The 72,089-nt window shown below is 38.9% G+C and overlaps 1 protein-coding gene across 2 annotated transcripts; it reads right to left on the reverse strand.

Annotated features, from left to right (window-relative positions):
- Positions 1–10,172: 10,172 nt before the first annotated feature.
- On the reverse strand, positions 10,173–45,905 carry LOC104244888 (beta-galactosidase 16-like). Of its 2 annotated transcripts, XM_009800406.2 has the most exons (19): positions 45,425–45,905; positions 41,417–41,512; positions 41,089–41,201; positions 40,916–40,982; positions 38,642–38,734; positions 38,398–38,541; positions 14,568–14,662; positions 14,366–14,474; positions 14,089–14,173; positions 13,775–13,893; positions 13,524–13,688; positions 12,951–13,132; positions 12,685–12,776; positions 12,283–12,392; positions 11,995–12,099; positions 11,715–11,816; positions 10,778–10,923; positions 10,548–10,659; positions 10,173–10,466 (listed from the first exon to the last, which is right to left on the reverse strand). In XM_009800406.2, exons 1-19 carry the CDS (start codon positions 45,596–45,598, stop codon positions 10,356–10,358), a joined length of 2,220 nt encoding a protein of 739 aa, XP_009798708.1. In that variant the 5' UTR covers positions 45,599–45,905; the 3' UTR covers positions 10,173–10,355. The 2 variants fall into 2 exon arrangements, with proteins under 2 accessions (XP_009798708.1, XP_009798710.1); XM_009800408.2 differs by lacking the exons at positions 10,173–10,466; positions 10,548–10,659 and having other exon boundaries at positions 10,812–10,912.
- Between the last annotated feature and the right edge of the window lie 26,184 nt (positions 45,906–72,089).

Here is a 72,089-nt window from a genome sequence, read left to right on the forward strand (position 1 = left end):
AAAAGGGGTCAATTGGGAAGTAAAATATGGGAATATCAGGTAAAAACATATCAAAAGCTTCTAGTATTGGACAACTGTCCATTTTTAGCAACAAAAAAGATGCATAAATTGGTAAAAAGGACAGGTGTGCCAGGACTGTCAAAAGATGTACTATTTGACATTTCTGAATTTTAGGGTAGAATATTCCCTATTATGCTTATCCTTATACAACCTATATAAGTAGGCACCTCACTCACTCATATACATTCATCAGCATATTCACTCTAAGGAATCCTCTGAATACACACAGAAAACTCTTGCATTTTCTTTTTCTTGCATTCATAGTAGAAAACACACACATAGAATCCCTAATATATCTCAAGTTTGAAGCTTAATTATGGAGCTGTTCTTTGATGTTAGTTTGTTTTGTTGTTGTTGTTTTCTGGGTTGCTGAGCTATATTCTTCTGATTTTCTGACCTTTATTTGGTCTTAGTGCTCTAATTTTTGCTCTAGTTACAGGTTGAATCTGAGTTTCTGATTACTTTTCTCCAAAGTTAGAGATCTATTTTCTTGGTATCTACTGTATTTGTTGCTGTTAAGGTATTGATTTTACTCTCATTAAATGTAATAGCTTTGGAATGCCAAAAATATCATCACATTTGCAACTTTGGATTGATTACATACTTGTTAAATGTTCTACATATTAATCTGGTCATCTATGTGTTGTTTGAATCTCCTCTGTCATGCTTACTGTTGAACAGAACTGGATCTGAAATTTCAGCACATAATAGTAGTATAACTATGAACTTGTTTGTTAATGTTGTGATAATCATGGAACATTTTCTCGGTTGTGTTAGCTTGAACATTTAGGGTGAAGTAACACTGAGATTTTCGGTTTGGTTTGAAGCTGAAGAAACACCCATATCCGGCAGTATAGCAGCAACTAGTGCCATATAAACTTGAAATTTTGAAAGAAGAAGTCTAGTAGAATTCATTTATGTAATGATGTATGTATGATTATGTTTGGAATTTGAGATTTGTTTTTATGCATAGCCAATGTAAAGGGAGTTCGAAAATATCCTGTAGTAACTTTTCCTTTTTTATAGATAATTGCAAATTAGTATCGGGTCGTTTGTCCTATTGTTTGTGTAAATTAAAGCAAAAGTGCGAGCTTATGAGGGAACAATTTTCTTCCTTTGTCATTTGGACTTCAGTTGTGCCCAATTCTAGCATGGCACCAAGTCATCCAAGTTTATGAGTTTTACAATATTTCATATTAATTATAGTTTGCATGGTATATCTGAGGATTCATTTTCTTTCTAAAATAATAATCTATTGTTCAAAGTGACATTAGCAGTGTTAAACTCATTATAATTTGTTGTGTTTTCATGTGTTCATTGCTCATTAACTAAGCTGATTTATAAGGTTAACCCAATGGCTATTCCCTGTAAATGTTGCTTCTAATTTTGTGTTGGGCTTGATATAAGAGGCCTGACCCTCTTTGAGTGAAACAAACTGGACTCAACTTGTAAAAAGTCCAGTTGAGGCTTGCCTGATTGATTTTATCTGGCTCATTGGTTAGTATTCTCACCTGACCATATTATTTGGTTCGATTTTTGATCTTACGTTGTGCCATGAAATCCACGCTTAGTTCTAATTGATTATGCGAATTTCGATGTCATAGAATCAAAACATTTCATAAAATAGTCTAGTTACCACCAATATGTGTAGCTTGACTCAAATAAAGTTCTGCAGTATCAAACCTTCATTAGTTTAAAAAAAATTAGGAAACAAATCAATCTCATGAACACCGTAGTTTGCTTTATGTGCGCTGAATAAATAAAATATCGTGATTATGGGTACAGTTTCTGTGGCATAGTCATGATACATAAATCCAAATTCGGGTGTGCATTTCATGTGACCCGACCATAACTCCAAACAATAATAATAAAATAAACATGTCGTAAATCGCGTGTGCATTTCATGTGGTGCGGTTTGCAACGTGTATCAAAACGACAAGTGTACGACATCGTGACATGTTCCACAAATAATTCCATAAATACTAAAAGCGGTTAAAAGTTAAAAAAAAAAGCACAATAGGTTCTAAACATGTAATAAATCTGATAATTAAGCCAATTATTAATAGTTGAGCGACCGTGCTAAAACTACGGAACTCGGGAGTGCCTAACACCTTCTCCCGGGTTAACAGAATTTCTTACCTGGTCTTCTGTATTTGCGGACCAAAAAATAGAGTCAATTTTCCTCGATTTGGGATTTTAAAATAAACCGATGACTTGGGACATCATAAATATTCCAAGTGGCGACTCTGAAATTAAATAAAATAATCTCATTTCGATTAGTGTCACTTAAATTGGAAAAACTCCCTATCTCTCTGGGGGAAAAAAGGAGGTGTGACACCGAGGCGTTTGACCCACTCCACAAGAAAAGAGGATACTCTATGAACATCCGATTTAAAAATTATAACAATTATAATACACAAGGAAGCACAATTTTTATTAACGGTCAAGTAACCCGTTTGAACTCAAGTAAGTGAAATTCGGTCTCATACAATTCCTTTATCAAGTTTCAATATAATTAAGGCAATTTAATTAACACATAGGGGCAAATTTTTTAAGTATTTCATGATTTGGGTCATAAACTACATGTACATAAGCATAATTAGTAGCTACGCACGGACTCTCGTCATCTCGTGCGTATGTAGCCCCCACAATTAGAAGCAAATATTAATTTACATTAACTATGGGGTAAATTCCCTCTTACAAGGTTAGGCAAGAGACTTACTTTGTCTCAAGCTCGCTTTTCGGCCTCAAATTCACTTTAAATCCTCAACTCGGTGCTGAACAATCCGAAACTAGTCAAACGTTATATAAATTGATCAATACATATTCAAAAGTTCATATTCTAACTTGTAGAGTGATTACCCAACCCCAATTGAAGGATTCCTAAAATTCATCCCCATGTCCACGTGCCCGGATTCCGAAACTTTTCGAAGAAATTAGTTATCTAGAACCTCATGAACTCAAATATATAATTTTCACTCAATTCTATAACCATTTTCATGGTTAAATCCCATTTTTTATCAAAACTTAGGTTTTTCATCTAAACCAATGATTTTCACAATTTTATATGTTAAAATCTATCCATAATATATGTATTTAACTCACATTGAATAGAAATTACTTACCTCAAAGTGCTAGATGAAACCCCCCTCCAAGAGCTCCAAAATCGCCCAAGAGATGAAAGAAAATGAGCCAAAATTGCCTAAGTCTCGCATTAAATAAACCATTCTGCCTCTAGCGATTTTCGCACCTGCGGAGGGACGACCGCTTATGTGGCTCCGCATCTGTGGAAAATCATCGTAGATGCGGCCCTTTCCCAGTTGGCTTACTTTCGCATCTGCGGACCACTGGCGCGTTTCTGCAGGTTCGCTGCTGCGACGCGCGTGCCACACCTACGGCTTTGACCGCTTCTGCAGTTTCCTCTATCGCAGGTGCGCATCCTCACCCGTTTCTATGGTTCTTGGGCTGCTTCTGCTAGCTCGCTTCTGCGAGCTCGCACCTGCGTATGGCCCTCCACAGGTGCAATTGCACCAGAAGCTTGGTGCTTCAGTTGTTCACCCAAGGCTAGACGACCTCCACGCATCATCTGAATGGCATCCGGGGCCCCCGAGGCCCCGTCCAAACATACCAAAAAGTTTGAAATCATAAAATAGACTCGATCGCACCCTCGGAACGCGAAAAGAAATATTAAAACTAAGAATCACAACCCACAACCAATAGAATCAACTTATGAACTTCAAATTCTTCCAACTTACTCTGAAAGAGCCGAAACATACTTAAACCACTCGGAATGACTCCAAATTTTGCGTGTAAGTCTTAAATTATCGTACGGAACAATTCCTAGACTCGAAATCCAAAGCAGACTTTGATAACATCAAAATCTACTCCAAACCAAATGTAAAGAACTTTAAAACCTTCAAAGTGCCAACTATTAATATTAAGTGCCAAAACTCTCCCGGTTCATCCAAAACCTGATCCGAAAATATGCCCAAGTCCGAAATTATTATACGAATTTGGAACCATCAAATCCCGGTTCCGAAGTCGTTTACTCAAAACATTGACCAAAGTCAAACTTAGCCCTTTTAGCCAACCTTAAGGAACTAAGTGTTCCGATTTCAACCCGAACCCTTCCAAATTCCGAACTAACCATACCCACAAGTCATCAAATAGTAAATGCATACGAGGAGTCTTATTTAGGAGAATGGGGATCTAGAAAGTAAGATGACCGATTGGGTTGTTACACCTTCCTTTCCCACTTTTACTATTCATTCCTTCGAAACAGTTGTATTTATTTTAGACCTTATTTGTGGACTTCTAGTTGCTCGTGTACTTGTGACTCCAAATATTTAGGAGTAAACATTATCACGTGATCTATATCAATATTGTGTTAGAATGGGTTTCTATTTCTCATTGTATATCATCATTGTGTTTTTAACTGTTAAAACTAGTTATTTAATTATGTCAAGTCGGCTTGCTTAGCAAGTGAATGTTAGGCGCCATCATGACAAGTTGGTATCATAGCACTAGGTTGTCTAGGTCTTTCGAGTCATGATCAAGCTTAATAGAGTCTAGAGGATCGGTGCGGAGATGTCTGTGCTTATCTTCCAGAGGCTATAGAGTTTTAGGAAAAAAATTCACTTTCTTCTTTCTCTATCGTGCGGTTTTATTCTATCATTAAGGATTGAACCATTCTATCCTCTTACAGATGGCGAGAACATGTACAACATTTGCATCTGGACATGAGCCAGAGCCCTTTGTGGTAGCTACTACCAGGGGCAGAGGCCGAGGTCGAGCCAGAGGCCGAAGCAGAGGCAGAGCTTAGCCCAGAGCTTGAGCAGCAACACCCATAGTGGAGCCTCAAATTGATCATGAGGAGGAGGTCTCAGCTCAGATCGCACCTGTTGGACCAGCTCAGGACCCGAAAGGATTCATAGCGACTCCAATGCTTCAGGACGCTCTAGTCCGCTTGGTGGGCCTTATGGAGAGTGTGTCCCAGGCTGGTAAATTTCTGGTGGCACCAGCCATTTCTCAGGCTGGGGAGGAGCACATACTCCCATTACTCATGCCCGGGAATAGGTAGCTCCCCTATATCAGACTCCAGCAACCCAGCCAATTGGGATAGTTCAACCGGTTATTGTGGCACAGGCCGGGGATAGGCCTGCTATGTCTTCTAAAGCCTTGTTGAGGCTGGATAAGTTTACCAAGCTCTTTCTTATTCATTTCAGTGGTGCACCTTCTGAAGACCCATAAGATTACTTATATCACTGCCACGAGGTGTTGCGCAATATGGGTATTGTTGAGACCAATGAGGTTGACTTTGCAGTGTTGGAGATGATCGGTTCTGCCAAGAGATGGTGGAGATATTATGTGTTGACTAGACTAACTGGTTCACCTTCACTTACCTAGGATTAGTTTTCATAGCTATTTCTAGAGAAGTTCATTCCTTTTACTCTGAGAGAAGAGTACCATAGGCAGTTTGAGTGCCTTCAGCAGGGTGGCATGGCTGTCACCCAGTATGAGACTCGATTTGTGGACCTACCTCGCCATGTGATTATTTTACTTCCTACTGAGAGTGAGGAGATTCATTGATGGTCTCACTTTCAGTATTAGGCTGCAGATGGACAAGGAGATCAGAGATGATATTTCTTTCCATAGGGCCATAGAGATTACTAGATGGATCGAGATGGTTCGTAGTCAGAAGAGGAGGTTGGTATATGATAAGAGGCCTCGTCATTTTGGTGGCTTCATTGGTGTCTCGTTGGGAGGTAGGGGTGATTTTGGTAGAGGCCATCCTCCTAGGCCGTTTTAGTTAGCGCTTTAGTCATCCCAAGATGCTTCGAGTAGTCATGTTCCTTATGTATATCATCCTGAACAGCTAGCCTACAGTGCACCTCTGATCCATAGTTATCAGAGTGGTTATTCAGGTCGACAGGGCCAGTGCCAGGGTCATCAGTCATAATAGCAGAGGGCTTGTTATACTTGTGGACATCCGAGGCACCTTTCTAGGTTTTGCGCCAGATCATAGGGCGACATGCACCAGCAGGGTTCTCGTGCCATAGTTCCGACATCGGTTGCTTCACCGCAAGCTCAGCCAGGTAGAGGCGGGGGTCAGGCTGCCAGATGTGGAGGTTAGGCTATTAGAGGTGGAGGTAAGGCCGTTAGAGGTGGAGGCCAGCAAGCTAGAGACCGTCTGAGGGGCGGAGGTCAGAGTGGTGGGGCCCATCCCCGTTTTTATGGATTCCTGGCTAAACAAGTGTTAACATAATTAATCTATTAGGCTAACACCTAGGTGAAGGTTATATTTCTAGCCTTTTTGCCTATTTGAAAATAACAAAAAATAATTAGTCAATTTCTAATTTCAACTCTCTAGTTAATCATTATTAGTATATTTCATAGAAGTAATTTGCAACACAAACTTGTTTGAAAGTGTATTTAAATCAACCAGATAGTGTAACAGAGGGTAGGTTTAAACAATATTTGAAAGTAGAGGGATATATTTGACTCTTTTTCGTTTAATAAATGTCGAAAATGTCTCATCTTTTATTTTCAAAAAAAAAAATACACCCGCACCAGCCTTGAGTAATCATCAATCAAAGTCATAAAATACCTGGCACCACTTTTGGAGGGACTATTTGGACCCTACACGTCCGAATGTATATAATCTAACTTGTCTCTGGTCTTGTGCTCTTCCTTCTTGCTGAATTTTACCCTTGTTTGTTTACCAAACACACAATACTCACAAAAATTCAAAGCTTGATTTGTGTACCCATCCAGCAAATTCTGCTTGCTCAACAAAGACAATCCCTTATTACTCATACGACCAAGCGTAGGTGCCACAACTGAGATTGATTTAGATTACTTTTTTTAGAAGCTACAATAGCTTCCCCTTCAACTACACTGGCTTGAAGATGATACAATTTAAAATGCAGTTTACTTCATGAGTACCATGGAGCCTTTACATACTTTAAGTATTTCAACTTGGGACAATCTCTCTTGTCAAGACCTTGCTCCCCTCATTCATAGTAGTTCTGCTTCTTGCTCTAGACTTCGATCTGGCGGTTGATTTTTTCCTGCTAAAGTTCCCTTGTTGTGTTCTTCCTTTACTTACAAAGATCCTCATTCTCAATTCTACTATCTGGAAAGCTCTTTTTCAACTCTTTAGATTTTAATGCATTACTAACGTCTTCCAGTGAAATATTGTCTTTCCATATAGCAGCGTATCAGCAAAAGTATCATAAGACGGTGGTAAAGAGCATAACACAATCAAGGTCTGCTCCTCACTCTCAATTTTGATATACACGTTCTTCAGGCCCATTATAATTGAATTAAACTCATCAAGGTGAGTTTTGATAGGTGTACCTTCATTCATATATAGATTATATAACCTCATTTTCAGGTAGAAGCGATTTGTAAGCGATTTCTTAGAATACATATCTTCCAGCTTCTTCCATGTCGTTGTTGCAGAAGTTTCTTCAGTAATTTCCCAAAGTACGCTATCTGTAACGCTTATGAAGATCACACATAAAGCCCTCTCCTTCAAGCCTTCCTTCCCAGTCTCTTTCTTCTGTTAAGGAAAATCCTCATCAATTGCCTTCCATAACCCTTGTAACACCATGGATGATTTTCATCCTAATCTTCTAGAAACTAGAACACCCTTCAAATTTTCTACTTCGTACTTTGTGTTGAAGATGATGAAGACATCCTAACTCTATATTATATGTAGAAACTCGAACCTTGCTCTGATACCAATTGTTGTGGAAGATCGTGGGTTAACTAGCACACAATCACAAACAAAGCAATTAGAGAAGAAAAAAATAACACAAGGATTTAACGAGGTTCGGCTAAGCCTAATCCTCAGGGCAAAAGCAGAGAGAGTTTTCCACTATAATGAGAAGAAAAACACAATACAATCTATAGAATCCCCAACTACAACCTCTATATATAGATCCCAAATAATTTTAAACCTATAAGAGAAAGGTTTCTCAATTTGACAAAGACAATAGGTTTTCCTTTCCCAAATCTATTAGAACAATGAGTTTTCCCAAACCTATAGGAATTATGAGTTACCCATAAATATAAGGAAATAATTTAAGGCATAAAAAACACAAAGAACAAAAAGTTAATTTCAAACCTTATGGTGGGGTTGGACTCCTACCGTTCTCATTTTTCTCCCCCCTCCCTCATGTATAATAAATTTTTAAAGAAAAGTTCTGCAATAGATGACGGGAATGATGATTTTGGAACTACTTTTTGCAAAGGTCCATCATACAAAATGAATGAAATTGGAAGTATAATTGCAGGCTGCGTGCAAATAAATGAACAAAAGTTCATCTGATAAGAACAACATTAATCTTGGAAGTACATAGCTTTTTATTTCATTGATTGTCGTAGAATTGAACTTCCAAGAGCTCCCCTCTAGATAGCTAACATTTTCAAATTTCTAACATGTTGGTAACGTTACGTCTATAAAAATCTATATATTTATATAAAACAGGGACACAAAACAGTTACGTGACACCTTCCATTGTTTAGAATTAGTATTTATCTTTTTTTCCTATTTTTTTTGGCTATTTTACTTCTTCCTGTGATCTGCCTAAACAAACCTGAAGAGTCAGGTCTCTTAACCAAAGAGCCTTAAGTTCATTTTATTAGTAAAATTAATAATGAAACGTTTCGCGGTATTAATAATGAAACGTTACATTCCTTGATAGTAATAGTGGAAGGCCCAGGAAAAGCCATTGTTGACAACCTTAGTTCCCTTATCTCCCATTCTCAATCTTTTTACTGTATTTGTTTCTACTATTATTTCCTGCCTCCACCAAATACTTATAGGTAGTATTGACCACATTGAATCGTTGATTACTTCAAACTTTTTCCGTATTTAATTCGTCTTCGTTGATATTCTTGGTGTTAGTTTGTCTGATGAATTTGTGGGTCTGTTTCACTGTTTGAGAGGATCAGTGAGAAGAAAATGTCAATCAAAGTTTCAGCATCAACAGAAATATTTTGTGCTCCAATATTTTTTTTTTCTTTTCTAGCGACATGATTTTTATTAGTGATCATGTTGTCATTAGTACTATTTTTTCTTTTAAAGACACTTTGTCATGGTTATCCTACAGAGTTTGCATTTTATTATAGGTTCATCCGGGACCATTCTAAGGAGCACCAGATTAATGCATCCAAATAGAAGTTTGATTGATTATATATTGGACCCATTGTAAGTAATTCATGTGTTGTGCGTGTGATAGAGCAGTCTATTGATGTTGTTGAAGAATTCTGCATATTCCCATCCCCTTTCTATTCTGTCTCTCACTCACCTCCTTCTTCCTTTAGTTACTTACCTGTACTTTTTTATTGTTATCCTTCCGCAATTGTAATTTGATTTTAGTATATTAAACAAAGTTCAGTTAAGTCCCAATTTTCCTTGTGTCCATAAATTCAAAGGGTTCCCTCTTTTAATTTATTTTTAAGAATTCAATTTGTTTTTTAATGACTGAGATTTGAGGATAAACTAGATTATGTTTATCTCAAAAGACCTTCATTCTTGAAAGTATAATCGTTCTTCTTTTTATCGCTTTCATTAATCTATCCCTTTTTCGGGAAGTATCACTCTATTTTGGCTAGGGATTGCCAATAGATAAATGAAAAGTTCATAATATTTTCAGTGGATCTTCTATTCAGGAGATGCGGCAGTTGATGCTAGAAAGAAAAAGAAAAAAGATGCTGGTTTATAAATTGCTCCGCTGCTATTGTTTTACCAATGCAGCAAATTACGTAATTAATCCTTTTCGGATTTCGTTTATTTAGAAAGATGAAAACTTGTGAAAAAATTTATTATAAAGGTAGTTTCACAATGGGAAACTGTACTTTTCCATTATAGTGTATGGACTGTACTTTTTCTGTAGGAAACATCTTGAATATGATTTGTTTACTCTTGATTTTTGTCATGACTTATTTGCATTCTTTTGCTTAGAGTAAGTTGTCTATGTAGTAACTTTTAAGTTATGGAGTAACTTCTTGGCCTGCCAAAAGTTGGAGCTTAATATCTGTTAAAGGATGAATTCTGTGCCTCAGTGCTAGAATTATCTTTTATATGTAGAAATTTGTATGTCTTCTATTCTGATTGAATTTATTAAAGCTATTTCTAAATTCGCTAACATATTGGGAAAATTCTCTAGTTCAACTTATAATTATATGGACGTACATGTATCAAATGAATGCACCTATACATCCCTGTAATTCTATACATCTTCCATTTATAAAGAGCTAAAAGAAGGAGATGATAAGTTGTGTATTCATTCGCACTGAACATCAACCAGCAGAGACTTATGAACTCCAGGACACGGATCACTGCCGAATTTCTTATATGACTGGGCAACAGTGCATTTTGCCTTCCCTAAACAGGCCTGGAATTCATATAAACTTGTGGTATTATTAAGTGGAGCAAGGGTAGATTTTGGATTCGAATCTGTGACGTGCGCGCATACCTTTGTGACTGAAATTGCGTCTAAAGTGATGTTAAGAGGGTTGCCCATTTCTTCCTCAAATATAACTAGTAGGTTATTTCTAGGTTTGAGAAATGACCTTGGAACATTGTACCTACAAATACACAGTTGAACATTATTATACGGCACTCATGTCCTTCTCTTGCTCACACGCATAAAATTGAATTTATACACACTGACGGTGTAACGAATTTTGTATATAACTAACGTACCAAGTTTGTGAAGGAAGACCTGCAGATGTGTGAAATGAGACCCAATATCTGCCGATACTTTGGCCATTAACCCAAGCTTCACCTTTCCCCATGGACCCAAGATTTAGAGCAATTGGACCATCACCCTTGGGTGCACTGAAAATGGACTGTGAAAATGCAGAACTAAAATATAAAGTTTACTACAGATATCAGAATTTTAAACTAGGTGATGCAGGACACGACCAATATTTTTGAAAGAATAAAGAAATAGATTTAGAGCTCCATTTGGACATAAGAAATTTTTTTCCTTTTTTCCAAAATATTTTCACTTTTTTCCGAAATCAGCGTTTGTTCATAAAATTTTCAATTTTCGCTTGAAGTTGCATTTTGGAAATTTTCGAAAATTTGAAAAACTCTAAAAATCTGTTTTCCAAAATTTTCACTCAAATCACTCACAAAATTTCAAAAACAACCCAAAATTATATTCATGTCCCAACACAACTCAAAATTCACCATTTTTTGAATTTTTACAATTCTTATGTCCAAACGCCCACTTAGAGAGAAAAGAACAAACGCTAACTAAGGGGTTTCTGATAAACCCTCGGCATCCCTCCCTCCAAGAACTCCTCACCTTGCTCTTGGGGTGACTCGAACTCACAATCTCTTGGTTGGAAGTGGAGGGTGCTCACCACTAAAGCAACCCACTCTTATCTTAATCAACCATTACATGAGTACTTATTTATAAAGATTAATAATCCTAACAATAACGATAAATAATAAATTTCTAAAAATTGAGGTAGTAAAAGAGCCTTGTGTAGCGGTAAAAGTTGACAAAGTATGATCAGGACGTGGCAGGTTTAAGGCACAGAAACAACCTCGTAAAATGTAATGTAAAATTGCGTACAATAGGTCCGAAGAGGTCTATTATACAATTTATACGAAGGATCAATATACTTACCTTGTACCATGTGAGCTGTTGAGAAGAGCCTAAGCTGCTCCAATTAGCATTCTTTGATCCTTCATATGTGTAAATTTGTAACTTTTCACCCAACAGTCCAACCTTAAACACACCATTTCGAAAAGAAAGCTTAACATAAAAATTATGCTCTCTAAATATATAATTATGCTTAACCTGAAAGCTAAAACCAGAGGTTTTCTGTTTTAAAAAATTAATGGATGGAAAAATTAGGTGAAGCTAATAGATACTAAAGGCAATATTATTTGTGGCCAGCAATTACCTGATAACCCCAGGGGAAAACAGTGAAAATTTTGACCCCTAGACTGTTTTGAATAATCACTGAACGTACGCCCAGAGACCTGCGCTCAAGAAATGCTCCTGAATCCTGCAATTAGAAAAAGAAAGTTTTTAAGTAGTTAACACTAATTAACAACACACAATTGTAAGAAAATTAAACTATAATACTGTAATTGACAATGTATTCAGGTATAGAGAGTGATCTTTATATTTAATCTTAATCCAGGAAAACTTAAAAGAAAATATGAAAAATGCAGTATTAAGTACAAACCGGTAAGCCAACCGTTGCACTTAGTAATGAGATTTGGTTTGTCCCTTTATTTAGAGCAACCATGCTTTCTAGTGTAAATGATGTATTTCTAAATTGTCCTTGAGCAGAACCTACAAAAAGAGAAGACAACAACAAAAAAAAATTAAAATTATGAATAATTTCATCCAATTTTACTTTGCTAGATAATTACTCTATCCTTAAATAGAATACACTTTGTATCATTACGTATACATGTCATAGAATATAAGCGAAACAATCAACCTATTGATATTAGATGATCCAACGGATTGATGATTCTCTTTATACCCATGAAGTGAACCCTATTCGTCGTTATATCTTAGACAAGTAAACACCAATCTCATTATATATTATATATGCTGCAAATTTACAGATCGTGCTCACCCACAAGAGCTCCATTCACAAAAGCATGTAAAACATGTCCTAAGGACTTCACACTTAGTCTAGCCTGCTGCTCCTGAGAATCCTGCTCAAAACTATCACATAAATTAAGACATAAGTTAGAAGATAAATACAGCTAGTAGTAACAAATTAAAAGAGTTTGGTTGCATTTCTCGCGATGCATTACAAGATTTCGTTAATCTGGTATTAAAGCAGTCCTGTTTCTGTAAGTTATGCGACATACTACGGAGTGTTTGGAATTCAATTACCTGGCAGTATACCAAAGATAATCGGAGGCATCTTTCGTAGTATTCGTTTGCTCCAGTAATGTTTGTGATCTCAGTGTGGTTGCATCAAATTGCGGAATAACATCTTGGAATTGTTCCCATTTCTCAGCTGAATCAAACTTGAATACTGGCCTCGAACTTCTTGTGTTGAATTGAGTACTCACCTATCGCACATGATTATTGGTATGTACAGATCAGAACATTTCTTACATGGTCTGTTGGTAAGTAGGTAAGCCTATTAGGCTCTTGAATACAGAAAAGAGCAAATTAAGTTAATTAATCCTTGATACTCCATCTGTTTCATTTTATATGATACTCTCTCTCTCTCTTTACTTCGTTGTGAGTAAAAATGACAACCTTCTTTCCTTTTTACCTCGATTACACGCTCTTGTAGCCATAGAAATGTCATAAATACTAATGATACTTCTAGTATGTGCAAAACGTCTTTATTTTTTTTTTTTAAAATTTCATGCCCGTTGAAACACCACTATATATAAAACAAAACAAGTAAAAACAAAATGTGATCTGATGTTCAAAATGAAGATAGGTAGGTACCTTGGCTGTATTGAAGGCTACAATGTTGCAGTCAGGTAAGATGCTTATAGATTTTGGAGGTAATTGGTATGTCAAATTTTGGAATCGCACCGTTGCACTTCTTCTATTATCTGCGTTCACCAGGAATGCTGCACAAGCTCCTGAATCTCCACTGAATACATAAGCCTGCAGATTTGAAGTACAGTTTGCCATTGAGTCATTCGATTCATGGATCAGTAAATTCTTGAAAAAATTAAATGGCCTTGTGCTACCTCCTGTAGTTGACCTAAAGATTGCATGGTGGGAAAACTAGAAAGTATAGCTTCCGAGCATAACTTTACTGCTGCATGTAATTCCTTCAGATGACCCCATTTTGGTTCTCTGATTAAACCTGCATCACAATGCTTACTATTGAGTTTAAGTTCTATGCACTGACCATGTAAATTAAAGTAAATCTCTATGACGTACATTAATATGTAACCTGATAAAGATGATTTACTTGTTATCATATGTTAAAATTCATTGTAAAAGTTGTTACTAGTATTTATAACTTGAATCCAAAAAGATCTATGTTAGGATAACTTACCATACTCATCAAGTGGAGCTTGATCATAATAACTTGTTATCATAAATTCAGCAGCAGTCCTGCCAAAATTTGTGCCTCCATGATACTGATAATAAAGCCAAGAAAGATTTGAGAGTCCAATGTAATATTAGCTCTATTTTTAGTTGCTAATATTATATATAGGCCACTTGGCATTTCAGGACTATAAAAGGTGTAGTAAAACCTTTCCCTCTAAAATAGACGAAAATATAAAATAAGATTTGATTAGCATTATATTACAGGGTATTGTTGAATTTACCATGTAATAGTTTATGTACGTTCCATTCTTCCTTGCGATGAACAGAGCAACTTGAAAGGCAATATCTTCTGCTGATCTAAGTGTTACATTCTGACCATACACTTGATAGCTACAAAATAGAAATAGAAATAGAAATAAGCAAGTGTTAGTTTTGAATAAGAACTCTTAATTTTGTAGAGTTGGATAATGAATGAAGTCTTACAAGCTTGTCCAGTTCTCTGTCCAGAGTGACGGCTTATTGGGTGAATTTGGCCCTTTAAATGTTTCTCCACATTTCATTCCATTGCATGTGTTAATCTGTAGAGAACATAGTGGTGCAAACACGTGAACCATGCATGCAAATTCTAGGAATCAAATTAATGTAGCAAGAATATGCCATTGCTACCATAATGATTCTAAAACATCTTTTCCTCATTTAATAACATATAGTAGTCCAGCTTGATAAGAAAGAGTGAAGAAAGATCAGAGGGTAACGGCTAAGAATATAACTAAATTATGAGTTTAACTTCCTTGTACTTTTTTTTAAAGAGTATAATATACACCATTAGTGTAAAGAGTTCTTCACACTATCAAGTTACCCCAAAGGATGTATACAGATAAATGTTTTTTACACTAACACTGCATATAACTTAAATAATTTTTTTTCATTATATATCAGGTCACATAATAATTACATGCAAGAATACACGAAAATGGAATTAGTACTATGAAAAATAAAGTACTCCCTCCGTTCCAATTGATGTGAACCTGTTTGACTGGACACGAAGTTTAAAAAAAAATGAAGACTTTTGGAATTTATGGTCCTAAACAAGTCAAATAGAGGTCCAGAGTATTTGTGTGGTTATAAAAGCTTCTCATTAAGGGTAGCATTGAAAGTTTAAGCTAAATTATTTTCATATTTAAAAAGGAATCATTCTTTTTGGAACAGACTAAAAATAAAATAGGTTCACATAAACTGGAACGGAGGGAGTAAGAGCCCGTTTGGATTAGCTTATTTGAAGTAGCTGATAAGCATTAGGTGCTGAAAAATATTTTTAAGTGCTGAAACTGATTTAATAAATAAGCAGTTACGTGTTTGGATACAAGTGTTGAAATTGATAATAAGTTGCTGCAATATTAGATTAAAAAGTGCTGATAAGCTCTTTTTCTGTTAAAATGACTTAAATAACCTTAGAACTGTTTACACTTATAAAGACGTAATTTCTTCAAAATTTTAGATTCCAGATCGATTCAAATACAAAATATTGTATTTGTCATTTTATTTTAAATAAAATTGTGCTTAGATAAGATAATTTGTCACGTGTGAGATGCACGTGAAGGAGATAAACCTCACTTACCAGAAGTGATATCTCCTGATCCTGATCGAAAATGTTGCATATTAGATAAGGAGAAAGACTCCTTACTCAAAGAGAACACGGTTTAAGAGATGGATAGAGTTAGAGGTTGAGATTAACTAGAACTCTTCTACCAAGGAAGAGTAACATCAGTATTCTAGTCAATCTCTGTTTACTAACTCTTTAAATATCAGTGTTGTTCTCTTTTACAGATAACGCACATAAGCAGAAGTTAAACGTGAATTGAGAGCAATTTTGCAAGCAATTTATGTGTGATTCAAGCGTGCAATCCTAAAGCTACTTGAACCAGATAGAAAAACCAGTTCCAAGTGTCTATCTTTTATTCTAGCTCAATTGTAGTAGGAATTTTCGTATTGTACCTTTCAGCTTTATCTAGAAGCAATTGTATTAGGTACTTAGAGTTTTCAAATTAGAGTTAACTTGAAGTTGTCGCAACAGTTGGGGTTGTGTGCTACAACAGGATTAGAGTTAATCCTAGGTTTACAAAAGAGTTTTTGTAACTGCAGTTTTTAGCTCAGTGGTTTTAATGGAGAGGTTGGAAAAATCCTACTTGAAGGTAGTCGTGGTTTTTTTACCTTTTGAGCCAGGTATTTTTCATGTAAAATCTCTGTGTTCTTTAATTTTTGTACTTATTATTCCGCAACAGAAGTAGTTGGAACACATAGAAGAACCATGTCCTTCTATAATCAGGTTAAGCAAAAAATTGGACACCACACAAATCACCACCCTCTTGTGTGGTATTGAAGTATAAAATATCAATTAGTATCAGAGCAGGTTATCCTTGAAGAGGTTAACACCTTAGGAACAGATCAAGATGAGTGCACCACCTGAAAACTTGGAAGGACAATCCCACTACTAGGCCTCCACTCTTTAATGGTCAGTACTACTCCTGGTAGAAAAACATGATGAGAGATCATATTATTGGAGAGGACTATGAACTCTAGGACATTGTTACTGATTGTCCCCTAGCTACCATGAAGAAGAATGCTAAAGGAGTGGATGTGCCAAAGACTAGAGCTGACTGCACTGGTGAGGACTTGAAGAAGTGGGAAAAGAATGCTAAGGCCAAGAAATAGCTTATGTGTGGACTTGGTCCAGACGAGTACAACAGAATTCAAAGCTGCACTACTGCTAAGGAAATTTGGGACACTTTACAAGTGGCTCATGAAGGAACTCCTCAAGTGAAGAGATCAAGAGGAACACTACTATATTCTCAATATGAGAATTTCACTATGAAAGAAGGAGAAACCATCCCTGATATATATACAAAGTTCACAAAACTAACAAATGAACTTAAGTCTCTTGGAAGGATTATCCTTGAAGAAGACAAAGTTGAGAAAATTCTGACAAGGGTTTTGCTAGTTACTTGGGAAAGCAAAATCACTGCTATTCAGGAATCGAAGAACATTGCCACTCTCAAGTTGGACGAATTGATTAAATCTCACAGCCTATGAACTGAGAAGGCAGACCATGAAGATGGATACTCCCAAGAAAGAAAGAAGCCTGGCTCTCAGAATTGTTGAAGGTGCAGATCTAGAGGAAGATGAAATGGCTATGATCACGAGGGACTTCAAGAAGTATCTAATAATAGGAAAAGGTTCTTCAAGAGGTGCAACTTACAACAAACCAATGGTCCCTGAAAAACAGACCAACGAGGGCTGTTACAAAACTGTCCTTAATGGGAAATTGAATGGAAGAAGGAAAGGGATTAACGAAGAAACAGGAAGAAGGAATAGGTTCATCCCAAGAAGAACAAAGGATCAACGGAGGCTATGGTTGCTGCCTGGGGAGGAATGCTCAGATGAGGATTCAAAAGATGAAGATGGAGATGAACAAGCACTTATGGCCATTGGAGAATCGGATGATGAACAAGAGGTAAGTGTGATTCATTTCAAAGACAAGATTAAATTTTTGTCTAAAGAAAAGCTATCTAAGTTACTGCTAGATTCATTGATGAGTTTAAGGTCATAAACAATGAAAAGGAACAGTTGTCTAAGGAATGTGTAATTTTGAAAGCTAAGTGCAAGAATCTGGACTCAGGGCTAGTGAAAGTGATAGTAAAAATACTGAGTTGAAAAACCAGGTTCTTGAACTTGACACCACTGTGTTAAAGCTTAGATCTAAAAATTTAAAACTGATGTTAGGAACAGGTAAAAAGAAAGTTGATCACATACACCTCACCTTAGAAGAAAATTTAGGAAAAATGAAGGATGTACAAAAAGGATGAGTAGATAAGAGTCCTAAAAGAAGATTTAGGCAAGGTTAAGCATGAACTAGACAGAACTTGCAAATGGAATAAGTCCTCTGATGCACTATCTTGGCTACAAGAACATCACAGTAGCAATAAGAGAGGACTCGGCTATAGGACCCCTGCACCTAAGTGGGATCCCAAAAGCAAGTACATCACACTTCCTAAGAACAAAATCTGCACACATTGTGGTAAGACTGGTCACTTTAAAAGTGAATGTAATGCAAAAGAAAAGGCCAGTCAAAAGAACAAAACCTTTGTTCAAGGGAAAAATAGGCTGCTAGGATGGGCTAAATAGAATTTAATTCACCCTTTTGCCTATAAAAAGGGACCCAAACTAGTTTGGGTTCCTAAGACTAACCCCGGATTTTCTCTTGTAGGTCAAAGTGAAGGGGAGCAGCCAAATATGGTACATGGACAGTGCCTGCTCAAAGCATATGACTGGAAGCAAGAACCGGTTCCTTTCACTTGAGGACCTCAAAGGAGGTAATGTCTCCTTTGGAAATGGTAAGAAAGGAGAGATCATTGGGGTTGGAAAGGTAGGTAAGATAGACTCACATTCCATTGAGAATGTCTACTTGATAGATGGCTTGAAATATAGCCTAATCAGTGTATCACAACTGTGTGACAGAGGTAACTTTGTAGCATTCATCTTTACCAAATGTTTTGTGATAAATCTTACCACTGAAAAGATTGTTTTGCAGGGAAAAATAGTAAACAATATATACATTGTAGATCTGTCCACTCTTTCAGAAAATGAACTCACCTTTCTTAAGTGTTTTGGACAATGATCCCCTCCTTTGGCACAAAAGACTTGGACATGCAAGTTTAAGTCAACTCAACAAATTAGTCTCAAAGGGCCTGGTGATAGGGCTGTCTAACATCAATTATAAGGAAGACAAATTTTGTGAGGCTTGTGCAAGGGGGAAGCAGGTAAGATCCTCTTTTAAAAGCAAGAAAGTGGTAAGCACGACCAGGTCGATGGAATTGGTTCATACAGATCTCTGTGGCCCAATGAGAACATTAAGCAGAGGTGGTAAAAAATATGTGATGGTGCTTGTTGATGATTACTCTAGGTTTCCTTGGACATTGTTTCTAACATCTAAGGATGAAGCATTTGACATGTTTACTACCTTTGTTAGAAAAACTCAGAAACAACTAGGTAATCAACTTATATTAATTAGGTCTGATCATGGAAATGAATTTGAAAATGCTAAGTTTGCTGAATTTTGTGATGAGCATGGTATAGATCATAATTTTTATGCCCCTAGGACTCCTCAACAAAATGGAGTAGTTGAAAGAAAGAATAGGACTCTTGAAGATATGGCTAGGACTATGCTTCTTTCTAGTAAACTGCCCCATAGCTTCTGGGCAGAAGTTGTAAACACTGCATATTACATTATTAATAGGTGCATGACTAGACCTCTTGTAGAGAAGACGCCCTATGAGTTACTTAAAGGAGAAAATCAAATATATCCCATCTTAGGGAATTTGGATGCAAGTGCTTTGTGCACAACAATAGAAAGGACTCCCTAGGTAAGTTTGATCCCAAAAGTGATGAGTGAGTATTCTTAGGATATTCTTCACATAGCAAAGCTTATATAGTGTACAATAAGAACTATGTGTGTAGAAGAAAGTGTACATATAGTTTTTGATGAAACTAACATTCTTTCTGAGAGACAGGACATGAAGATGAAGCTATTGGGCTGGTAAGAGAGTTAAATGAAGTCACAGGTCAAGCTGAAGCTGCACTAGAAGAAGGAACTGGTTCTTCCATCTAGGGCAACCTGACAGGGGGAACTGAACAAAGAAGAACTGAATCTAATCCCCAAATGGAACCTGTCCATGAGCATGTTCCTCAGCAACAGAACAGAGAAGAAACATCAAACAGAAACCAATTGGTTGTGAAACCTTACAACTGCCAAAGTTCTCATCCCATTAAGAACATAATTACTGATCCAACATCTGGAATTAAAAGTAGATCTCAATTAAAGAATCTGCGTGCTTTTGATGTTTTCTTATCTCTTATTGAACCTAAAAATATTGTTGAGGCTTTGCAGGATGCAGACTAGGTGGATGTAATGCAAGATGAACTCAATCAGTTTGAAAGAGGTCAAGTTTGGCATCTGGTTCCAAGACCCAAGGATAGATCAGTAATTGGCACTAAATGGGTCTTCAGAAACAAACTTGATGAAAATGGAACTGTTATAAGGAACAAGGCAAGGTTGGTGGTTCAAGGTTATAACAAGGAGGAAGGCATAGACCATGATGAGACGTTTGCTCCAGTTGCAAGATTGGAAGCAATAAGACTCACCATAGCCTTTTGCAGCACACATGGAATTTACTCTTCACCAGATGGATGTCAAAAGTGCTTTCCTAAATGGATACTTAAAGGAAGAAGTATTTGTCAAACAACCTCCAGGGTTTAAGAGCAAGGAGTATCCGGATCATGTATACAAATTAAACAAGGCTCTCTATGGACTCAAGCAGGCTCCTAGAGCATGGTATGAACGACTATCCAAATTGCTGCTTGAACATGGCTACAAGAGAGGTAAATTTAACAGTACTATTTTCTTGAGAAAAAAAGGTAAGGATCTTATTGTAGTACAAATATATGTTGATGACATAATTTTTGGGGCAACCACTGAAAAACTAAGTAAGGAATTTGCAAAACTTATGGGGAGTGAATTTGAAATGAGTATGATGGGTGAGCTTAATTTCTTCTTAGACTTGCAAATTAGACAAAACTCAAATGGAACCATGATCCATCAGCAAAAATATGCAAAAGAGTTGATTAAGAAGTTTAAAATGGAAGAATCAAAGGAAATAGACACTCCTATTACAACAACCAAAAAATTGGACATAGATGAACCTGGTTCATCTGTTGATCAGAAGTTGTATGGGGGTATGATTGGTTCACTTTTGTATCTTACTACTAGCAGACTTGATATTATTTTCAGTGTAGGGCTTTGTGCTCGATTTCAAGCAAATCCAAAGGAATCCCACTTGATTGCTGTCAAGAGAATATTGAGATACTTGAAATGCACTACTGACCTTTGTCTTTGGTATCCAAAAGGTAGTAATTTTAACCTAGTGGGATATGCTGATGCTAACTATGCAGGTTTCCTTGTGGATAGGAAAATCACCTCAGGTATGGCACACTTCCTTGGTTCATGTCTTGTGCCATGGGCTACTAAAAAGCAAAATTCAGTGGCCTTATCCACTGTTGAAGCTGAGTATGTTGTTGCTGCTTCATGTTGTGCTCAATTGTTGTGGATCAAACAATAGTTGATGGATTTTGGTATTGAAGTTGGTTGGATCCCTATTTTCTGTGATAACACTAGTACTATTAGTATGACTAAGAACCCGATTCATCATAAAAAAACTAAGCACATAGATGTTAGATACCATTTTTTGAGGGACAACTATGAGAAATTTACTATAGAATTTTGTGCTACTGATAAATAGATTGCTGACATCTTTACTAAAGCACTGAGTAGAGAGAACTTTGAGAGGAACAGGTTAGAATTAGGGATGGTTAAGATCACCTAATGGGACCAGTTCAGAATGCACAATGAGAAAAAAATATGAAAAATAAAAAAAAATGGTTAGAAAATCTGGAACTTGTGTAAATATCTAGATTAATCTTTGCTAGTCTCATACTGTAAATAGTATACTCATGTGACATGTGTTGATATGATTCACTGACCTCTAACAAAATTCTCTCTATTTTGGTAAATTGAGGCATGATCAAGAGGATTCTTAGTAAAGAACCTGGTTCATCAGTACTGATTCATCTGAATAACGAGGTATGTTTTATAGACTCTGCACAATTAGAAATAATAATATTTAATTCATGAGCAGAGTACTACCTAAGTTCAAAAACATCAAAAAAACCTATCCCTCTAAAGTTTGAACCTGTTCCGTCTCTAATATAATTCTCACCGCATAAAACGCCTAGAATCTAGGGAAGCTTAACTGCTCATTCAACCTGAAATTTCAAGTTGATTGGACTTCTAATTGACTACAAAAAGCTACCGTTAGTCATTAATTCCCCTCCCTCTTTAAAAACCACATCATCACCATCACTGCCACTCTCATAATTCTCTAAACCGTCAATTCTCTTTCATTCTCTATTCTTCTCTCTTCTAAAACCCAATTCAGAAATCCTCTTCCAAAATTAGCAAAGATGTCTAACCCCCAAGATAACCCAGACACTCCTCCACAACTTACCCCCTCTGATTCCTCCACCCCTCCTCAACCCAGCACAACCCCCCAACTTAGGAGAAGGCAAGTGAAGATGCTTGCTCGCAAAACTGTGGCTACAGGTGCACTTTCAAAGAAATTGAACGCAAATTAAAGGCTAGCCAAGCCCAAGATTCTGAAAACTCAGATGACTCCTTCAAATCTGCGAGTGAGGGGGAAGGAACTGGGTCTTCTGATTCTAAGAAGGCTCAAAATCCCCCATTCTGAGGTACGTTCTGTTCTAGTTGAAAATTTAGACAATAGGTTTGTTCTGGTTGGGTCTGTTATGAATGCGGAAATGCCTGAGTCAAGAAGGAGAGGAGGTAAAAATAAAAGTGAAAAAGAAAAGGAGAGTGAGGGTGTGAGTAGTGATGTGAGGGAAAAAAGGAAAGAAGTGGTTGATTCCTTACCCACTTCTGAAATGGTTGGACCAGCTATCTGTGGGGCTGAACATGAAAATGTGGAAGAGATTAGCAAGAAAACAGGGGGAAGTGGTTTAGGGGAGGCTGCTGAAGGGTTGGTTAATCTCAGTTCACAGGCAGATGAACCTAGTTCATCTATTGAGGAGAACCTAGCAGATGATAACTAGGGATTTTGATGCATTTTATACTCCTTCTTGCTTATGTTTTGATTAGAAATTCGTACAAAATAGTCCCAAAAGGCTCACAAGTTGTGCTTGATTGCAGGTTTGATCAACAAAGTGACAAGATGTCAAAGATCAGCTCAAAAGGAGTGAAACTTGCACAAGTACCAAGACAAGACAAAGCTTAGGCAAAACAGGCCCAATGCGGCCGTGCACCATTCTGTGCGGTCCGCACAAGGAGGTTCAGAGAGGTGGCATTCAGGCAAAAAGGGCAATGCAACCGCACTAGGTTTTGTGCGTCCGCACTGGGATCAATATTGCCGCACTCGATTTAGTGCGGTCCGCAGTAAGAAGGATCAAAGAGTTTCCAACTTCTGAGTTTCAAGCCAATGTGTTCCGCGCTCTATTTCATGAGGACCGAACTAGAAGCCTCCGTCGCCATTGTCCATTCTTTGCGGTCCGCAGTGCCTGAGTTCAGAGAGATAGGTTTTCAAGTGTAGAGCCTTAGTGTGGCCGCACACCATTTTGTGCGGTCCGCACTAGCCCTGCAGGGGTATTTTTTTCCAATTTTTTCAACTTAGTATAACTAGCTTCTTTTCCTATTTTTAGGGTATCAGATAGTTTTTAGTTGTAGCTACACTCATGGGTTCGAAGTATTTAGGTATTTTGGGCAATTTTATCTACATTTCACCATTGAATCTTATTGTTTATCTTGGTAATTTATTAATATGAGTTGTTGTTCATCTATTTCTTGCTTTTCTTCTTCAATTATGAGTAGCTAAACTCATAAGCTAGGGTTGTGGCTCAACCCTAGTGTGGGTAATTGATGGGTCTTGTGTTTTAGGGCTAGATTGACTATGAGTGTTTTATATTTGGGCTAATTTCATGTTTAATTGTTGAATTAGTGGTTGCAAACACTAGTTTGTGTTTAGTTGACTTGAGCTCTTCTTGAGAAAGAGAGCTTGAGTCTCTGAAATTGGTCCAACAAGGAATTGGGGCGTACTCAAGAGATTGATAGCTCCAATTAAAGGGTTAAACCTCGAGAGAGTAATACCCGACTTGAACCTTGATTGCTTGCGCAAATTTGCATATCCAATTGGTCTTGAGAAAGTCAATTCGGGCAAACTCACTCGAACCACTGAGAGGTGTAGAGTGGGTAAAATTGTGCAACGGTTATATCATACTCTCCAAATATGTTAATCATGCCTTAGACTCAAGTATCCGTTAATTGACCACCTAGGCAGAAGTCACTACCCTAGTCCCTTTTAAACTATTTGAGCAACCCGCAATATTTTACTCTTAGCTTATTCTAGTTTAATTCACCATTGTAGTTTGATAAAAGTAGAAGTAAAACCAAAACCCAAAAATGTTTAGAAGTGTAATTTGGAACACGTACACAACCCTAAATTAGATAGATACCCGACTCCAACTTCTAGCTCTCTGTGAAAATTGATCCCGACCCTAAAATCGGGTAAAAGTTTCTTCGATCCTCTCTCGCTACTCAATAGTAGTGTAGGGTAGGCTTCGATCAATTTTTTGGCATCGTTGACAGGGAGCTAACGGTTTTGGCTATCTATTTAGTTAGTTTTGTGTTTTGTTCTTCTTTCCTTCTTTGTTACTAACTTGTTTGTGTCATAAGTGTATTGTTCTTCTTTCCTTCTTTGTTACTAACTTGTTTGTGTCATAACTCAGGTACCAAATGGCAGCGAACAACACTAATGACCCTCTTGGAAATGTGATTGTGAGGGAGGAGGTAGATGATGTCGGATATGATGAGGTGCCTCTTGTACCTCAAGGACAACATAGAGGCCGCCAGGCCAATGCGAATGATAATAACAATATTCCATACCCTCCTCTGCCACCTCCAAGAGTGGCTCCTAGAGTGATTCCGAAACAAGGCTATGCAAGTGCTATCGTCCCACCCTGAATCCGGGCGGGCAATTTTCAAATAACCAATGTGATATTGACTTTACTAGAGCAACGTGGTTACTTCACGGGCTCATCAAATCAAAATGCTTACAAATATCTCAAGGGGTTCGTGGATACATGTTGGGGGAGCAAGCAAACAAATGTGTCCGAGGATGCTATCCGGTTAAGACTCTTCCCATTCTCACTTAGGGGGAAGGCATTGGATTGGCTCGAGCGACTTCCCAACCATTCCATCACTATTTGGGATGAGTTGGCAGATAAGTTCATTGCTAAATTTTTCTCACCGGGGCATATGGCGGCATTGCGAGATGAGATATTGGCCTTCAAGCAAGAGCCCACGGAACCTTTGCATGAGATTTGGGAGCGTTATAGAACAATGGTGAAAGAATGCCCCAACAATGATATGACCGAGGTTATAATCCAACAAACTTTCTACCGGGGAATTAACACCACAAACTAATGCATAGTGAACCAACTTGCCGGGAGCAACTTTATGAAGTTGTCATATGATGAGGCATGTGATATACTTGACGATATGGCTAACATTTCTTCTGCATGGTAAAGTAGAGCCAATGTGCATCAAGGTGACCCCACGATTACTAATTTGCACAAGGAATTACATGATTACGGGCAAGCTATAGCTGAGCTGACAACTACTATGAACCAATTAGCAAAGGCACAGTTGCAACAAGTCCAAAATCCTCGCCAAGTGAATTTCATGGAGAGTGTCAATATGCTTGTCAACAAAAGAAGGCAATAAAACCAAGAAAATTCTGAGCAATTTGATGATGACTGTGATGGATTTCAAAATGATGGTTATGATGAACAAAGTGAAGAGGTTCAATACGTAAATAATTATCAAGGCCAATGGGGCAACGCTTCCAACCAACAACAATGGAGAGCTCAAGGCAATTGGGGCAATCAACAACAAACAATGGTAATTGGGGGAACAACAACCAAAACAACAACTAGGGCAATCAGAATGACAATCAGAGAAACCAAGGAAATTGGAATGGTAATAACAACAATTGGGGTGGCAATAACAATCAAGGTGGATGGAACAATGGAAACCAAGGAAACTGGGGGCAAGGCTTTCAAAGGCCCCCAATGTACCAACAACCGAGCAATCCACCCCTATTTTCATCCCAAGGTCCTAGTTCTTCTAGCAATGATATGTGTAGAATTGAAATGATGTTCGAACAGATGATGAAGAAGAATGCGGAATCAGATGCTCAGTTGGCTTCCCATAATACCTCTATCAGAAACTTGGAGGTGCAGTTAGGCCAAATCTCATAGTCTTTAAATACTCGCCCTAAGGGTGCTCTACCAAGTGATACGGTAGTGAACCCGAAAGGTGGGAACAACCATGTTATGGCGGTTACAACAAGAAGTGGGAGAAACGGTGATGTGAATGCCTCCAAACAAAAGTAAATCTTGGATGATGATGTTGAGTTGCAAGAAGATGAAGTTCTTTTGGTAGTTAAAGATGCGGTTGATGAAAAGGTTAACAAAGAAGTGAGGATTATTATTCAAGATGTCGAGGTGGAAACTCAAAATGATGTGAACCCGTTTAGGGAACACATAATAGACATGCCGGAGCTGCTTGTGCCAAAAGCCAAGGCTCCTTTACTAAGGCCACCTCCACCTTATCCTCAAAGGCTCGCAAAGCAGAAAAGTGAGAATCAGTTTAAAATGTTCATTGACATGATGAAGAACTTGTCCATTAATGTGCCTTTTGTGGAGGCTCTTGAACAAATACCGGGCTATGCAAAATTCATGAAAGACTTGATACAAAGAAGCGTTCTATGGATTGTGAAACTATAAAGATGACTCACCAAGTTAGTGCTATAGTGCATTCAATGGCCTCGAAGCTTGAAGATCCTGGTGCTTTCACCATTCCTTGCACCATTGGGAGTGCGGATTTTGCTAAAGCTCTATATGATTTGGGGGATAGTATCAATTTGATTTCCTATACCATTTTTAAGACTTTGGGTATCGGGCAGCCGAGGCCGACTTCTATGAGATTACAAATGGCAGATAGAACAATGAAGAAACCATTGGGTATTATTGATGATGTGTTTGTCCGGGTGGACAAATTTATCTTGCCAGCTGACTTTGTGATCTTGGACTACGAGGTGGACTATGAAGTTCCTATTATATTGGGAAGACCTTTCCTATCTACGAGGAAGGCATTGGTTGATGTGGAAGTAAGGGAACTCACCTTCCGGGTGGGTGATGAAAAGGTGGTCTTTCATGTGTGCAAATCAATGAAGCAGCCCAACAGTACCGAGGTATGCTCTTTTGTTGACCTCGTCACAGCAGTGATAATTGATGACACCGGTGCAATGATCAATGTGGAAGACCCATTGGAGGCCGTACTATTGAACCTTGACGTCAATGAGGATGCAAGCCGGGTTAAGTGCGTGAATGCTTTACATGGAATGGGCTTTTACTCTTATGAGCCTAGGAAATTATCTTTGGACCTCAAGAATAGAAAGACTCCACCAACAAAACCTTCAATTGAGGAGCCTCTGGTATTGGAGTTGAAACCACTGCCTCAACACCTCAGGTATGAGTTCTTAGGCTCAAATTCTACTTTGCCAGTTATTCTTTCTTCTTGTCTTACTAACCTGCAAGTTGATGCCACATTGGCAGTGCTTCAAAAGCGAAAATAGGCAATTGGATGGACTTTAGCTGATATTTGGAAGATAAGCCCCGTATTCTGTATGCACAAGATTATTCTGGAAGATGATGCAAAGCCTTCCTTGGAGCATCAAATTAGGTTGAACGAGGAAATGCAAGAAGTTGTGAAAAAGGAGGTGATCAAGTGGTTGGATGCGGGGGTTGTGTACCCCATCTCTGATAGCTCTTGGACTTCACTGGTACAATGTGTACCGAAAAAGGGTGGCATAACCGTGGTTGCAAATTCACAAAATGAGTTGATTCCTCCCAGAACCGTCATCGGTTGGAGGGTATGTATGGATTACCGCAAGTTGAACAAAGTGACCCGCAAGGATCACTTTCCTTTGCCTTTTCTTGATCAGATGTTAGATCGACTTGCTAGGCATGCCTTCTACTGTTTCTTAGATAGGTATTCTGGGTACAACCAAATCTTGATTGCTCCGGAAGATCAGGAGAAGACCGCATTCACTTGTCCATATGGCACTTTTGCCTTCTTTAGAATGCCTTTTGGGTTGTGAAATGCACTGGTTACATTTCAGCGGTGAATGATGGCCATTTTCACCGATATGGTGGAACACATTTTATAGGTGTTCATGGACGACTTTAGTGTTGTGGGGGATTCATTTGATGAGTGCTTGAAGAATCTTGATAGAGTTTTGGTCCGTTGTGAAGAAACTAATCTTGTCCTCAATTGGGAGAAATACCACTTTATGGTGGAAGAAGGAATTGTTCTTGGGCATAAAATTTCGAAACATGGCATTGAGGTGGATAAAGCAAAGATCAAAGTGATTTCAAGGCTCCCTCCCCTACATCTGTCAAGGGAGTTCGAAGTTTTCTTGGGCATGCGGGGTTCTACCGGAGATTTATCAAAGACTTTTCCTAGGTAGTGAATCCCTTATGCAAGTTGTTGGAAAAAGATGCTAAGTTCGTGTTTGATGAAAAATGTATGCAAGCCTTTCAACTTCTCAAGCATAAGTTGATCACCACTCCTATCACTACCGCGCCTAATTGGAGCTTACCCTTTGAGCTCATGTGTGATGCGAGCGATGTTGTGGTTGGGGCGATTTTGGGTCAAAGAGTGAACAAAATGTTTAATCCGGTATACTATACGAGCAAGACAATGAATGATGCTCAAATGAACTACACGGTGACCGAAAAAGAACTTTTGGCTATTGTGTTCGCAATGAAAAAATTCCGACCGTATCTTATGGGTGCTAAGGTTATTATTCTTACAGACGATGCCGCACTTCGATACTTGATGACGAAGAAGGATTCCAAAGCTAGACTGATGCGATGGGTCTTGTTACTTCAAGAGTTTGATTTGGAGATTGTGGACCGGAAGGGTAGTGAGAACCAAGTGGCGGACCACTTGTCCCGCTTAGAGGAGGAAGGGAGGCCTCGTGACGGCCTAGAGATCTATGATTCATTTCCCGACAAACAACTCCTTTCAGTGTCGATGAATGATATGCCATAGTTTGCCGATGTTGCTAATTTCCTTGTGACTGGTATAATCCTGTGTGATCTCTCTTCTAACAAAAGGAAGAAGCTCAAGTGGGATAGTTTGGATTTCTATTGGGATGAGCCGTACTTGTTCAAGATTTTCACTGATGGGGTGATCTGAAGGTGTGTCTCGGAGGAAGAGCAATTGAGTATCTTGGAGGCTTGTCATTCCTCTCCCTATTGTGTCCATCATGGTGAGTTGAGGACGGCTTCTACAGTTATTAGTTGTGGGTTTTATTGGCCAACTTTGTTCAAAGATGCGGGTAATTTTGTGAAGAGATGCGACGAATGCCAAAGAGCTGGTGGAATTTCAAAGAAAGATGAGATGCCTCTCAATACCATCCTTGAGGTTGATATTTTTTATGTGTGGGGCATTGATTTCATGGGCCCATTTGTTAGCTCTTGTGAGAACACTTACATTCTTGTGGCGGTGGACTATGTTTCAAAGTGGGTTGAAGCCCTGGATTTGCCCAATAATGAGGCCCAGCGTGTTGTTGCATTTCTCAAGAAAAGCATTTTTACAAGGTTTGGTACTCCACGTGCAATCATAAGTGATGAGGGGTCTCATTTTTGCAATAGAGCTTTCGACACTTTGCTTTCAAAGTATGGTGTCCATCACAAAGTTTCTACTCCCTATCATCCTCAAGCAAGTGGTCAAGTTGAAGTCTCCAATAGGGAAATCAAAAGCATATTGTCAAAAATGGTCAATGCAAATAGGACCGATTGGTCAAAGAAGTTGGATGATGCTCTATGGGCTTATAAGACTGCTTATAAGACTCCGATTGGTATGTCTCCGTATCGGTTGGTGTTTGGGAAAGCTTTCCATCTACCGATCGAGTTAGAGCACAAAGCCATGTGAGCTTTGAGGAAGCTAAATCTTGAGTGGGATGTTGCAGCCAATCTTTGTGTGGAGAAGCTTAATGAACTTGATGAATTCCGATTCCATGCCTACTCTAGTTCGTCCTTGTACAAGAAAAAGATGAAGTACCTTCATGATAAATATGCTCGTGGAAAGGAGTTTAAAGTAGGTGATTTGGTTCTCTTGTTCAATTCTCAGTTACGTCTGTTTCCGGGAAAGCTTAAATCAAAATAGAGTAGACCGTTTGAAGTGGTGTTGGTGACCACTTTTGGTGCTCTTGATTTGAAAAACAAAAATGGAGAGGTCTTTAGAGTTAATGGGCACTGGGTCAAGCATTATCTTGAAAAAATTGATGACAACCATGTGGTGGCACTTCTTCATCTCAAATAATGTGATGATAACTTGCGTCGTGCCGCGATGTTAAATCAGGCGCTTCTTGGAAGGCAACCCATGTGTTTTCTTCTTGTTTTATTTGATTTTCATTGTAGTGTAGGACTGATTTTTGGGCTAATTGGTTGTGAAATGTTACAGGATTGTGTTGCAGGACATAGTGGAAAAAAAAGTGTTCAGGTCTCTAAAGTTGTGATGCGGCCGCACAACATTTAGTGCGGACCGCACTGGTGAAGGAGGAAATGTCCAACTCTCTGAAGATTGCCACCGCGGCCGCAATACAGTTTGTGCGGTCCGCGGTGGACCACTGCGGCCGCATGACATTTTGTGTGGACCGCAGTAGGTTTCCTGTGTAAAACTTGAAAAGCTATGTAGTGCGGACCGCGATAGGTAAGCTGGGCCCCAGGACTTTTTCTATAAATAGTATCTGACGCCCAACGTTTACACTTTTCGAACCTTTGATTCTCTAAACCCTTAAAGCACTGTTCATCAACTCTTTTGCTCGTAATTAATTGTTCGGAACTAATTGTCATCTTTTCATCTCACATATGGTAAATCTATTTCTTTTTAATTGTTTTAATTTTGTTATTTTCTTTTCCTTTTTTGTTTTATTTATTATACTTTTCTTCCTTTATTTTCCTTCATTGATTAGGTTAGGGTAGTTAATCTGTTGATTAAAATAGACTCAGTTAGTTAAATACACTTGGCAACATGTATGGACACTAATTAGGTGAAAATTGGGCTTAAAAATCAAAATCTCGTAAACCCTAACTCAGTGTGGTCCGCGGTGATTGTGTGCGGTCCGCAGTAACATTTTGTGCGGACCGAATTGATGAAAGTCCTGAAAGCTAAACTTTGGGGACTGCGGCTGCACTATATTTTGTACGGACCACAGTAGTCCTTGTGCGGCCGTACTACCTTTTGTGCGGTCCCCACCGCCTGGATACAGAGAGTGGGTAGTATGAACCCCACCTCTGTGTGGACCGCATGGCCATTATGTGCGGCCCGCATTGACCCCTGTGCGGCTGCACACCATTTTGTGCGGTCCGCACTACATGATTTCTGTAATAGTTTGCAATACTACTTTCAACTATCTACTAATACTAACAAACTCATTTGATTGTGTTTGGAGACTATGGTGAAACAACGAGGTAAAAGATCTAAACAACCAGGCAGAGGAGAATCCTCCCGGGGAGGGAAACAGAAAATAGTAAGATTGACTGTTCAAGCTCGGCAAAACATAAAAAACATGAGGAATATGATTAAACCTACTGATAGGGCCATTTACATGTCTGGGAGTGAGTACGAGCCCTCTCGGGAGATATCTTTAGACTCAATCCCAGAATACATCCCTGACTGGCCGGAGAGAAACAGACTAAGAGACACTCCTCCCACTTCCCCCGCTGCCCAAGCGTTAGTAAATGTGTCTTCTGGGTCATCTAAGGGCTCAACTGAAGGCGGTGGGGATGAATACTCCACCTTTCCCACAACTTCATTATCTGGAGAGGGTGTAGTAGGTTATGAGGAGGAAGTAGGAGGAGAAGAAGTAGTTGGAGAAGGGGGTGAACCTCAGGTGGGGGTATTGCTAGAACTAGGAAACCGGAGGTGTGACAAGACCGGTTTGTTAGTGAGGTAGCGTACCACAAATTCAGGGAATGGTGGATGGTGAGGAAATTAATCCCAGAGCATAATTTTGTTGATAGAGATCTACTGCCTCACAAACCTAATGTGAGGAGGCAGTTTAGGGAGAGAATTAACTGGGAGTACTTTCTGGGTGAATATGTAGATGCCAACGAGCACTTGGTCAAGAAATTCTACACCAATGTTGCCCACATCAAAAAGGGCACAAAAGTGACCAAGGTGCGAAATCAGAAAGTGTTCTTTGATGGAAAAACAATAAATGACTACCTTCGCTATGATGAAGAGGATAAGGCACTATTTATGACAAAGATGGAAATGGGCGAGGAAGACCGTCCCTGGCTGGCACAGTATCTGGCAATCCCAGGTACCACCCCCGACTAGTTGACTGCGGGTGTCAAGATTCTGAGACGTAGTTTGAACTTTGAGGCAAGGGGGTGGGAAACATTTGTATGTAGCAGGTTGGACCCCACAACTCATGACAACTCCCTCCCTCTTCACCGGGCAGTTTTGGTGGCTTCGATCATGGCACGGTACCCAATCAATGTGGGAAATGTTATGTCTAGGATAATCACAATAGTGGGTAGTGAGCATGACAAAAACTACTCTTCCCTAGTTTTCTGACTATGTACTTCCGAGACCTAATAGTTGAAAAGAGGCCATTCGACATCAAGATCAAAGCGAAGGCCCCATTTTCTTGGTACAACATGCATGGGGATGATAACCCCAAGAGTAAGAACTTCAAGGGAACAACTACTACTCCAACTCACCAGTCTGAAGAGCCAGTTGTGGCTCTTGCTCAGCCTGCGTCCACCTCCACTGATATCCCTCCTAGCCCATCCACCTCAGCAGACCCGGAGATCCCTTCTTCCCGTGCCTATCCAGTGACTGCCCACCGATTGAGCCAGACTCTTCTCAGTATCAACAACTGGATGCAGGCTGCGTCATCCAAGTTGTCTACCCTCACTACTACAGTAGAGGCTCAGTCGGCACCTCCACCTCCACAGGTCCCCCAGTCCATAGAGGATGCTCTCAAGGAGATTTTAGCCAACCAAAAGAAAATCCTCGATACTCAGAAGGTGCTCACAGATGTAGTTGCTTCACACAGCCAGGCTCTCAAGGATCTTTCTAAGGAGCATAAGAAGTTGAGAAAGTCGCGGGCTTCCAAGGAGTTTGTAAAGGTGCTAAGGGTTGATGTTGACAAAATGAAGGCAGATCATCTGCCTTTGGACTTATTGCTACAGGACCCAGTACCATCAGCTCATACCCAGCCCGAGCAGTCCTAGAGGCCTCCCAAGAGGAAGAGGATGATCCCTAGAGCAGACGATGCAGTCATCCAGTTGACAGACCCACCGGAGGCCTCCTCCAGTCAGCCACAGGATGCACCTCAAGAGCTTGTCCAGGCTCAGGTCCCAGTAGCACAGCAGTAGGCCAAAGGGAACCAGTCTAAGGTTCTCGAGCACAGTGAGGACCCAGGGACCACTCAGGAGCCCATGCAGGCAGACAGGCCATAGGGAGTCCCTATATCCTTTTTTCCTTTTTCTTTTTGGTGCTTTATTTAGTTTAGTTGGCATTGGGGACAATGCCAACTTTCATTTGAGGGGGTAGGCCCTACTTTTATGGATTCATTTGGATGATTGTATATATATTCGATACTTTTTATGCTTTCTTTATCTTTTCATCTTTGGGTTGTTTATAATTTTAACATTTCGTTACATTTATCGCACTTTTATTTTACTTTGGGTCTGTATATAAAGTTATGCTACATTGTACATATTCATCCCATCTATTGTATATTCGACGAATCCCCTCTTGTATATATTCATTTTACTTTCCGCAACTTTTTGTTCTTAGCTTCTTATTTATGATTCGTAGCTTTTTGTTTTGAAAGTTTGGAATAAGCCTTTGGTTTTCTTAATGCCACGGTTCTTTCTAAAGGTGGAGTTTTGTGTGAACCGGGTGGATCTTCCCAATGATGGATGGAGTGACAACCTTCTTAAGGGTTTGAGTCCATTTTTTTTTGTTTTTAGTAGTTAGTAGTTAAGGGTGCCTCAATCAAAGCTTCACTTGGGCCTAGCATATTTGCCTAGCATATGTGAATGACATGGAATAGGTCCATCAAGATGAACATATGACTGTGGATGTAGAGGTTCAGACCCCTAAGCCAAAGAAAACCAAGACTTCTTTCAAGAAGTCTTCATCTGTTTCCAAGGCTGTTAAACCTTCTTCCTTGGCTAAAAGAACAAGGTCTATTGTGAAAGCCAAGCAAGTTAAGATTACTGAAGAAGAAGATTGGAGTGGTGAAGAAGAGGGTGAATCTGACTATGAGCAAGATAAGTTGGCCAATTTTGGCAAAAGAAAAATCTTGAAGGCTAGACTTTTGAAGGATTTGGTGGAACCTAGGATGGTTCGATTGGTTGATGCTCTAGCTGCTCAGGGCTGGAAGGACATGGTCCTTTAGTTGGATGGTAGGCTAGAAAGGAATGAGGTTATTGAATTCATGGCCAATGCAGAGGTCAAGGATGGTAGAGTTACCAGCCAGGTGAAAGGGGTTCAAATGTCTTTTGATGCAAAGGAGCTGGGTGAGATCCTTGACATCCCTTCTAAAGGGTTCGATGACTACACAAGGCAAAGATGGCCAAGTCTAGACTCCCTTCCTACTACCCTCGCAATTACTAAGAAATTCTGTGATGTCACAGAAGTGAATGAGGCCAAGGTTGTGCATAAGAGTGAAATGAAGCCATGCCACAAAGTCCTGTTTGAATTTGTCAACAAGTGTTTGCTGCCTAGGCAGGAAAGAAGGCACATTACTAACTACATAGACTTGGTTTTGATGGAGTGTCTTGAAAGTGGAAGGCAAAACAACTGGCCTGCATTTATTATCAAGCTGCTGGATAGGGTTATCAATGGCTCCAAGTCCCATGCCACTCCTTATGTATTTATTCTGACTACTGTTCTTAATCGTTGCAATGTGCCACTGAAGAAGTGAGAAATTGTCACAAGCAAAGACCATTTTGGAATAAACACTTTGATTGCTTGTGACTATGAGGTCAATGCCATTCCCAATGAACCTGGTTCATCTAAAAAGATACCTATCAATAGCAAAGTCAGAGCTCTTGTGCAGGAGAGTGAGACAAAGGATGCTGAGATAATTAGGCTGAAGGCTCATTTAGCAGAGGTTGAATCTGAGAGAGATGCTCTCAAAACTGAGCTCACAAAGGAAAAAGAGAAGAATGATGGAATTCTTCAAGACATGCTGCACCTTCTCCAAGACAAAACCCAACCCTCTAGTTCTTTAAAGCCTTAAGTTCTTTAGCCTTCAGTTCCTAAACCTTATCTAGACCTTTCAGTGACTCAGATTAAGGATTTTTCTTGTTTTGCTCATATTTTGACTGTTTTTGTTTCTTTTTGTGGATTGTGGCAGAATCATATTCTCTATCAATAAAGTTTGCTATTTTTGCTCTTGTTGACTGTTTATATTTCCTTGATAGTTTTAATATGTTTGGTTGATTACTGATGATTAATCCATGATTGCACTTGCAGTTGCCCCAGTGGCCATGAGTAATTGTTAAAGTTCTGGGAATCACACTGTGTTTATGCAACTTTTCGATGATGCCAAAAGGGGGAAGAGATATTGTGCTTTATATTCTAAATAAGTGATGTTTATAACCTAATGAACTTGGTCCTTGAAGATAAGTAAAAAAATTCTAACTTTTCATTGATGAATAAGATGAGTTTTGACAGGGCTTAAGTGAGTGAAAAGCACAGAGTTTGTCATCATCAAAAAGGGGGAATTTGTTTCCCAAGTAAAGGTGAGTTTTAAAGACTGAAAAAGGAACTCAGACATGGACCAGATCCATCCTAGTGAAGCACAGATATGGTCAACTCAAGCATGTGAGATGCACGTGAAGGAGATAAACCTTACTTACCAGAAGTGATATCTCCTGATCCAGATCGAAAAGGTTGCATATTAGATAAGGAGAAAGACTCCTTACTCAAAGAGAACACGGTTTAAGAGATGGATAGAGTTAGTGTTTGAGATCAACTAGAACTCCTCCACCAAGGAAGAGTAGCATCAGTATTCTAGTCAATATCTATTTACTAACTCCTTAAATATCAGTGTTGTTCTCTTTTACAGGTAACGCACATAAGCAGAAGTTAAATGTGAATTGAGAGTAAAATAGCAAGGCAATTTTGCAAGCAATTTATGTGTGTTTCAAGCGTACAATCCTGAAGCTAGTTGAACCAGATAGAAGAACCAGTTCCAAGTGTCTATCTTTTATTCTAGTTCAATTGTAGTAGGTGTTTTCATATTGTACCTTTCAGCTTTATCTAGAAGCAATTGTATTAAGTACTTAGAGTTTTCAGGTTAGAGTTAACTTGAAGTTGTCGCAACAATTGAGGCTGTGTTCTACAACGGGATTAGAGTTAATCCTAGGTTTACAAAAGAGTTTTTGGCTCGGTTATTTTAGTGGAGAGTTTGGAAAAATCCTACTGGAAAGTAGGTCGTGGTTTTTTTCACCTTTTGAGCCATATTTTTTCCACGTAAAATCTCTGTGTTCTTTAATTTCTGTACTTATTATTCTGCAACAGTAGTAGTTGAAACACATAGAAGAACTAGGTCCTTCTATAATCAGGTTAAATAAAAAATTGGACACCACCAAATCATACCCCTCCCCTCTATGTGGTATTGAAGTATAAAACATCAATATAATTTATTTTATGATAAGCATATAATCATAAGTTATAATAATTAATAAATTGACAAAATTTTCTCAATAAAAAATAAATATACAACAACAACAACCCAGTAAAATCCCACAAGTGGGGTCTGGAGAGGGTAGCATGTACACAGACCTTACCCCTACCCCAAAGGAGTAGAGAGGATGTTTTCGGAAGACCCTCGCTCAAGATAATAATAAAAATAAAAAAAAGAGAGAATATTAGTTTCACCACAGAGATCATAGGAAAAATAGGAACATAAAATGCAGAAGGAAAAATGCAAAACAAAAATAATGGCTAGTAAATAGGTCCTACACCGAAAAACCAAATTGTAAGACACGACAATACCCCTAGCTATTTCAGACAAAAACCCTACCAGAACAGGCTCACAACACTACAAGGTAATGCAAGACTCAGCTACCTCCTAGCCTACAACCGTAATACTTGACCTCTATAACTTCCTATCAAGTGTCATGTCCTCGAAAATCTGAAGCCTCACCATATCCTTCCTGATCACCTCTCCCCAATACTTCGTAGGCGCCCTCTACCTCTTTTCGTGCCCTCCACAATCAGTTGCTCACACCTCCTTACTGGAGCATCTGGGCTTCTCCTCTATACATGTCCGAACCATCTGAGCCTCGCTTCCCGCATCTTGTCATCAATGGGAGCCACGTGCACCTTCTCCCGAATATCATCATTTATAATCTTGTCCATTCTAGTGTGCCCGCACATCCACCTCAACATCCTCATTTCTGCTACTTTCATCTTTTGGATATGTGAGTTCTTAACAGGTCAACACTCAGCCCCATACATCATGGCTGGTCTAACCACCGCTTTATAGAACTTACCTTTGAGTATCGTTGGCACTCTCTTGTGCGGATGCTAACCTCCACTTCTTCCATCCTACCCCAATACGGTGTGCGACATCCTCATCGATCTCCCATCCCCCGTGGATAACCGAACCAAGGTACTTGAAGTTGCCTCTACTTGGGATAACCTGTGATTCAAGCCTCACATCCACGCCCACTTTCCCCGGCTTAGTGTTTAACTTACACTCCAGGTATTCCGTCTTTGTTCTGCTCAGCTTGAAACCTTTAGACTCAAGAGTCTGTCTCCAAACTTCTAGTCTCTCGTTAACACCGGCTCGTGACTCATCAATCAGAAATATGTCATCGGCAAATAGCATGCGCCATGGCACCTCCCCTTGAATATGGTTTGTTAATGCATCCATCAACAGGGCGAATAAGAACGGACTGAGCGTAGAGCTTTGGTGTAACCCCATTTCAACCAGAAAATGCTCAGAGTCGCCTCCTACTGTCTTAACCCGAGAAACAAACACTGAAGAGAAATAAATACTGTCTTTATCACGACAATACTTAGAAAGCAATACACCAAAATTTTGATATGTCCTTATTTATTATATACAGTTCAAAGATTAATACACAATCACATAAATACAAATATGCAAATGAATAGGGAATTTGCTTATCTTAACAGTCAATGAGAATTGCAAACTTGAAGAGGCGGGGGGGGGGAGGGGGGAGGTTAGGTTGAAAAAATACTTGAGGCAGTGAGTATCGGTGTAGGAATTTTGTTCTAAAAAGAAATATTTTAAGGATAAAATAGTAAAAATCTTGGTCAAACTTAAAGAGCTTATAAGCTAAAAATTCATAAGCTGGGGGTGATCAGCCTATGACTTTTGGCTTATTTTTAACTTATAAGCACCTGGCTTATAAGCAATTTTAACTTTACCAAACGCGTAGATAAACCAAAAAAATGCTTGTAACCTAGTTTGACCAGCTTTTATAAGCTTAGCCAAACATCCTCTAATTTCTATGCATGCGTTAAAATATATTGATTATTTGATGTATTTACACTTACAATAGGATGAGGAGCATCATCTTGTTTACACATGACCCATGGCACACCAGTCTGAAGTTCCACAGCCATCTTTGCTGCCCAACGAACATAAAGGGGGCCATCTTCTCTGAATGCTTTTTCTATATTTTGATATTCGTTCTCAATCTACATGTATTTTAAAATGTTGACACATGTATTTATGTATATATATATAGAGAGAAAAAATATCATGGGATGGCTCATCAGAATGTTATGGATATTTAACCTGTGAGAGTATGATTGGACCTCCTTGTGAGGCATATAACCCTTCCGACTTCATCAAGCTCACTATTTTTGTGGTAAAGTTTTGCATGTATAACTGTCATGTAAAAGAGAATATTATTAAGTTAATGTTCCTACCAATTCAAACAATATATCAAAGTGGTCTAATTTATATATATCTATAATTGAGATTTGAGGGACCTTAAGAGATGATGTAGCATATCTCATAGACAAGGAAATGATTTATTTATTTTGTCAATTTTTAGATTTTTTTCTCACTCAATTTAGTATAGTAGTCTATTATTAAATTCCAGAAATACGGAAACAAAAACCATTACTTTCAAATTTTAACCGTTACATCCTTTTCTTTTTACCCGAATCATTGCAACCTTCCACTCTTCAAAAATTTCCCTGTAATATTCTGAATAATAAATAAGGAATGAAAAAGAAATTCATTTTAACCTTTCCACCTTTTCTTCTGACGAAGGTTATTTTCTTGTGATGAATGTACAATTCTTCCGACAAAGACTCTCTTAAGGGTATAATTATCTACTTTCCTCATCAATTAATTTTTTTTTGATGAGCCAATCATTTACTTTACAAAAGATAATAAACTAGCGGAGTAGAGGAAGTCAACCATCAGTGAGGAAGTTTCGGCAGAGAAGAAACTAATGGTACGGTTGAAGCTTCATGTATATGTGATATTTAATTTTCAATATCCATTAATTAAATTTCTATTTTTATTTCCAACTGTCATGTACGTATGGTGTTTGATTTTCAAATATCTACTTTTAAATTTCTATTTTTTCCTTTTTATTGTTTTCCTCAACTTTGTGTCAGAGTCGTCGAAGGTACTTAAGAGAGGATCAAGGAACAAAAGATTTTGGTTCTTGCACAAGAAATATGTTAAAAGAAAATTTGCAGGAGTTGACACAGTTGGAAAGTTATATAGATTAAAACAACGGTTGGAAATTGGTGATTATTTTCATATATAAGAAAATTGAAAGAAAAAGAAAAAGGCAATGGCTAACAGAGGAAGATAAAAATCTGAAAGTGCTTTTAATTCTAATGTTAAGGGAAGAAGGGAAGTGTTGATTCTTAAGAAGATTCGTGTTTGATCTCATTTTTCCATAACATTTTGTCTTTAGAGGGCAAGAGATTAGACTTCTCTTTTGGGAATTTTTTTTAGTCGAACTTGCAGGGGTATATATATATAAATTATAAGGTTATTCTCTCTTCTTCTTTTCTTATGTGGTTCTATAATTCCTGGAGTTTCCGGTCATACAAATGTGATGCTTATGAGTTATGAGTTTCCTAATCTTTGACTCATTAATTTGCAAGTTAATGTAACTTTTGCCCAAGATAGTGTAGAAACCTAGCCAGACTATCAATAAATACTTTGTCAAAGAGATAATTAGATGAATGAAAAGGAATCAAAAGAGGGTGATATTATTAGAAGTTAGATAGGTTGAAATCATAGAGGTGTCAGGTGGACTTTCTTGATAAGATGATAAGATGTTTTAATTTCAAAGTTCAGGACAGATAAGGTATAGACTTTGTGAAAGCTAGAAGAATTCGCTTTGGCATAGTAGGAGGAAATAAGTCGTAATTTCTTTCTGATAATAAAATGAAGGAAAAGTTAAATTTGGATTAAATTAATACTACTGTATTTTAAGTTTTTTCTTTCACTTTTAAGATGATAATTTAATTTATATATGCTATGTAAAAGATTTCTCATTGTTAATTTATACATGAGGAGAGATCTCAAACAAACAAAAAATTGTTGCGATCTGAAATGATTGCGATAACGACAGACGGTAAATATGCAGTGATAATGGTATCTCCTCCACAAAAATTTGTATATATTCGTGAATTTTACACGTATGTCATAATAACATGTCTATATTCATGGATAGAAAAGAAATGCCTATTCACTTTAATTTACTATATCACATCAAAAGATAAAGATAAAAAAGTATGTACCCGTGTCAAGCAACTAAAAGAGTAAATTATGAATAGCTCATTTATCTTTCTCCTTTCTTTTGTGAAACCCAACATGATATAAAAGAACAAAAAGGTAAACAATAAACATATAACCTACTTCTATTATTTTTAATATTCGAATATTAAAATATTAATATTAAAATATTATTCTATAGAGAGATTTTTCCGCGCGAAGCGCCAACAGATAAAATTATTATTCTGCATTTTAGAGGTGTAAAGATATATTCGATACAAATCAAAACTTTTATCAGAAGAAAAATGGGTGATATATTACCTTAAACGGTTCGTTGTCAGATCGATAAATAATGCCAGGGACATCATGTAACCAAAACGGGAAACCCCTGTAAAATTCAACAAGGGATCAAAACATAATTGTAAACACCCTTAGGGGTGAAAAAGAAATTATAGTCAAATTTGACTCAAATTAAATATTATTTATTAGTTTACCCATATGTCCATTCACCCTCAATATAGGGCCCAATACGAAGGCAAGCGTATAGACCTTGTGCTTGAATTTGCTTGATGAATACTACTATGTCACGTCTTCCACTAAAATCATACTGACATCACATTGGAAATAAGAAATCAGTATACGAGAAAAACTCTACTCTGAATTCAAGGGTATTTTGGTATATGACCAAAGTTATTTTTCAAGAAAATTTTGAATAAATATGCTCCCTATTATTTTCAGTTTAGGAATATAAATAAACTTCATTTGAGAAGAAAAAAAAAAGCACTAAAATTGGGAGATAAGATAGTGTATTCAATAAAATACCTGTCCAGGACGAGGCTCATGAAGATTCCAAAAAACATAGGTCTCAATCACATCTATTCCACCTTGTTTTGCTTTTGATATTAGAGATGGCCACATCTATCATAAAGAACAAGCAAAAATAGAGTGATCGATCACATTTTGCACCCTGGTCCAAACTTTATGTTACTCATGGTATAGGTTCTTTTTCGAACGTCATACAAATTGAAAGTTCATGCAGGAGCAAGTAATATGAAGTTAAAAGTAAAACTAATTATATAAAAAGAATTCCTCATACAATGAGTAAAATCATTAATTCCCTTCTAAGTTTGATAGAAATAATAGAAATCGATCCTCTCACGAAAGATATGTATAACTTTCATCATATGAAATAAATTATTAGTTACCCCTCTTTCAAAATCGCATCATATAAGTTAAATCCAAAAATGAAGTTTAAAACGAGGGTCATTGCTTAAACGAAGCTATTGAAAATATATTTTGTGATAAAATTACTTATCTTTTATTGTTTTACTCAATAGTCACTCAAGCCGAAAAGTAATAAATATATCCAGATCCGGTTATTTCAAATTTTTATATAAAAGAAAAAAAAATGACGATGTTCCTCTATATTCAATAATTTAATAACCATTTAAGTAATAAACTTTTAAAAAAGGGCTAATTAAAGATCGTTAGCTCGTGGACGGTTGTTGGACAATTCTTTTTCTTTGGATTTTTTTTTTTTTTTAATAAAAGTGACAAATCCAGCAACCAAACAAACAAAAGAGGAAAAGGAAATAACAATATTGGCGGCGATGGTTATATACATGAAAATCTTGCTAGGAAAAATTATGGTTGTTAGTAGGGAAAGGGGCAATTATATCATCCTACGATAGTAGTTTTGGCTTTTTGCATTGACAAAGTTCTTTTATTTTCGTGCTTTTCCTTGCTCCGTTTCCTTCAGACCTTTCTCTATTAATCTTTTAGTCATCTTGATTTCTATATATTCTTAGAAGTACACTTCAAATAATTAGTTTCTAAATGTAAGTTACACTCTGAAAGATCAAATAGTTGATGTTACATTTTAGATTGAAATTACTAGTTCGTTCCATCCTGGTATTCTAAATTAGATCATTTCTATGGTAGTTAATGATGTTATTGGCTAATTTAAGAGACTAGGTAATAATCAAATCTATTTAATCTTACAAATTTTTCTTTAAATCCTTTTTAATTTAATTATTTTCTCTACTTATAAGCTGTTAAATAATTTAACAAGTTCTAGAATACGATGTCCTTTAATGTTTTCCTTGGAGATAACACCAAAGCCTTTGGAATTCAAATGTCACAACCAAAGTTTCAAAAATAGTAATCGGTTGAGTCTCTTTCAAAGAATCCCTATGATATTTACTATTACATTGACAAATGAATTCTTCCAAGAATCTAAAGATCTCTTAGAAGAAATGCTAGCGACTAGCGAGTTCTACCTTATCCCTTTTTCTACGCTTTTACACATATTGTACTTTTTTCCTATTGTTAATCCAATGAACGTTATAATTAATGAGTTTAAGTTCTACTCATTTTCGGCCACGCGTGTTATGCGTGTATTTTTTATCAATAAGCGCATAATATTTAATTCACATAAAAAAATATATTTGAGTTATCAAATAAAACTTAACTAACAGCATACAAAATTTTTAAATGTTGAATATTGATCTTGTTGGGCTAACTTGACAATGGAAGAAGTAATAGCAAAATTGCATGCTAAAACAATGAATTTAAAAGTACATATAAAATTTTAAATTTTTGAGTAGTGATTTTTAAATTAATTGATAGAAAAGGTCAAAATGAATATGAACTATTTTGTAGAGCATCATAACATGCCCAATATTTGTTGAACTAAAATGAGCATATTTAATAATATAAATGCATACTAAAGTATTCAAATAAATTAAAACTCACTACTATTTTCAAAACTCGAATCATAATATTCATTATAAGAAATCCATTTTGAGGACATACTCCCACAAGCTAAAGGGACACTTGAAATCGTTTTGCGGCCAAGAACTTAATGAGATAATTATATTAATGACTCTTTTTTGGCACTTTAATATAGATTCACTTAACATGTTGTTCTAATTCCATTATTTTTATGATTCTTGATAGTGTCTGTATTTATTATGAAGTAGTTTTACAATTTTGTATATCAATATTATAGAAGTAATGTTCAATTGAAAGGCAAAATAGCCATTCAGCTATATATGGTCATTTTAGTCTTTCAACTTTAACTTAGGGTCATCATATTTATAATATAGTATGATATGATATAATGTATTATTTGCGTATAAATTTTTTACGCCATCAAGTCAAGTTAAATTACAATAACAGGTAAATCTTCATAGCAAGCTTGATATGTTAACTTACAATTTTTTACACCATCAGGTTAAGTAAAGTTTTTTACACCATCAAGTCAAAGTTAAGTTACAGTGACAGGTAAATCTTCATTGTCTAAATTTCTTTTACACTGTTAGTCCTATAACTAAACTAAATGCATGTAGAACTTTGAAACCTCTATCTTAGATTGGACTTACGATCTTTTGTAATTAAGGGTGTGTTTGGTACGAAGGAAAATATTTCTCGAAAAATATTTTCTAATTTTTTCATATTTTGTTGGCTTAAATGTTTTGGAAAACATTTTCCGTATGAACTCATTTTCCTCCAATCAGACGAAAATATTTTCCTTATCAAGAGAGTGAAAAATATTTTTCAAAACTCCTTCTCAATCTTCCCCACCGTCACCAACCCACCTCACACCCTCTCTCTAAAAAAGGCTTCTTTTTTTTTTTCAAAGTTTAATTTTTTCCGTTACCACCCACCTTAATACTCCTCCACCCACCCCACCCCACCCCACCCCACCCCCTCCCGCAAAAAATATTTTTTTTTACCTTATTATTTTTTTTGCAATTTCAAATTTCTGTTTTTTGGTTTTTCTGCACCACCTACCCCCACCCCAACCCCATCCCAATTGCCCCCCAGCACAAAAAAAAAATTTACTTTTTTTTGTAATTTCAAATTTCTATTTTTTTTTTGTTTTTCTGCCCCTCACCCCCTCCCCCACCTCCCCGAAAAAAACTATTTTTTAATATATTTTTTAGTTTTAGTTTTTTTATTTATCAGTTTAAAGGTTCAAATTTTACAAGTTTCAAAGTTATGAGTTCGGAGGTTTATGTGTTTGGAAGTTTACGAGTTTAGAAATTATGAAGTTTACGGGTTCGAAATTCCGCGGTTTCGAAAGTTTATGAAAAATGTGGGTTCGGAAGATTTTTGGTTTGAAAGTTTATGGCTTCATATTTATTATATCTAAATTATTTATGAATACTCTTGAGAACTCATTTTCCTTAATTTGCGTACCAAACACCAAAAAATAAATAAGATTACTACTTGTTTTTCAAGAAAATATTTTCTTGAAAAACATTTTCCGTTGTACAAACACACCCTAAGAGTCAACAAAATTAGATGAGTACTTTACTTCTTTTATTGAAAAATAATGGTTAGTATCATGAATATGAGCAATAATGTATGAAAATCATATGTGATACATATACCAAAAATTAAAAATTCAACAAAAACTACTAATATGAGAAGTGAAAAACAGACATGAGAGTATTCTCTCTCTCTCAAACACACAGAGAGTGCACCCATATTCCTACAACCATTATATTGCAAACATATAAATATGCCCTAAGCTAAATGTACAGAAACAGAAGTATACGCACATCTTAATATCAGAGCAACAATGTGAAGTTTATGATTTTTGAGTATGCTATTAACTCATAGTTTATTTTAATAATTAGGTTCGAAATTACATATTTATATATGTTTAATGAATTTTCTAACGTAAATACATAGTTTAAACAAAAGCTACACGTAATATTCTACCTCCACTCTTAATATGCATGTGTGGGCATATATACTGATAAATACACAAGTGTACATGAGCTCGTAATATGACGAAAATAAAAAGAGAGATGGACATACATCAGGGGTGCTTCGAGGATAATGAATAGAACCAGAAAACAACATCTTCCTTTGTCCATCTATTATTAACGACCTTCCGTCATAACTCACATTTTCTCCGCCGGCAGCCACCGCTCCTGCCATCACCAACACTGCCGCTGCCAACAAATTCCGCCATAGCCACTGCATTCTCATCGCGCGCTTATTTTTCCACCATGCAAACACACATACGCACAAAGAAGAATATTTATTGTGTAAAAAATTGAAATTACTATATATTCTTGGAAGCAAAGACTGATATTGAACAAAGAAATGGAGAGACAGATTTTATTGACAAGGCAAGATAGGAGGAAGATGTTCTTATTAAGTAAATGATGCAAGATATCTTGTATTCAAGTATGACATAATAAACGGTGAACTAGTCTGTTAGTACTTTATATCTCTTAAAAAAGGAAATTATTTATAATTTTTGTGAAAAAATAAACTAAGTGATACTCTTTCCATTTCGATCATGCCATAATATATAGAAATGTATTGTTTTTTTAAAAATAACGTAAATTATAAATGAACTAGTAAGTACTCTATATGTTATGATTATAATAAGAAGTTAAATTCTTCTAAAGATATTAATTAAGCGGAGAAAAATTGAAGGGAAGGAGAAGAGGGAGATGACTATGAAAGAAGAAAGAGAAATGGACGGCAAAAGAATATATGATGTAATTTTGCGTGAAATAAAATAAGTTGGACGGGGTTTTTGGTGTGATGAGTTAACAAGGAAAAGATCTTCGTGACTCAACTCCAAACGTCATGGAAACAACATTTATACCCTTTTTTTTAATCTTCCTTCTGTTTTTTTTTTTTGAAAAATAGAATTTAATTACTTTTCTCTGTTGAATTATGTAAACCACTTTGTCTAAAAAAAATTATATTTTCAGATACACTTTTTCCTGGGTCAAGGCATGGAAAATTTTGCAAATAGATGGAGCGAGACATACACAGTTTTTTCTATTTTGTTCCATAATGTGAATCTCTCTCCATCCAAAAAACTGAAGTTACGAAATTTAGCTCAAAGTAATAATATAAAACAAAAAAATAAACAAGAATGTAAAGAGCAAGAGAGAAGAAATTCTTATTTCTTTCATGTATTCAAGTGTGTACAATATCACTTTATCCTTTATTTATAGTATTACATAGAGGTATACAAAAGAATGTCATAAACATGACTTTAAATATTTTAGATCATGGAGGAAGATCTTGGGGAGGTTACGGAGGTATGAGAGTTACAACCATAACTCCATAAGTATATTGGAGTAGTGGGAGTTATGGAAATAATGGAGAAGAGTAGTGGGTATTACTCTTTTATGAGTTATGGACATCCACCAATAAATAATTATTTCAAAAAACTCCCCCTTGGATGTCCATGGATAATGTGCCTCGTTAAAACCTTACTAAGAAAAAACCTTGTAGGAAAAAAATCTTAGTGAAGGAAAAAGAGTACACATATCTTGTAATACGCTACTTGCTGCCTCATTAAAAATCTTGCAAGAAAAACCCAGTGGGATAAAACCTTAGCCAAGGAAAAAAGAGTACAGCGTGTATTTGTCTCCCCCTGATAAAAACATCACTTTATTATCTGAAGACGACGAATTCCAAGCTTGACAACATCTATAATGTTGAGGCAGCCAATGCCTTAGTGAATTATCCCGCCAAATTATCGCTTGAACAAATTATTTGAATATCTATTTCATCATTCTGTTGATCAAGATTGTCTCTGCAAAGAAACTTTAGCTAAATGTGCTTTGTCTTCTTCAATATATTGTTCTTTCAATTGAGCTATGAAAGCAACACCGTCTTCAATATTATTGGAATCTTCTCTTCAAAAAAATCACACGTCTTATTCGTGTTGAGTCACTTAATTTATAAGATGTTAGTATCTTGGTATGAAGAACAAACTTCATGTAATGTCCTGCATTTACTGTCACGACCCGGATTTCCCACCTACGGGAGTCGTGATGGCGCCTACTGGTGGAAGCTAGGCAAGCTACGAACTTAGAAATCTTTAGCTCTTCTGTTTTAATCCTTTTTTTACATCTTATATTAACAAGGAAATAAATAGTTAAATAACAGCGGAATATGAGATTAAGCGGAAGTCTTAGAGAAATATAAAAACAGAATGTTTCGAAAGTCAATATATGCCTCTACCGAGAACCTGGTGTCACAACGTCTACGGACCACTAAGAGTACTAAATACAACCGTTTGAAAGAAATATAACACTGTTTGTCTCGAATACTTGAGATAACAGAATACATGATAAGATAGAGGAGACGTCGGGCCTGCGGACACCTACAAGGCTGCCTCGGTGTCTCGGTGGACTGAAGGCTGGCTCCCGAGCTACTGTTGTTGATCAAGTGCCGCTCCGGTATCTACACAGAGTGCAGAGCGTAGTATCAGCACAACTGAGCCCATGTGCTGGTAAGTGTCTGGCCTAACCCCGGCGAGGTAGTGAAGGGGCTAGGACCAGACTCCAGATAAACCTGTGCAGTTATATAATATACAGCAGAAATATAAACAGGTAACAACAGTTTTAAAGGGGAGGGACATGCTCCGGGGAAACATATCAATTATATCAGAAACTTAATAAAGTAGGGAAGAACACTCGATGTCTACAATCTATACGATAACAATACTGTTGCGGCACCCAACCCGATCTAATATAATATATGTTGCGACGTGCAGCCCAATCCACATATATAACTGTTGCGGCGTGCAACCCGATCCACATATATAACTGTTACGGTGTGCAACCCGATCCAATATAATATCTGTTGCGGCGTGCAACCCAATCCACATATATAACTGTTGTGGCGTGCAACCCGATCCACATATATAACTATTGCGGCGTGCAACCCGTTCCAAATATACAGTGAACAATAATTATAATTAACCATCCCGGTAAGGGATCAACAATATACTACACTATCCCGGCAAGGGAACTCAACAATATAAGTATATACGTCCCGGCAAGGGAGAAACAACCATAACTAAACTATAACTCAACTAGTTTCAACATATAACTACCCCAGTTATAAATAAACTTGTTACAACACCTAACTACCCAGCCATAACCAAACTTGTTACAACACCTAACACGGAGTATCATCAACCTAAATGTCCGTAATATCAATTAAGAACACAATGCAAGGGAACCTCAACTCAACATTAGCCCGGCAAGGGGCAACATAATGATCTCTTCTCTTTTTCACTTTTACTTCACAATTCACTTCACAACTCGAGTCAATGCTCTAGAGTTTCGATTATCACTTATACTTACACAATTTGTTATACAACTAGAGCCAACGCTCCTCAATGTTCATAGGCCAGAACTCTTTCCACAACTTTACACAACAAATAGAAATCGTCACTAAGGCATGAATAATACAACGAGATCATGAAAATCACAAGATAAGACTCACGGTCATGTTTGACACCAACGCATAAATACTCGTCACCATGCCTATACGTCGTACTCGAGAAGAAACAAATAGCGATTAGGACACAACTCCTAATCTCTCAAGCTAGGGTTAGACCAAACACTTACCTCAATGCCTTGAACACAACTCAAGCGTCAATTATAGCTTTACCCCTTGATTCCACCGCCAACTCGCTCGTATCTAGTCACAAATTACTTGACTACATCAATAAACGCTAAATGAATCAACCCCAATGCATGAAAATGAGTTTTCCCAAAGTTTTAGCCAAAAAGTCAAAATCACCCCCGAGCCCACGTGGTTGAAACCCGAGGTTCGAACTAAAACCTGATTACCCATTCCCCCACAAATCCAAATATATAATTTATTTTGAAATCGGACCTCAAATTGAGGTCCAAATCCCCAATTTTAGAAAAACCTAGGTTCTACCCAAAACACACAATTTCCCCCATGAAAATCTTTGATTTGAAGTTGAAATCATGTTAAAAGATGTTAAGGAGTGAAGAAAGTGAGTTAGAAATCACTTACCAACGTTTTGGAGAAGAAAGGTTGTTTGAAAAATCGCCTCTTATGTTTTTGGGGTTTTGAAAAGTGAAAAATAACTGAAATTCCCGTTATTTATACCCCTTTCAGACCCCCTGGGCGGACTGCATCAAATGGACCCCGGCCGCACAGGCCTGCCTGAAGACCTGCAATTCAGCACCTTGTGCGGACTGCATAAAGGCGACTGGGGCCGCACAGCCTCCACCGCGCTCCGCACAAAGGCGACCGCGGTCGTGCTGGCCCCTCCGCGGTCTCACACGATTTCTCGCGGACCGCACTAGAGGGTTCAGAGACCTGCAACTTCCTGACCCTGCAACATCTGACTTTCTAAGCCTAAGGCATCTCGGACCCTACTCGAAACTCACCTGAGCCCTCGGAACTCCAAACCAAGCACACGTACTAACTCAACAACATCATACAAACTTATCCGTGCGATTAAATCGCCAAAATAACCTCAATAACAATGAATCAAACCTCAAAATCAAGAACGTATTCTCAAACTTCATCAAGTATCAAATTTAGCAATTTAGGTCCGAATCACGTCAAACGACGTCCGTTTTTAACCAAACTTTACAGAGATGACTTAAACCATATATAAGACCTGTACCGGGCGCCGAAACCAAAATACTGGTCCGATACTATAATGTTCTAATCAAATTTCATTTCAAATTTCTTTAAACAATTTCAGAAAATAATTTCTTTAAAAATTCATTTCTCGGGCTTGAGACCTCGGAATTCGATTCCGGGCATACGCCCAAGTCCCATATTTTTCCTACGGACCCTACGGGACCATCACATCACGGGTCCGGGTCCGTTTACCCAAAATGTTGACCGAAGTCAAATTAACTCATTTATAATCAAAACTTATCGTTTTTCATAGATTATCATATTTAAGCTTTCCAGCTACGCGCCCGGACTGTGCACGCAAATTGAGATGACTCTAAATGAGGTTTTCAAGGCCTCAGAACACGGAGTTTCATTTTATAAGGTCATCACATTCTCAACCTCTAAAACAACTGTTCATCCTCGAACAGACAGAAGAAGGAAGTACCTGAGTCGGGGAAAAGATGGGGATAACGGCTCCGCATATCGGACTCAGACTCCCAAGTCGATGCCTCAGGAGTCTGACCTCTCCACTGAACACAAATAGAAGGAAAACTCTTCGACCTCAACTGACGAACCTGCCGGTCTAGAATAGCTATCGGCTCCTCCTCATAAGACAAGTCCTTGTCCAACTGGACAGTGTTGAAATGTAACATGTGGGATGGATCGTCGTGATATTTCCAAAGCATGGACACATGAAACACTAGATGCACAGCTGATAAGCTTGGCGGTAATGCAAGTCTATAAGCCACCTCTCCCACTCGATCAAGAATCTCAAATGGACCGATGAATCTAGGGTTAAACTTTCCCTTCTTCCCAAATCTCATCACGCCCTTCATAGGTGGCACTCAGAGCAATACCCGCCCTCCAACCCTAAAAGCCACATCTCGAACCTTGCGGTCTGGATAACTCTTTTGCCTGGACTGAGCTGTACGAAGCCTATCCTGAGTAATCCTGACCTTGTCCAAACCCTCCTGAACAAGATCCGTACCCAACAATCGAGCCTCTCCCGGCTCAAACCATCCAACTGGAGATCGACACCGCCTACCATATAAAGTCTCATAAGGAGCCATCTGGATACTCGACTGGTAACTGTTGTTGTAGACAAACTCTGCTAAAGGCAAAAACTGATCCCACGAGCCTCCAAAGTCAATGACACAAGCTCGTAGCATAGCCTCCAAAATCTAAATAGTCCACTCAGACTGCCCATCCGTCTGAGGATGAAATGTTGTACTCAACTCAACCTGGGTGCCCAACTCTCACTGAACTGCTCTCCAGAAATGCGAGGTAAACTGCGTACATCGGTCCGAAATGATAGATACAAGCACACCATGAAGACGAACAATCTCCAGAATATAGATCTCACCTAACCTCTCAGATAAATAGGAGACTGCCACAAGAATGAAATGCGCTGACTTGGTCAGCCTATCAACAATGACCCATACTGCGTCAAACTTTTTCCGAGTCTACGGGAGTCCAGTAACAAAGTCCATAGTGATCCGCTCCCACTTCCACTCGGGAAGCTCAATCCTCTGAAATAACTCACCAGGCCTCTGATGCTCGTACTTGAGCTGCTGACAATTCAAACAACGAGCCACATATGCTACGATATCCTTCTTCATTCTCCGTCACCAATAATGTTGTCGCAAATCCTGATACATCTTTGTGGCGCCGGGATGAATAAAGTACCAGGAGCTATGGGCCTCCTCTAAAATCAACTCACGAAGCCCATCCACATTTGACACACACACTCGACCCTGCAATCTCAAAACTCCGTCATCATCTAGGGTAACCTGCTTGGCACCTCCGCGTTGCACTATGTCTCTAAGGACGCACAAATGGGGATCATCATACTGCCGATCACATATACGCTCCAATAAAGAAGAACGAGCGACCGTGCAAGCTAATACACGATTAGGCTCAGAAATATCCAACCCCACGAACTGATTGGCCAAAGCCTGAATGTCCAAAGCAAACGGTCTCTCACCGACCAGAATATAAGCAAGACTGCCCATACTGGCTGACTTCCTACTCAACGCATCGGCTACCATATTGGCCTTTCCCGGATGATACAAGATAGTGATATCATAATCTTTAAACAACTCTAACCACCTCCTTTGTCTCAAATTCAACTCCTTTTGCTTGAACAAATACTGAAGACTCTTGTGATCCGTGAACACCTCACATGCCACGCCATACAAATAATGCCTCCAAATCTTCAATACGTGAACAATGGCTGCCAACTCCAAATCATGAACTGGATAGTTCTTCTCATGAATCTTCAAATGCCGTGAAGCATATGCAATGACCTTGCCATCCTGCATCAACACTACACCAATCCCAATACGAGATGCATCACAATAAACTGTATAAGGCCCTGAACTTGTGGGCAAAATCAACACCGGTGCCGTAGTCAGAGTTGTCTTGAGCTTCTGGAAGCTCGCCTCATACTCGTCTGACCATCTGAACTGGGCACCCTTCTGGGTCAACCTGGTCATCCGGGCTGCGATAAATGAGAACCCCTCCACGAACCGACGGTAGTAGCCTGCCAATCCCAAGAAACTCCGAATCTTTGTGGCTGACGCTGGTCTAGGCCAGTTCTTGACTGCCTCAATCTTCTTCGGATCAACCTGAATACCCTCTGTCGATACAACATGACCCAGAAATGCAACTGAACTCAACCAGAACTCACACTTCGAGAACTTAGCATATAACTGACTATCCCTTTATGTCTGAAGAACCATTCTAAGTTGCTGCTCGTGCTCCTCCCGGCTGCGGGAATATATCAAAATATCATCAATGAATACTATCACGAACGAGTCCCAATAAGGCCTGAACACTCGGTTCATCAAATCCATAAAAGTTGCTGGGGCATTGGTCAACCCAAATGGCATGACCAGGAACTCATAATGCACGTACCGAGTGCGGAAAGCTATCTTAGGGACATCGGATGCCCTAATCCTCAACTGATGGTAGCCAGATCTCAAGTCAATCTTCGAAAATACCCTGGCACCCTGAAGCTGATCAAACAAATCATCAATCCTCGACAATGGATACTTATTCTTGATTTTAACCATGTTCAACTATCGGTAATCAATACACATTCTCATCGTTCCGTCCTTCTTCTTAACAAACAACACCAGCGCACCCTAAGGCGAAACACTCGACCTAATGAAACCCTTCTCAAGCAAGTCTTGCAACTGCTCCTTCAACTCTTTCAAATCAGGCGGGGCCATACGATACGGCGGGATAGAAATGGGCTAAGTGCCCAGAGCCAAATCAATGCAAAAATCAATATCCCTGTCGGGTGGCATACCTAGCAAGTCTGAAGGGAAAACATCAGGAAACTCTCGAACAACGGTCACAGAATCAATAAAGGGAACCTCGACGCTAGAATCACGAACATATGCCAAATAGGCCAAACACCCCTTCTAGGCCATATGACGAGCCTTCACATAAGAGATAACACTACGGGTAGAATGACCAGGGGTCCCTCTCCACTCTAAATGAGGCATATCCGGTAAAACTAAGGTCACAGTCTTGGCATGGCAGTCCAAGATAGTGTGGTAAGGTGATAACCAGTCCATCCCTAATATAACATCGAAATTGACTATGTCTAAACGCAACAAATCCACACGAGTCTCAAGACCCCCAATCACCACAATACAAGAACGATGGACTCGATCAACTACAATAGAATCACCTACCGATGTAGATACATAAATAGGAATACTCAATGAGTCACTAGGCATGACCAGATACGGTGCAAAATATGATGACACATACGAGTAGGTAGACCCTAGATCAAATAACACTGAAGCATCTCTATCACAAAACCAGAATAGTACCTGTAATGACTGCATCTGAAGCCTCAGCCTCGGGCCTGGCTGGAAGGGCGTAACATCGGGGCTGGGCCCCACCACCCTGGGCTCCATCTCTAGGATGGCCTGCAGTTGGCTGGCCTCCACCTCTAGCGGCCTGAGCTCCACCTCTAAAGCCTCTGTCCACCTCTAGCACCTCTAGCCCCACCTCTAGCTAGTTGGGCGGGCTGTTGAACACCTGGTGCCGGAACCATAGCATGGGGACCCTGTTGCTGCGACTAAGTAACCACAAATCTCGGACAAGTCCTCCTGATATGACCATACTCACCACACTCAAAACATCCACCTGAGTGTTGTGGCTGAGAAAATTGAGACTGACCCTGGCGACCCGAATGACCACCCCGAAAACTCTAGAGCGGCGGCGCACTGATAGGAGCTGGTAGTGCACTGTCGGATTGCTGATTGGAATATCGCATCTGCGGACTACGGCTACTTAAAGCGCCGTGAGAGACCTGAAGAGCTGACTGAAAGGGCCTAGGAGGAAGGCCTCTACCATATGAATCCCTGCCTCCAGACGAGGCACCACTGAATCTACCTGAATGATAGGGCCTCTTATCTGACCCATGACCACCTCCCTGCGACAGGACCATCTCTACTCTACGGGCCACATTGGCTGCCTCCTGAAAAGTGATCTCACTCCCAACCTCCCTAGCCATCTAAAGGCAAATCGGCGGAATAAGACCATCAATAAACCTCCTCACCCTCTCTCTCTCTTGGTAGGAAGTATGACAAGAGCATGGCTATCTAAGTCGATGAACCTGGTCTCATACTAGGTAACCATCATGGAACCCTGGTGGAGGCGCTCAAACAGCCTCCGATAAGCCTCTCGCTGAGTAATTGGGAGAAACTTCTCCAGGAATAACACTGTAAATTGCTCCCAAGTCAAGGCTGGCGATCTGGTTGGTTTCGCTAAGCAATGATCCCTCCACCAAGTCTTGGCGGATCCAGACAAGCAAAATGTAGCAAAATCGACCCTATTGGTCTCAACAATACCCATGTTCCTGAGAACTTCGTGGCATCTGTCTAGATAATCCTGGCGATCCTCAGTAGATGCACCGCTGAAAGTGGAAGTGAAGAGCTTGGTGAACCTATCCTGCCTCCACAAAGCATCGACAGACATAGCCGCTCCATCACAGGTCTGAACTACCACACCCGGCTGAACTTCTCCAGCTAGATGAACCGCTGGAGTCTGAATCTGAGGAGCTACCTATTCCGGAGTGCAAGTAGCAGGAGTCTGGGCCTCTCCTCCAGCCTAAGAGACAGCTGGTGCTATAGGAAGCAAGCCCGCTCGGGTGACACTCTCCATGAGGCCCACTAATCAGACAAGAGCATCCTGAAGGATTGAGGTAGCAATAAACCCCTCATGGACCTGAGTTGGGCCCACCGGAGCTGCGGGAGCCAAAACCTCATCATCAATGTCAACATAAGGCTCCGCTACTGGGGCTGCTGCTCAGGGCTAGGATCTACCCCTACCTCGGCCTCTGGAACGACCTCGGCCTTACCCTCTAGCACGACCTCGGCCTCGCCTTCTGCCCCTCGTGAGAGCTACTGCTGGGGGATCGGCTGCTGAGCGGTAGATGAGGAAGCGCTTAAAATCGCCATCTGCGAAAGAACAGAGTAGAAATTTAATTATCATTGAGAAAAGAACCGCACGACATGAAAGAACAAATGTGAAGTTTTTCCTAACACTCTAGCCACTAGGGGATAAATACATACATCTCTGTACCGATCCCTCAAACTCTACTGAGCTTGTCCGTGAATTATGAGACCTATGTAACCTAGAGCTCTGATACCAACTTGTCACAACCCGAATTTCCCAACTTCGGGAGTCATGATGGCGCCTACTCATGGAAGCTAGGCAAGCCACGAACTTAGAAATCTTTAGCTCTTCTATTTTAATCCTTTTTTTTACATCTTATATTAACAAGGAAATAAATAGTTAAATGACAGCAAAATATGAGATTAAGCCGAAGTCTTAGATAAATATAAAACCAGAATGTTTTGAAAGTCAATACATGCCTCTACCCAGAACCTGGGGTCACAACATCCACGGACCACTAAGAGTACTAAATACAACCATTTGAAAGAAATATAACACTGTTTGTCTCGAATAATTGAGATAACAGAATACATGATAAGATAGAGGAGACGTCGGGCCTGTGGACGCCTGCAAGGCTACATCGGTGTCTCGGTAGACTGAAGGCTAGCTCCCGAGCTACTGCTGTTGATCAAGTGCCGCTCCGGTATCTGCACAGAGTGCAGAGTATAGTATCAGCACAACCGACCCCACGTGCTGGTAAGTGTCTGGCCTAACCCCGGAGAGATAGTGACGAGGCTAGGACCAGACTCCAGATAAACTTGTGCAGTTATATAATATACAGCATAAATATAAACAGGTAACAACAGTTTTAAAGAGAGGGGGGAAACATGCTCCGGGGAAACATATCAATTCTATCAGAAACTTAATAAAGTATGGAAGAACACTAGATGTCTACAATCAATACAATAACAATACTGTTGCGGCACGCAACCCGATCCACATATATAACTGTTGCGGCATGCAACCTGATCCAATATAATATTTGTTGCGGCGTGCAACCCGATCCACATATATAACTGTTGCGGTGTGCAACCCGATCCAATATAATATCTGTTGCGGCATGCAACCCGATCCACATATATAACTGTTGCGGCGTGCAACCCGATCCACATATATAACGTTTGCGGCGTGCAACCCGTTCCAAATATACAATCAACAATAATTATAATTAACCATCCCGACAGGGGATCAACAATAGACTACACTATCCTGGCAAGGAAACTCAACAGTACAAGTATATACGTCCCAGCAATGGAGAAACAACCATAAATAAACTATAACTCAACTAGTTTCAACATCTAACTACCTCAGCTATAACTAAACTTGTTACAATACCTAACTACCCATCTATAACCAAACTTGTTACAACACCTAACACGGAGAATCATCAACCTAAACGTCTGTAATATCAATTAAGAACACAATGCAAGGGAACCTCAACTCAACATTATCCCGGCAAGGGACAATATAATGATCTCTTCTCTTTCTCACTTTTACTTCACAATTCACTTCACAACTCGAGCCAACGCTTTAGAGTTTCGATTATCACTTATACTTCCACAATTTGTTATACAACTGGAGCCAACGCTCCTCAATGTTCATAGGTCATAACTCTTTCCACAACTTTACACAACAAATAGAAATCGTCACCAAGGCATGAATAATACAACGAGATCATAAAAATTACAAGATAAGACTCACGGTCATGCTTGACACCAATGCATAGATACTCGTCACCATGCCTATATGCCGTACTTGACAAAAAACAAATAGCAATTAGGACACAACTCCTAATCCCTCAAGCTAGGGTTAGACCAAACACTTACCTCGATGCCTCGAACACAACTCAAGCTTCAATTATAGCTTTACCCCTTGATTCCCCCGCCAACTCGCTCGTATCTAGTCTCAAATTACTTGATTACATCAATAAACACTAAATGAATCAACCCCAATGCATGAAAATGAGTTTTCCCAAAGCTTTACCCAAAAGGTCAAAATCACCCCCGGGCCCACGTGGTCAAAACCCGAGGTTCAGACCAAAACCCAATTGCCCATTCCCCCACGAATCCAAATATATAATTTGTTTTGAAATCGGACCTCAAATTTAGGTCCAAATCCCCAATTTTAGAAAAACCTAGGTTCCACTCAAAACACCCAATTTCCCCCATGAAAATCTTTGATTAGAAGTTGAAATCATGTTAAAAGATGTTAAGGAGTGAAGAAAGTGAGTTAGAAATCACTTACCAATATTTTGGAGAAGAAAGGTTGTTTGAAAAATTGCCTCTTATGTTTTTGGGGTTTTGAAAAGTGAAAAATAACTGAAATTCCCGATTATTTATACCCCTCTCAGACCCCCTGTACGGACCGCATCAAATGGACCGCGGCCGCACAGGCCTCCCTGAAGACCTGCAGTTCAGCACCCTGTGCGAACTGCACAAAGGCGACCGCGGCCGCACAGCCTCCACTGCTCTCCACACAAAGGCGACCGCAGCCGTGCTGGCACCTCCGCGGTGGCACGCGATTTCTCGCGGACCGCACTAGAGGGTTCAGAGACCTGCAACTTCCTGAACCTGTAACATCTGACTTTCTAAGCCTAAGGCATCCCGGACCTTACAAAACTCACCCGAGCCCTCAGAACTCCAAACCAAGCACATGTACTAACTCAACAACATCATACAAACTTATCTGTGCGATCAAATCGCCAAAATAACCTTAATAACAATGAATCGACACTCAAAATCAAGAACGTTTTCTCAAACTTCATCAAGTATCAAATTTAGCAATTTAGGTCTGAATCACGTCAAACGACGTCTGATTTCAACCAAACTTTACAGAGATGACTTAAACCATATATAAGACCTGTCCCGGGCGCCGGAACCAAAATACGGGCCCGATACTATCATGTTCTAATCAAATTTCATTTCAAATTTCTTAAAACAATTTCAGAAAATAATTTCTTTGAAAATTCATTTCTTGGGCTTGGGACCTCGAAATTTGATTCCGGGCATACACCCAAGTCCCATATTTTTCCTACAGACCCTCCGAGACCCTCAAATCACGAGTCCGGGTCTATTTACCCAAAACGTTGACCGAAGTCAAATTAACTCATTTATAATCAAAACTTATCGTTTTTCACAGATTATCATATTTAAGCTTTTCGGCTACGCGCTTGGACTGCACATGCAAAATCGAGGTGACTCTAAATGAGGTTTTCAATGCCTCAGAACACGAACCAACAAAACTTTGACAATATTTGTTAGAATAAACAAATCTATCAATAATTGTCTTGTAATATATTACTAATTGCATTCCAGTGTATCCATATCGAATTAAAGTTAAATCTAGCTAGTATAACGTTATCTCAAAGTTCTAACAAGAAACATAAGTGCACCCAGTGCAGTAAGACACAAAAATAAATCATATATGTCATACATGGATGGTTTAAGCTTTATTTAACAAAATTTTCGGGAACCTCTATATGCTTTAGAACAGTTTAAATCCTTCAAGGATTTTCATCATACACATATCAAGTTTTTCATGTATTGCCATATTAAAACCTGAAAATAATTTCATCCATCACAGGAGAACTTATCTCCATATAACTAATACCAGGATATTTACGATAAATTGCGTGCCACAAGTCGTCTTTATGTGTATCGAATTGATTTTTCATTTCACTTTTTGCACAATGGACTATCCGTCCAATTTCATATTTTTCAGGTGAAGTGAATTTTATTGCGTATTTTCATTTGGCCAATCATTTATCTGTCCAAATTCCATGACAGATTTGAGCTCAAGATCCTCGTCAATATTAATAATATTGAGCGCTACATTATATAAACAATATCGTCAATGATCATTTTACATTGGTTCCATCATCACACAATAAAGATATAACTTATCGAGATCTCATTATTTTCAGGTACCTGAGCCTCTGCCATGAGGTCTTATAAAGTGTTATGTCACGGTGCTCTTATAAAGCACTTGCCTCCTTATTATGACAATCTTTATCATTTGCTCCTCTCCTTCTTCAAGGAGTTTTATCTTTGGAACCGATTAGTCTATTACGCTTGATGTGTGCCTTAGACTTTGTCTATCATGAACTTTATTCCATTTGGAGCATTAGCAGCTGCAATATGATATTTAGCTTTGGGTCAGCAAATGCACTTGGCATTATTTTGCAAATAAATTAACACTTGAACTTCAAGTTCACATTTTCTTGTACGAGGATTTAGATGTACTCATAATAATTCATTCCATGTATTACTTTTTCAGCTGCCCATTTTCTCCCCTAATGTTGGTATCACCAATATATATCCTCAACCTTCTTTGGGGATCCATCTTTGTGCATTATGGTGGAAAAATTAAATTGTATAGTACATCCATATCTCTAGATGAAAATGATTTGGTTCCTGACCCTAAACCAATTGTGATAGGGAGAATTTATCATAACTTGTTGGCAAGATGCGTACAAGAGTTGATGTATCTTAAATAATACACCTCATACCAAATTTCTATTTGAGAGTTTTGTTCTCATAACCAATGGTTTAGCTTAATTGGAGGCATACAATTTCTGTTAAACCAACTTGAATTTTAAACCAGCATTATCAAGATAAATTATCATAATATACATTCTCAAACTGTGCTCTAACAATTTGAGCAAGTAATCTTGCAAAAACCAAATTGCAAGTTGATAACAATTGCACATGTGACCATACAATAGATGCATCTATCAAAATCATATAATAGTAAATGGTCCACATGGCAAGTGATTGGGCCCACACATATATATCACCTTTTATTCATTCCAGATATCAAGAGATTCAATCCCAACCTTAACCGGTATATCATGAGAAAAAACAACACAAGAGAATTCTTGAAGAATGTTCTATTTCTTCAATATATGTCAATGTAAATTCTCAATTAATTTTCGTATCAATAAACCGGGATGGGCAACCGGTCATGCCAACTAATATTTATTTCAGTAAACCTCTTATTTACTTGTGGCATATGATTTCAACATCATGCTTATACATGTGTAGTACAAATAGAAGAAAACTCGGGTAACCTTTCATATTCACCCGGTATGATTATAGTAATATAAAGATATCCAATTTTCCTTTCATTTATAGTCTCAATATGCCAACCACTTTGGCTAATACATTTGAAACTCAAAAAGTTTCTTTTGAAACTTACTACAATATCAATGTCATGCACAATTTCATTCATCTGGGTAGTAACAAATTAATTCTTTCAGAACTCTTGATTTTGTACTACAAGATCTTTTGTCACACCATCCATATGGTGATGTCTCTTTTACGGAGAAAATTATATCTTAATAATTGTCATGGTCAAAATCATCATAAGCAAAATCATTTCTTGCTTTAATTTTGCCTTTAATAACTTTTTGTAAGGCATGACAAAATATTTTTGGCATACCACATGTACGCGACCAATGACATATTCATGTAACCACACACTAATGTTCATTATTTTTCTTTCTCTCAAACCTCCCGTAGAGGTGAATTGTAATATTTATCCAACCATGCATAAGCATATTCTTATGCAGAATTTGTATCACATATATATTTTCACATTCACTTTTAGGAATGAGTTTGCATTTATAATGCTTATCACAAGTCGCATCATTTTAAAATTGGACTATAATCTTCTGAACGTGCCATATTTACAGACCATATTGATACACATTTCCTTTACCTTTGAAGGATTATTTTGAGAACTCTTATTGTTCTCCTTTTTATAATTACCATAATGATGACTATTATTATTTTGATCTTTGGCACGCCCACGCTCATTGGTCAACCACTTGTCTTCATTTACTTATTATGCACCGCTATCACATTCACTTCAAGAATGGAGCAAATCAAGTGGACTAGCTTTATGCTTTTTCATGAAAAATAAATTTTTTTTAGTCATCATTATATCATCAATATGGTGCATTGGGACTCAAACCCAATGTCTTACCCATATAATTATGTTAGGCCATAACGCGTTGGAACTCGAATCCAACGTCTTTTCATCAACATAGAGCGTTGGGACTTGAACCCACCGTCTTACCCTCAATCAATGTCATCATTACATCCAGCCATCATAAGACTTTAAAATATTACCACTTCCAAAGGTTACAAGTGAAAACTCGTCTAGTGATAAATAAAATTTAATAGTATTTGCATCACCTTATCACATATTTACTTTTATGCAAAAAATGAACTATATTACCAGAAGATCTAGAAAGTCAATTGTCGGTTAGTCGTACAATCACATATCTCAATCTGGATATTAAAGCACATCACATTTTTTTAAAAATATGATTCTTGAAGAAGTAATCAATTCAGATTGATGATATGTGCATCTAATTAGTTAGTATGGACCATGATATAACTATTATTATCTTTCATGTGTCTAAATTAAAATATTAATTAGCGTAATATATATTTCCGCTGCCAAAATAGAAGTAAGTCGTTTTTCCAGATTGACCACATAAAAGAATTATGAGCGCACCTAAAGAATATAAATTTTATAATATCATAAAAACAATACCTAACATTATCTGCACCATTATCTGTCCATTACTTTGGTGGCTTAGAAAGCAATTGAGCAAAGTGGCGGCAGAAAAGTGTTAGATCTAATTCAACACAATTACTTTATTATAAGCAATGCCCCATCTCGGCATTATAGCCCAACTTGCCAACGACATGAAATGTCAACTTATCACTTGCCAAAGCAGCAAAAGCAATGGTAACTCCCATAGAAGGCTTTCATTTCTTATAAAAAAATATAAGAACAATATAGTAATTCGTGTTGATAACGTAGAAAATATAAAACAAGAAAATATTGATATCATAGACAAGAATGTAGAGAGCAAGAGAGAAGAGATTTTTATTTTTTCCATGTATTCAAGTGTGTACAATATCACTTCATCCTCTATTTATAGTATTACATAGAGGTATACAAACGAAACATGACATTAAACATTTTAGATCATGGAGGAAGATCATGGGGAGATTATGGAGGTATGGGAGTTACCAGAGGCGGATCCAAGATTTGAAGTATATAGGTTCCTGTCATATTCTCAAATTAATATACAATAATAACTGGGTTCACACTTAAATATTTATAAATATTTAGTGAATTTTTAATAAAAATAGCTGCACTCTAGATCCGCCATTGGTTACAACCATAACTCCATATGTATTGGAGTTGTGGGAGTTATGAAGATAATGAAGAAGAGTAATGGGTATTACTCTTTTATGAGTTATGGACATCCACCCATAATAATTATTTATAACAAAGCATAGCTTATTAATTTAATACTTTCATATTCTTTTGTGCAACGAGTTTAACGCCTACGTACCGAAAACAATTTAATGTAAATTTTGGATGTTGAAATATTTTAAAAGCTACAGTTATGAGTTATCATAAGAATGCGGGTTTTCCTTTTTTCTAATTTTCTTTGTTAGTGCAGACTGCTGACGATATAATCGAACAAATGTTAAGGTTGATTTCCAAGAGACAGAAATATAGGTAGATATCATGGGCCGAATTTTGAGGTTTGAAATGTTACAAAAAATACAAGGAAATCTGCCTTTGGACAAAAGGTTTCGTTTGTACAATTAATTTTATCATTTACAGCGAGAAGGAAAGAGTTATACCCTTCTATATTTTTATGCTTAGGGGCAGATTGCAGTTGGAAAATCGATTAATACAATGGCCGGCTTATTTTTTATTTTTTTTTATTTTTTTATTTTGTGTGGTTACTTGTTGTGTGTAGTACCAGTTTTTGGGCCCGATAATTAGAATTCCCGCCAAAACATTTCACTTTGAGGGATAAGAAAATTATTATCATAGGCAATTTTATTTTCAAATTTTGATTTTCTAATTATAGGCAAATATTGTAAGTACTTACTACTTTACCACATTATTTTGTGGTGGCCCAATCCTTCATTACTTGGCATAACTGTTATGACAAATGTCAATTGGGGGTTATTTCACATTTTCGATTTGCTCCATTCACATCGGATGATATCTTTCTGGTTAATATATTTGTAAAGTTTCTTGTTTATATATATAGATATATTTGCCCTTTTGCAGTGGAAGAATGTGCATGGATGGTTTTCTTTTTCTAACTTTTTTAGAATTTGATGTTATCAATTTTGTTACTTAAATTGTCATCAATATTGTAGTGGCCAAATTCTGTTTGCGGGTCCATTAGCTCTCCCTCTACCAGATCTCGATTGTTAACCAAATAATTATTTTTGTGGTTAAAGCAAATAAAAGAATAATTCGGTTTCTAATAATTACTTTTACTTTACTTTTCCGTATACAAAAAAAATTAAAATAATGGAAAACAATATTGAGAAAATAAGGGAAAAGAAATTTTATTGATTATTGCAGTTTCCTTCCAAAAGGAAATAATATGATCTTCCAACAGTAGAGAATAGTAAAACTTTATGCAATTGAAAACATAGTTTCGTGAATTTCTTGACGGGAGTATAATATATGTGTCACGACTCTAATTCCTGACCCGGTCGTGATGGCGCCTCTCGTGAAGACAAAGTCAGCCGACACTTTCCATTTCAGTATTTAACAGTTAAACAGTAAGAAACAGTCTAAAGCATGATAAAATAATCCAAGGTTTAAGAAGATGATAGTATAATATGCGGAATACAACCCAATACAGTCCGATACCGGGGTGTCACTAGTCATGAGCATCTAAACAATCCGGAATACTCAGAGAAAACTACAGAGTTTAATACAGTAACTAAAAACATGGAGAAATAAGATAGGGAGAAGCTCCGGGCTGCGAACGCCGACAGCTACCTAGAGACTCCTCGGATCCGCCTGAGCTAGGAAGATCAGCACTCGAGAGTGGGACCAGATGCGTCTGAATCTGCATACGGGGTGCAGAGAGTAAAGTGAGTACTCCAACTCAATGAGTAATAATCATAAATAAGGATAGAAAGCAGGAAATCACGTAAAGCACATTTGTAGACTATAATGAAGCAGTAAAACCAGTGAAAGATAAGTGAAAGTCATTTAACTCGAATTAAACTTCGCGAAAACCTTTTTCAACAATTTAAGCAGGTAAATGACAGGAAATTAAGGAAAATAAATACATAAAGGTTCGCCCCTCGGACACAGTATCAACAAATCCGTCCCTCGGGCAATATCTCAGAACAATACCAGCCCCTCAGGTTATATCTCACATCACAAAGGGTACCCGCGCTTACTGGGGGTGTGCAGACTCCTGGAGGGGCCCATTACGGTCAAAGCACAATATCAAGCCATCTTGTGGCATCATCACTAGGCTCTCGGCCTCATATCAATCAAGCCACATCCTGGCGTACATACCTCAGGCCCTCGGCCTCATAATCAATATCAAATGTTTCCTCATAACATAGGCCCTCGGCCTTACTCAGTCAAAATCCTCACAAACCACAGGCAATAGTAAAACATGATTCTTAGCCAAAAATATTATTTAAAAGATCATTTAAGTGTTAAAACAGAGTAAACATGGCTGAGTACGAAAACAATGAAATATAACATGACTGAGTTCAAGTATAAAGTCAAAACAGTGAGGAAATATCCATAAAAGTCCCCTAAGGGTTCAAATAGTTGGCACCAAACCCAAATATGGCATTCAGCCCAAATAATGATGATAGCAAATAAATTTCAGTCAAATATGCGGTAAAATAGTCATTCAGGATAGACTAAGTCACAATCTCCATCAGTGCACGACCCCACGCTCGTCATCTAGCGTGTGCGTCACTTCAATATAGCACAACGATGTGCAATCCAGGGTTTCATACCCTCGAAACATCATTTACAATCATTACTCACCTCAATCCGGTTAAATCACTAGCTTGCGATGCCTTTGCCCCTCGAATCGGCCTCCACTCGCGTCGATCTATCCAAAATCAGAACGAGGACGTCAAAATATGCTAACGGAATGAAGCCTAAGCGAAAATAATCAATTTACAACATAAATTCCGAAATTACCAAAACCTGACACCCGGGCCCACGCCTCAGAGTTTGATAATTTTTACATCAATAGATTCCTTATCTCCCCACAAGTCCATACATACCAAGAACACTCAAATCGGAGTCCAAATGGCCCCTCAAATTCTCATTTTAAAGTCTCTTAATCTCAAGCCCTAATTCCTCAATTTTTGGCTTAGATTCCATGATTTATTAGGTAGATTTCACAATATAATCGAGTTTTAAGTCCAAAATTCTTACCTCCAAGTGATTCCCCTTGAATCCCTCTTTAATCGCCTTCAAAAAGTTCCAAAAACGACCAACAATGGAAGAAATAAACCCCAAATTCGTGGACAAGATGACTATTTAAACCTTCTGCCTAGGCCTGAAATCCTTCTTCGCGAACGCGGTCAAAGCCTCGCATTCGGGAAGCACAAAAATACCTTGACCAAAATTCCTCTTTCGCGATCGCGACTACCCCATCACGAACGCGATGCTTTACTCAGACAGGCCTTCGCGATCGCGTTCCCCCTATCGCGAACGCGATGAATTATATTCCCCTGAAGCTCAGCTACCCATTTCATCTACGCGAACGCGACAACACCCCTGCGAACACGATGCCCAGATGCCCAGCCCTTCGCGAATGCGGAGCCTTCCTCGCGAACGCGAAGTCTAAATTTCCAACTTCCTCAATTGACCCTTCGCGAACGCGAAGGTCATTTTTCTGCAGCACTGACCTACAATTTTTTGCAGCTCCAAACTTCATGAAATGGCCCAATTGACAACCCGAAACTCACCCGAGGCCCCCGGGACCTCAACCAAAGGCACTAACATATCCTAAAACCTTATTCAAACTTGTACCAATCTTCAAAACCCCTCAAACAACATCCAATCAACCAAAACACATCGGATTCAAGCCTAAGTTTCCAAAATCTTTTGAATTCTGCTTTTGATCAAAAACCCAACCAAACCACGTCCGAATGACTTGAAATTTTGCACACATATCCCAAATGACACAACGGAACTACTACAACTCTCGGAATTCCATTCTGATGCCTATATCAAAATCTCACCTACCAACCGGAAATCGCTAAAGATCCACTTTCGCCAATTCAAGCCAAAATCTACTCCGGACCTCTAAAACTCATTCCGATCACGCTCCCAAATCACCTTCCGAAGCTAACCGAACCATCGGAACTCACATCCGAGCCCTCTAACACATAAGTCAACATCTGGTTGACTTTTCCAAATTAACCTTCCTCAAAAGAGACTAAGTGTCTCAAACCTTCCCAATTCCTTTCCGAACCGTAACCAATCAAACCGATCACATATAAAACCATTATACAAAGAAATAAGAAGCAAAAATGGGGGAAACAGAGCGGTAACTCATAAGACGACTGGCCGGGTCGTCACATCCTCCCCAACTTAAATAAACGTTCGTCCTCGAACGAGTCAAGAAACATACCCGAAGCCTCAAATAGGTGAGGATATCTGCTCCACATCTCCCGCTTGGTCTCCTAGGTAGCCTCCTCCACGGGCTGACCACTCTACTGCACTTTCACTAAAGTTATATCCTTTGACCTCAACTTTCGAACCTGACGACCCAAAATAGCTACTGGCTCCACATCATAAGTCAAATTATCATCCAATTGAACCGTGCTGAAATCCAAAAACATGAGACGGATCCCCAATATAATTCTGGAGCATAGAAACATGAAATACCGGATGCACACTTGACAAGCTGGGTGGCAAAGCAAGCTCATAAGCCACCTCCCCAATCCTCCGAAGCACCTCAAAAGGCCCAATGAACTGAGGACTCAATTTATTTCTTCCCAAATCTCATAACACCCTTCATGGGCGAAACCTTCAATAGAACCTTCTCGCGAACCATGTAGGACACATCTCGAACCTTCCTGTCAGCATAACTCTTTTGCCTTGATTGCGCTGTACGAAGCCTCTCCTGAATCACCGTCACCTTTTCTAATGCATCATGCCCCGAGTTATTCCCCAATAGCCTAGCCTCACCCGGCTCGAACCAACCAACTGGAGATCTACACCGCCTCTCATACAAGGCCTCATATAGATCCATCTAAATACTCGACTGGTAGCTGTTGTTATAAGCAAACTCCATAAGCGGTAGAAACTTATCCTATGACCCTCCGAAATCAGTGACACAAGAATGCAACATGTCCTCCAATATCTGAATAGTGCGCTTGGACTGCCCGTCCGTCTGAGGGTGAAAAGTTGTGCTCAACTCAACCTGAGTACCCAACTCTCGCTGCACAGACATCCAAAACTGCAAAGTAAACTGAGTGCTCCTATCTGAAATGATGGAAACTAGGACACCATGAAAACGAACAATCTCTCGAATATAGATCTTTGCCAACCGCTCTGAAGAATAGGTAATACACATAGGAATGAAGTGCGCGGACTTGGTCAGCCAATCCACAATCACCCAAATAACATCGAACTTCCTCAAAGTCCGTGGAAGTCCAACAAAAAAGTCCATAGTGATCCTCTCCCACTTCCACTCGGGAATATCCATCTACTGAAGCAAGCCACCCGGTCTCTGATGCTCATATTTCACTTGATGACAATTGAGACACCGAGCTACAAATCCCACAATGTCTTTCTTCATTCTCCGCCACTAATAGTGCTGTCTCAGATCCTGATACATCTTCGCGGCACCCGGATGAATGGAATACCGTGAGCTATGGGCCTCTTCCAGAATCAACTCCCGAAGTCCATCCACATTGGCATACAAATCCGGCCCTGCATCCTCAACACCCCATCATCACCAATGGTCACATCTTTGGCATCATTTTGCTGAACTCTGTCCTTAAGGACAAGCAAATGCGGATCATCATATTGGCACTCTCTAATGCGATCATATAAGGAAGACCGAGAAACCACACAAGCCAATACCCAACTAGGCTCCGAAATATCTAACCTCACGAACCGATTGGCCAAGGACTGAACATAAACTACAAGAGGTCTGTCCCCAACTGGAATATATACCAAACTCCCCATACTCACCGTCTTTTGGCTCAAGGCATCGGTCACCACATTGGCCTTTCCCGGATGGTACAATATAGTGATATCATAATCCTTAAGCAACTCCAACCACCTCCGCTGCCTCAAATTAAGATCCTTCTGTTTGAACAAGTTCTGGAGGCTATGATGATCAGTAAACACCTCACAAGATACACCATACAAGTAATACCTCCAAATCTTCAACGCGTGAACTATGGCAGCCAACTCCAAATCATGAACGAGGTAGTTCTTCTCATGGGACTTCAACTAACGGGAAGCATAAGCAATAACTCTATCCTCCTGCATCAAAACACAACTAATACCAACTCTCGAAGCATCACAATACATGGTATATGAACTTGAAGCTGATGGCAGAACTAACACTAGAGCTGTGGTCAAGGCTGTCTTGAGCTTCTGAAAGCTCTCCTCACACTCGTCCGACCATACAAATGAAGCACCCTTCTGAGTCAACTTGGTCAAGGGAGATGCGATAGATGAGAATCCCTGAACAAACCGACGATAATAGCCTGCCAAACTAAGAAAGCTGCGAATCTATGTGGCTGAGGATGGTCTGGGCCAATGATGAACCGCCTTTATCTTCTTCAAATCAATCTGAATACCCTCGCTGGACACCACGTGCCCCAAGAAAGCCATTGAACTAAGCCAAAACTCACACTTGGAGAATTTTGCATAAAGCTTCTCCTCCCTCAATCTCTGTAACGCAACTCTCAAATGCTCCGCGTGCTCCTCCTAACTATGCGAATACACCAGAATATCATCAATGAAGACTATGACAAACAAGTTGAGATAAGGCTGAAACACATTGTTCATCAAATGCATGCATGTTACTGGGGTATTGGTCAGCCCAAAAGACATCACCAAGAACTCATAATGACTATATCGGGTCCTAAAAGCTGTCTTAAGAATATCTGAGTCCCTGATCTTCAACTGGTGATAACCTGAACGGAGATCAATCTTGGAGAACACTCTCGCTCCCTGAAGCTAGTCGGATAAATCATCAATGCGAAGCAAAGGATACTTGTTCTTTATTGTTACCTTGTTCAATTGCCTATAATCAATGCACATCCTCATAGTACTATTCTTCTTCTTCACAAATAGAACTGACGCACCCCAAGGTGACACACTAGGCCGAATGAACCCTTTATCAAGGAGTTCCTGAAGCTACTCCTTTAATTCCTTCAATTCTGTTGGTGCCATGTGATACATCGAAATAGAAATGGGCTGAGTGTCGGGCACCAGGTCAATACCAAAATCAATATCCATGTCCGGTGGCATGCCCAACAAGTCTGCAGGAAACACATCGGGAAAATCTCTCACAACTATAACAGAATCAATACTGGGAGTCTCAGCACCGACATCCCTCCCAAAATCTAGATACGAAAGACAACCCTTCCAAACCATACACTGGGCTTTCAAGAATGAGATCAATCTACTGGAAACATAATCAGTCACACCTTGCCACTCAATCTGTGGCACACCCGGTATAGCCAATATGATTGTTTTAGAATGACAATCCAGAATAGCATGATATAGAGATAGCCAATCCATGCCCACAATGACATTGAAATCCACCATACACAATAATAAAAGATCCACACGGGTCTCCAGACCCCCAATAGTCACCACACACGACCGGTACACACGGTCTACAATAATAGTATTGCCCACCGGGGTAGATACATGAACATGTGAAGCAAAAAACTCACGGGGCGTACCCATATAACGGGCAAAGTATGATGATACATAAGAAAAGGTAGAATCGGGATCAAATAATACAGAGTCATCTATGTGGCAGACTGAAACAATACCTGTAATAACAACATCTAAAGCAATAGCATCGGGTCTTCTTGGAAGTGCATAGAAACGGGCCTGATCGTCACCTGATCAACCTCCCCCTCTAGGGCGACCCCTAGCTGATTGACCTCTACCCCTAGCTGGCTGAGCGGGTGGTGATGAAGTAACTGGCGCTGAAGCCGATGACTGACCCTTCTTCTAAGATGAACTCGTAAGACGACGAGGGCACTGCCTCCACATATGACCCATCTCACCACACTCATAACAACTACCAAGTGCTAGAGAAGGGGACTGAAGGGAACCCCTCGCACCTGAGTGACTAGCAGATGCACCTGGCATAGAAGAGCCCTGAACTGATGGAGCACGAGACGTCTTAACATGATAGTCCAGAATAGCACGACATAGAGATAGTCAATCCATGCCCAAAATGACATCGAAATCTACCATACACAATAATAAAAGATCCACACGGGTCTCCAGACCCCCAATAGTCACCACACACGACCGGTACACACGGTCTACAATAACAGTATTTTCCACCGAGGTAGATACATGAACATGTGAAGCAAGAAACTCATGAGGCGTACCCAAATGACGAGCAAAGTATGATGACACATAAGAAAAGGTGGAACCGAGATTAAATAATATAGAGGCATCTCTATGGCAGGGCACTAAGTGATGACTAGACCTGATAAGAACTGTGAGAACCATAACCCAATGATGCCCCATGATAACCTAGGCGAGCTGGCTGAGCATTACTGAATAGATAGCCTTTGTCGTGCTGAAACTAACCTCTCGAAGGAGTACCACTATAACTACTAGATACTCGAGGACTCTTGGCCTCCCTCTCCTCACGCTCCTGGCGACGAACAGACTCAATCTCCCGAGAAATGTCTACAACCTCTTCAATGGTAGCACCAATCACCCTCTCCCTGGTCATAAGAATACGACGCTGATAAGTGAGGCCATCAACAAACCTCTTAATCCTCTCTCTATCTATCGGAACCAACCAAATAGCATGACGAGCTAACTCAAAGAACCTCATCTCATACTGCATCACAGTCATCTCTCCCTGACGCAACCACTCAAACTCCCTATGTAGCTCCTCTCTACGGGACTGTGGCACATACTTCTCCAGAAAGAGAACGGAGAACTGCTTCCAAGTAAGGGGTGTTGTACCAATAGGCCTACGCCTGTCAAAAGCCTCCCACCAAGTAAAGGCAGCTCCAGAAAAATGATAAGTAGTGAAAGCGACCCCGCTGGTCTCCAGAATACCCGTTGTACGAAGTATACTCTGACACTTATCCAAAAATCCCCGGGCATCCTCGCCCTCTGCACCACTGAAGGTCAGAGGCTAAAGTCTACCAAACCTCTCCAACCTACGTTGCTCGTCCTCTAGCATGACAGGAACTACATAGTCCTGAGCAGCTGCAACCGGCTAAGCTGGATATGCCCCCGACGTCTGAAGTCCCTGCACGACCTGCTCAGGTGTGTGAGCGGCGGGAGTCTGATTGCCTCCCCCGACCTGAGAAGTAGCTGTGGTTGTAGTAGCTGAGACCGCCTGAGCTAGGCCAGTGCAAACTGATAGGATCTGAGCCAAGGCCTCCTGAAGACCTTGAATCACAATGGGCACCGCTGGTGCCTGAGCTGGTGCTGCTGGAGCGTCCATAACTGGGACCTGATCCTGAACTAGGGGTGCTGGTGGATCTGCAGGTGCTTCCCT

This window comes from Nicotiana sylvestris, chromosome 4 (assembly GCF_000393655.2).
Source record: "Nicotiana sylvestris chromosome 4, ASM39365v2, whole genome shotgun sequence".
NCBI lineage: Eukaryota > Viridiplantae > Streptophyta > Magnoliopsida > Solanales > Solanaceae > Nicotiana > Nicotiana sylvestris.

Excerpts from the sequence above, each read along its gene's own strand:
- LOC104244888 (XM_009800406.2), bottom strand. The coding sequence starts at position 45,598 with ATGAGAATGCAGTGGCTATGGCGGAATTTGTTGGCAGCGGCAGTGTTG. Across the intron at positions 14,475-14,567 it reads ACAGAGAACTGGACAAGCTT|CTATCAAGTGTATGGTCAGA; the intron begins GTAAGACTTCAT and ends TCTATTTTGTAG. Across the intron at positions 13,894-14,088 it reads AGCTCCACTTGATGAGTATG|GTTTAATCAGAGAACCAAAA; the intron begins GTAAGTTATCCT and ends ATTGTGATGCAG.